General features: G+C 29.5%; 1 protein-coding gene across 1 annotated transcript; it reads left to right on the top strand.

Moving 5' to 3' along the window:
• The first annotated feature begins 2295 nt into the window (after nucleotides 1-2295).
• Synj (synaptojanin) lies at nucleotides 2296-49702 on the top strand. Its single transcript, XM_087161772.1, has 23 exons — nucleotides 2296-2594; nucleotides 4096-4182; nucleotides 6194-6461; nucleotides 9315-9540; nucleotides 9614-9697; nucleotides 16845-16906; nucleotides 17505-17601; nucleotides 19763-19932; nucleotides 21658-21739; nucleotides 22826-22978; nucleotides 25130-25286; nucleotides 27561-27743; nucleotides 29834-29939; nucleotides 30618-30758; nucleotides 34149-34341; nucleotides 34434-34592; nucleotides 37750-37897; nucleotides 37986-38052; nucleotides 38583-38777; nucleotides 38857-38935; nucleotides 41978-42236; nucleotides 45653-45750; nucleotides 48837-49702. The coding sequence occupies exons 1-23, from the start codon at nucleotides 2462-2464 to the stop codon at nucleotides 49191-49193; spliced, it is 3504 nt and encodes a 1167-aa protein (XP_087017898.1). The 5' UTR covers nucleotides 2296-2461; the 3' UTR covers nucleotides 49194-49702.
• The last annotated feature ends 5821 nt before the right edge of the window (nucleotides 49703-55523 follow it).

Genomic DNA, 55523 nt, shown 5'->3' with positions numbered 1-55523 from the left:
AGCACAAAATTATTCTTGCACGCAGGCGTTCGCCACCCCAGGAACGGCACTGGCGGTATCAATCATCTACAGGTGGTAAAAATTACTTTCTTGCAGCAGAGTAAGCTTCACCACCTCACGAACCATAGACAGAATCGCCACCAGAAAATCGTCAAGCATCGCTTCTCACCAACATTTTCTAGCAATGGAATAAAATTAAAATTTAAACGAAAATTGACGTTCGAAATGGGCTACAGGTGACGTAGAGCAGAACACTAAAATATCGTATACATTCCTATACAACTGAAAAGAGGAGGAGAGGGCAGGGAGAAGGGCCAAAGACATGAAACCGATTTCTCCCCAGATGGCGTATTCAAGCGTTGCGATCACCAATACTGTAAAAATTTGTTAGTTACAGTACTTGATTTACGTATTAAAAAAATCCATGTTTGTTGCTTGCTCTCAAGGTCAGATGAAAAGTGGTTCGGTTCATCTGTAGAACTCTTTTGTGGAGTTGTTTCTGAATCCTCCCTATCTGTTGCTAGACAAGCAGTGATTCCGTTTCAAACTATTTCCACATTTCTCATTGATTTCTTTGCAATTTATGCAGAATCTCTTAGTCTTGCACTTATCCTTTAAGTGTCTCATTTTTCTGCAATTGGAACAATTATCTGGTTACTTGCGGTTTAACTATTTTGCTACCAAGTCCAACTTTCATCTTGCCCGAATGAAAAGGCAGACAGACTTCATGAAGAGCTATGGTAATGATCCAGTAGCTGCCTCATCATAAGACCTCATTTTAAATGAGGACTTGAGATTCTCTTATTAGGGGTTGAAATTCTCTCTTGTGCTCGTCCCACGGTGGACTGATCGTTAAGACACGGTTCCCAGAAGATCACCGAAGTCAAGCATCACTGGCTGTGGACAGTGTGCAGGTGGGTGACTACTTGGATCAGTCTGCGTAGGGACTGAGGGTGTGCGATATTGGTCCTCGTCAAACTGTTTTACCGTAAAGTGCTCGACTTCGCGTGCAGGTCGTCAGGCTACCGAAGCGGGGGTGCCATCCCCTCTGCAGAGGATCAAAATTGTGATGACTTGTCTTCGGATCATCCTCAGGGATGTTTCCCAGACCGTCGCCAATAGCCCATTGTGCAGCTCTAGTGCGGCGTAAATTAACTACAACAACAACTCTCTTGTCCTCACTCTCTCAATTAGAATTCCTTAAGTTAATCTTCAACTTCGAACAGAATCACTCGTGATTTTCTGAGTCAGTGAGGAGGTAAGCTAAAGATTTTTCCATGCATTTAAAAAGGTTTCAAGATATAGCGAAATACGCAAAGAATAAAATTAACATTAAAAGATAGGTCCGAACTTCGAAGCGTTCTACTGTTTTAGAGATTGTGGCAACCACCTATATTTTTAGAGTTCACAAATCCGTATCCGTCTTTTTAACGGCCGTGAAAAATTTTTTATGGTTTTTCAGAAAAAGTACATTTTTGCGTCTTTTTTCCTCACTTATAATATCATCTGCACTTATTAATTAATATATTTGAGGTCACCGTCTCGAGCTATTATGACTGAGTCCTAGAATGTCAAGATCCGATTGTCAGATTGAAAGTTACTGTACATCTCCATGAAATTGAGAAGAGGGGGGGGGGAAGGGAAGTGGGGATGAGGAAGACATGGAACCCAGATGGCATATTCGAGTGCTGTGGTCGCGAATCACTCGCCAATGCGATTCACGCGTACGCGAGCAGTTTATCCCATGAAGGATTTACACTGGATGCAATTTTTTCGCAGGTGAAACTATCGTATTCAGTACGCCAATGCGTACTATTGCATATAAGCTATTTTATTTTATTTTATAACCGTCGTTGAACAGCCGACCTAATTTCATGGGTTTACGACTACTTACGTTCAACTCCGTAGCCTTGTAATTTTGAACCAATCCAGAAGACAAGGAAACTCCTGGATCAGTACCCCCAGAGGTATTGATTTGTTGTGGGAACATGGAGGACTTTGAGACGCGACAGATTTAACGTGCATCAGTCACCATTTACTACACGGGGTGTCTTCGGCCGGCGAGGATCGAACCCACGACCTCTTGGATATGGGCCCAGCGCCCTACCGACCAGGCTATCCCGGCCTTGCATATCAGCTATTGCATATAAGTGCTTAGCTATTGCATATAAGTGCTAGTTTCATTCAGAGCCATTTTTAAACAATGCGTCTCACGCACTGCTGATCACAGCGAGCAGAGAAAACTGTGAGTTTTCACAATACAATATTTTTTATTCTGTTTTGCATACGAATATTAAAAACTGGCAACAGCTACTGCAGCAGAAAACTGTTTGTAAATAAGAAAACGAAAAGAGAAATTTGATGTCTGTTATCTCCTAACCTGTGTCAAAAAAACTGTAATAATGTTTTCAGACTGTTAAAATAATTTGCTTTTCGAAAAGCTACTTATTGCAATTTAATCATGACCCTTGGAAAAACTTTTCGTGTATATCATCGTACTAAACATGAGGGAGGAGGCTCATATTTTATTTTGTTAGAGCAAAGAAATAAAAATGATGCTCTCATCTTTGAAGATGGATATATTCGTGTTTTATGTGAGAAACTTTTTCTTTATTTCATAAAATAAATCCCTTATGTGAAAGCATTTTGTATAACTTTTTATTTGAATGAAATAAGCACCCAATTCTATAGAAATATATGTTGAGAGAAAATCTCTTGGGAACAATCTCTTTTTATTAATGTCATTGCGACGCGTTTAACATTTATATGGGTGCTTAGATCTTTTATTCACTGAATATTTTCTGATATTTGCTCGTTTTTTTTCCGTTATTGATTGAGAAGTATAATTATATATATATATATATATATATATATATATATATATATATATATATATATATATATATATATATATATATATATATATATATATATATTATGTTTAGATTATTATTATTTATTAAAGCATATGTTGTATATATATTTTAGCTTTATTGTGTCTATATTTATGTATATATGTGTGTGTTTGTATTCTGAAATTGAGTTGGAACCCTGTTTAAAATCTGAGGTTTTATCCTTAAACATGTCCTTGTATCATTGAACCAAATCTTTCAAAGGATTGTTTTATTATGTTATCTGCGTAATGCCTATGTTTGCTAAATGAGGTTTAAGATGAAGTTACTAGTATTGACACTTATTTTATTTTGTTCTCATAATGCATAGCTTATTATTCCACTTTGTCTTAATAACTTATTCCTTGTAGCAGTTTGAAAAACTCCCATTTTCTAATCGATAAGTACTAGCGAAAGGAAAACAGCTTCTGGGGCAAAACTGGAATTTTTAGTGCACAGGGACAAATCTTGTGTTTCTCTCCTCAAACAATAAAGTGCATATAAATGTGAAAAATCAGCATAACTTATCACAGAGGTAGGAAGAAGCGCACTACAAGGATTGAAACTACTAAAGTCGCTACTTTATTTCATAATTTGTAGTGTAGTACGATACAAAGAAACAGTAGTTTGTAGCAATTTCTTCCAAATACTTTTACCATTAATTTAGTAAAGTAACAAGGTTCTATTTGAACAAGTTTTTAAAATTTAAGGGGTACACACCTTTGTGGGTCCATCAAGGGATGCAATAAAAAATGCCCCGGTGGCTGCGACTGAGCGTTCCACAAATGCCACGACTTACCTAGATGACGTCACTTGCAGACATCCAATTCAATTACTATTTTTTTGTTATTATTTATTAATATTTAAGTTTTTATTATTTTTTTGCTTTTAACTGTGATACAAATTTTAAGTCGTATTTTTGTTCAATCAACAAGTATATAATAATTACAACTGTAATTTTTTCTGCAATGGTATATTGATATTTTAATAACATAAAGTTTTAATTAATAATAATAAAATTTAATTTAAAAAATTCTTATATTACTAATAATTAATAAATTTAATTAATTATTTGTTATAAATTTAATTTATTATTTTATTACTTATTAAATTTATTTAATGAAATTTTTTAATAATTAATAAAAAATTTAATTAATAAAATTTAATAAATAATTATATAATTAATACTACATTTTTATTTCAGCCTCTGATGAATTTGAAAGCTTAAAAAAAAGTTGTTCCAGACTTCCTGATGCTTATGGCTGTTTAGGAGTTCTACAAATGTATCAAGGTAAACTAAGTTGCTGGTTGCCTAAAAAGACTGGCTAAAGTTTTCCTTTTCTTTTTTTAAATAATGGTCTTTAGTTTTAAAAAAAAGTGGCTTTTTGAAGGAAAAAAATTCTTAAAAACTGTTGTAAGATGAAAGGGACATAATATTGTTTATTAATCACAGTTATTTGGATGTTTAAAGCAGTATATGAGCACTAACAACAATTTTTTCTTGACCCCAATTGGGCTCAATAAGGGTCCTACACGAAAATCCGCCAAGAGACCAATATTGGAATGCCTAGATTTTTTAATACAAGGCCAATATCTGCCTATGTACGGCGAATATAGGGCCTATATTGGCCAAATAAAGAATCTAAAATGTCGAGTGAATCTGAAAGCTCTATCTAGGGCCGATATTTGTTGTAAAATGGCAGTAAAATATTGGGTGAGCTGTAAAATTCTACATAGGGCCGAAATCGGAAAATAATGGACCTTTGAACACTTATTGAACTAAGATTTGTGAATATTGGTCCAATGAAGACCCGAGTTATTTTGCTGCTAGGGGAGTAGCATTTTTGCACTTCTTTCAAAGCAGTTAGAATAATCTGCTAAATATCTGTAAAAAAGAGTAATGTCTTTCCCGTCTTTGCATTCATTGACATTAAATTGATAAACAATTTCTTCGTTTGTCGGAAATATTGACAGGGACTTTTAGAAGTTTCTAATAATTGGGAGGGCATATATCCACTTTAGCCCCTTTCCCGCTAACGATGTCCGTGTTCTGGAGCTCTTTAAAGCACAGTTAAGGTTAATTGGAGTATATTTTAAGTATGTTGGAATTAATCTCGAGTAAAAATGTTTAGTTTATTGGAGAAGCCATTGCATCACTATAATTAATATCAATTTAGTTATTTGCATAATAAATACTCTTAAAAAACCATGTTTAATAAATAAAATTCAATGGGGAGAAAAATTAAAAAAAGAAAGGAAATTTAAGAAGGAAAATGTCCATGATAATAAAATTAATCTGTACCGCAAAACTATCTTAGAGCAAAAGATTAAAGTAGTTTTTTTCCCCAGGTTAGCTACAACTACCTTTTTTTTTAAAATTTAGTTTGCTACAGCTATTTATTTAAGGGTAAATGTCACTGACTACTTTTGAAGTGTAGTCACTACTATTAAGAGACAAATTTTACTGGCACATTCAATTTACACTCCTGTTCAAAATTTTGAAAGTTGAAAGAAAAAAATTTGTTGAAAATGGCTTATAATTAAAAATTGGTATATTTAAAATCAAAATTGCACAAAATCCCAGAAGCAGAAAGTGCCTAAAACTGTGACGTAAGTCGCAGAACAAACAAGTGAGTCCTGCAGAACAATTTGTATATTGAATAAGTGACAACGTTTTCCTTCGAAAGATTTTCATAGGCTTATCATAGCCATTTTATTAATAATTCATCATCGTCATTAACAAAACTTTGTACTTCAAAAGCGATTGAAAAAGTAATAAATCAAGAATGTTTGCCTTAGTTTAAAAAATAATGTAGTGTTTCTGTGTATGATCCTGTATTTTAATAAATGAAAATATAGTATTTTAACGTAAAGTTGACTTTTTTTTTTTTTTTTGCTGTGAAATGCTTGCAGAACATTTGTATAAATTAATGAGTCCTGTTGCAGAACATTTGAAAATATTCTGCTTATGGGCACAAAATGTATTCAAAATGTAACCACTATTAGGATTTATGGATCCATAAGTATCATAGTTTGTAACTTTTAAAGATCTTAATGCAATTCAATTTGCATGAGCATTCCCCTTGTCTCTAACTTTAAAAGTTAATGTGGTCTATGATTTTAGCTTCTTGTAGTTTTCTAATTTTCGTAATCTAAAAATCTGGAAAAGTTATTTGATTTTTTATGTAAAATTTTCCCCTCTCAATTTAAAAAACCAAACATGTTAAAAGAATCTTACAATTTTTTTAATTTTACTTAGTGGTATTTATGATGAATTTTAAAAGACTTTTATATGAATATAGGTGATGTGACAATTTCTTATCTTGTGCTGGTGAATAGCTGCCTCTCAGTTGGCAAAGTTCTAGGCAGTGAAATATTCCGAGTAACTGAAACTAATTTCGTGTCTTTACGCAACAATCCCATGGATATTGAAAGAATACAAGAAGTTCGTAAAGTTTTGAATTCTGGCACCTTCTACTTCTCCTGGTGTACCAGTGGCCGGCCTCTCGATTTGACTCTCTGCGAACAACGGGCTCATGCATCTAGTGAATCAGATAACAGATTTTTTTGGTAACATAGTTATCCTATAAACTTTTAATTTATTTGTTAATATAATATAAATTAAATTATAAAGACTCATTATTTGAATATTTTAATGAGACTGTAAAAGTTTTTTTTTTAAAAAAAAAACATTAATTTTGTAAAAATATTTTAGTTATATAGTCAAATCCCGTTTTAGTGAAATCCAAAATAACGAAAATTTCAACATAACAAATATTTTCCGTATCCCCAACTGAATCTCCATAGAAACAATAAATTAAAATTACCGATATTACAAAATTCTTAATCCGATTTAATGACAGTGAAAATAAGCAATGATTCTCATTTTCTCTCATGTTCATAACACTTTTCCATTCTTCAAAAGTACACAATGATCTCAGAATTCAAATATTTAAGCATCTTCAAAACAAAAAGTTTCAGATATGAAAGGAACATATCAAAATAGAGGAATCACTCGGAAGGGACCCCCATGAAGAAACTAAACCCCAACCCATTCATGTTTGAAGAAGTAAAAATACATGTGGCTTTTCAAGAGAGTGGTTTTCAGTTCAGTTGTTTGAAAATGAGCAAAATTTGGAGAAGTTTGTAATTTCTATTGGTTCTTAAATCATTTGTACTGAGAAAAATAGGCCGGGATAGCCTGGGCGGTGGGGCGGTGGGCACATGTCCGAGAGTTCGAACCCCGCCGGCCAATGACTCCCCTTGTAGTAAAGTGACTGATGCACATTACATCTGTCGAGTCGCAAAATTCCTCCATGTTCCCATAACAAATCAAGACCTCTGGGGGTACTGGATTGGATATTGATTGTTCTCTGATTCAGGTAAAAATTACGATCTGCGGATGAATGAATGGATCCGCCCTATAAAACGGGTGTGACGTTAGGTGTGCCAGAAGTCGTGTTCTTGGCCATAGATGGCGCCACTGAAAAACAAGGAACGCACACTCCGCCTTAAATTTGCTCAGTTTCACCAAGCAGGTTTGCCCGTGTGGCAAGTGGCATTAGAACCAATCAACCAATTGAGAAAAATTACCGATTACGTAACTTCTGATAGGTAAGTGATAATAAATAAATAGTTCCTTTTAATTTAATTGTTTTGTGAGCTTTTAAAATATTGAATTTATATTTTTTAAATGTAGAGTACAAACAGATCAAACCTGTGATTAAATGCAATATTTATTTTTTTACGCGAAAAATTTCAGTATAACAAAATAATTTTGTTTAATGTTGAAATTTGTAATATCGGTATAACGCATTTTCGTTATTGCGCAGTGATCGCTTCGGTTCCTAGGAATTCCTTAAAGCAGGATTCGACTGTATATCTTTTTAAATATACTTAAAATTATCTATATAATATATATAAATATATTTAAAATGATCTATATCTGGTTAGTAATAAGGAAAAAAATACCATTCGGTATCCACTCTCAGGGATCTGTCCAGACCAAATTTACTACCGTTTAGCGGTACTTTCGCAAGTTCAAATTTAGGAAAAACGGTAGTTTCACGAAATTCTTTTTCTCAAAATTTTTTTTTGTATCCCATAAGAAATGAAAAATTCATATTTTTGTGTTGATTTTTTAATATAATTTTTAATTTTCACAAATTGCATCTAAATTTTCACAAAATAGGTACCTTTCAGAAAAACCTAGACAGACCCCTGACTCTATCAAACTTATCCAGACATTTTTTACCAGAAAAACCTGAAACTCTACCTGAAAATTTTGGAGAAATAACTTTTCATATGGATCATCCAGTGGCAAAAACTTCTATCTACGTTTTTAAACTGTCACGGCACGTCCCTCTGTTAATATCGCGAAATAGAAGGAGCATGTGACGCAGGGAAGTGGGATGAGAAATGAGGAAATATAACTGTACTTGCTCCACTTTCATTCCAATTCTGTGTGTGTCTCAAATACGTGTTTCTGGAATTAAAAAAAAAAGCTATAAGATAATATGTATACAATATCATACATTTTTCACCTTTAGCAATAGCCTAAGATACTAGTCTTTTTTCTTTTGCATAATTTAATAATAATGAAAAGTATGAATTTTTTAACTGTTTCTTGTTGATTGTAATTTATTTTTTATTAATAATTTTGAGAGACTCACTCAAGTTTTAACCAGCTCTCATATTTAACTAAGAAATTGCCATAGTTGTTATACTCTTTTTATAAGTTCAACTGTATTGTTGGGATGTTTATTTTATGTATCATGATGCTTTCAATTCATGTATCATGGTGCGTAGTGTTTTTAAAAAGTACTTATTTTCATTTTTTAAAAGCCCTTAAGGTGCTTTTTTTAATGGGTGTTTTTAAAAAGTGCTTAATTTTTCCTTTTTGAAAATGAGATTTTTTCTTTACCGTATCGATTTTCGTCACATAATATGCAAAGTTGTGCTTTTCACATTGTTCTATTCGACATTTTCACAATTTATTGAAATGCAATGCATTTCGGCCTATAGCGTATGAAAGCGCCAATCATTTTACATGCTTGATGAAATATTGATTGGCTAGCATGTGCGTATACTGAGCTCTGTTTGGTGAGATTCATGTCACTGTCATGTGCAACTCAGCATTTTGCTAGATATTCTCAATTTCAGGCTTCATTTTCCACCCTCTGAAATTGAACCGAAAAATCTCTCGATATTTTTATGGTGGCTAATATAATCAAAAAAAGACATCTTTATCAGAAACTAGTTATTATATTATGATCATGTAAAGTCTTTGAAAATTATTTTGCATTTTTTATTGTATATAGTGCGTAAAAATATATTTAGTGCTTAAAAAGTACTCAAAAGGTGCTTATTTTTTGTTGAAAGATTTGGCTATGCACCCTGATGTATGCTTCATTTTGTATTTAGGAATAAGACAATGCACATTAATTTCCTTACTAATGGTATTAACTGTGATGAGTGGCTGCTCAAAGTTATTTGCGGTGGCATTGAGATTCGCACAATTTATGTGGGACATTTACAAGCTCGTGGCTGCATTATTTCAAGACTTAGTTCTGAGAGGGCTGGTACCCGATTTAACGTAAGAGGTACAAATGATGATGGTTGTGTGGCAAACTTTGTAGAAACAGAACAGGTTAAAAACTTTTCATATGAATTTTTATTTTTTTCTGTAAGCATGTTAGTTATGTCGAATTTCAACATTTCAGGTCATATATTTGGAAGACAGAGTTTGCTCATATGTACAAATTCGGGGATCAGTTCCTTTATTTTGGGAACAGCCAGGCTTACAGGTAATTTATGTTGCTGTGTATTTGAAATGTAATGTATTTTTATTATTATAATTCATAAGCATTTTTTCTATTTTTTGTTACAGATTGTTTTACTTGTAAATTTTGAAACAGTCTTGGGTTTAGCTATCTGTAGTTTAAAATCTAGTTTGTTTTAGAAAGAGCTAAATTAATTGCAATTGAGCATTTTTAAAAGAAGACACAACTATCATTTAGAAATTTAGGGAAAAGTGTTTTCAATATATTGAAAGTTGGTCACAGTTGAAAATGAATGTGTATTTAAAAGAAACAAGCTGATTGAGAAGAGGACTCATTAATTTTTATCAGTTGCATTGCTACAGATGAAATCTTTATTATACATAATTTAATTACATACTTCATTTAATTCATAAGATGGCTGTCAAAATTAGCATCTTTGATTTATTTTTCCAAAATAAAATGCTCTTATATTCAATTATTAAAAATTATTAAGTATGTGTATCTTTTTTTTAAAAATCAAAACTGGTTTGTAACCCTAAAAGAGAAATATATGAACAGCCTATACATATCTACACAAATCTTAATTGAAAATAATATTGCATGTGAACTGCTGCATTTTCAATAAAAATATTTAAAAATATACCTCAATTTAAACATCATACCTTTTACAAAAACAAAAATATTAATAAAACTTTTCATCAAATGAATTTTACAGTTGTAGAATCTGTAAATGAGTCCGAAAGTGTCATTTTTTATTCCAAATATTGTTCAATAAAATGTTTTAGACTGTTGTTGATAAAATTTTCTCTACTACCAAATTAAAAAAAAAAGAGTGAATTCATATGATTAAGCTTGAAATATTATCTATCTTTTTAGATCAGTATTGTTTCAAATTATTTATATTTTGCTTCATATCAATTTTATTACACCATATTTAAAATATTCAACAAATTTAAAAACTCAGAGTTAAAGAGTCATGTTATTGGTATTTAAATCAAATTGCTGATATCAAGAGTTAAATGAATACAATTAAAGAGTTGAAATGATGAATGAATTAAATTACTGATTTTATCAGTTTTTTAAGAAGAATTTTTTAATAGTAGAGAAGCCAAAATGTAGCAAAAATTATTTTTGCAATATATTTTTGAAACAAAACTCGAGAAATTTTGCAATATATTTTTGAACTCATACTAAAATTCTGCTTGGCTTTAAACACTTGGTTATTTTTTATGCATTCAAATATAGAAAGAAATTAATTTTATACATTAAATCATAAGCTTTGATTACTGTATGCAAATGATTTTGTAAAGCATAAATAAATATTTTACAATATTTCAACCACATTATCACATTTTAAAAAAAAACTTATCTCTATGTAATTCCATTTGTAAGTACAGTCAAACCTGAATATCTCGAACTTGTAGGGAGAGGAGAAAAAATTCGAGATACCGAAAATTCGAATTATCAAAAATCGCATGTTATCGATGGTAGAATAAAGAAAAATGCTCTTTACATACCTTATTTGCTATTCATATTTATTCTAAAAACACCTTTACACTTAAAAAGATTCAATTGTTTGCTTTAGAGATGTGTAAGAAAGTTTGTCTATAACACTTTCTAAGTAGATTATAGCTTTAAATGTCTCCTCTGACATATTCGACTGCCTCTCAATAAATCTCCGTACAGTGTCCACTGCGGAAAGTGCTTGTTGAAAATTGGTTATGATTATGAGAATTGGTTTTCTATTTTTAAAAATTTTTTTTTAAATATTTTTTTTACTTTCAGAAAAAAAAATTACACTATTTATGGAAAAAAATTCAAGTTATCGAGGGATTAGAAAAAAAAAATCGAGATATCAAGTTTTTTTTAACATTGAGTGTATAGGAAACTTGAAGGGAATTTTTTTTTCGAGATATCGAAAAATTCGTGAAATCGAGGTTCGACTGTATACTCTTTTTTTTTACAATTACATTAAAATACTTAAAATCTGCTCGTTGTAGTTAGTTTAAATCTAAAAAGCGTTAATATTCTATGTTTTATATGAAAATGAGGATATAATAGTTAATAATAGTAAATCATACAAAAGTAATGATATTATATATAGGGCAATTCCATATGTGACGGAATGACATTTTGACTTGCATGATGACAATTAATGGACAATTACAGTCAATTTTTTTAAAAATTTTAATGCATTCAGAATCCCTCAAAACTCCCAGAAAACATTTTATTACTTTCCTAAGAAGGCTATTTTTTTAGTTATTTTTAATCAAAAAACGCTTACTTCCGTTTTCACCTGAAACGGGGAGTCACGTGATTATTCACGAACTGACGTCACATGTGTCCATCTGCCGTTCACTTACAATCGCTGTGCTGTGAAAGTCAATACGTTCTTGCTTTCGTTTGAATTTTCGTAATTAAATCCAACTATTTTAGGTGGTCAATAACTATCTGTATAAAAAATTGCACCCTAATATTGCTTAATAAAAATGTGGGTTTAATATAACGTATTTTTATAATGTTAAATTTCAGTGGTACCCACTGAAACATTGTTAATAGTTGACGAAATTTTCTAGCTCTGTATATTTCAGATTTTTCAGTTCAATAAAAAAAGTTTGTGGCATTGCTTATTAAATGATGCGTTATAAATACAAAATAACTTTCGCTTTTTCATTTTTTTAACCATATTAATCTTAATTTTAATGTATACTTCAAATTCATTTCGAAGATTTATTTTCATCTCAAGTGAAAGAAGTATTGGATCAGTTTTTTATGTAGAATAAATAGTTTTAGATTTTAAAATGTAGGAAAGCTCAAGTTATTGATATTTTATAATTATTTATTCTAGCGTGAATTCAAAGCATGCAATTGTCTTCAGCGTAGCAATAGCCTTTTAAAAAACTTGTGATTCCAGCAAAACTTTAAATTCATTCTTTCAACAAAAAAACTTAAAGTTAAAAGGAAAATTTTTTTTATTTTCTATTCCAGTAGATTTTACTAACTTTATTTTAATTGCCTTAATCAAGAAGAGTACTTGAAATCAAGAATATGCATTTATTTAGTTCTTTATTACAGAAACGGGAATTCAATTTTATAAATGCATATAAAAATAATTTTTCGCTATAGCAAAGTTCCTATTTACTCAAAGAATAAAAATATCAACATTATTGTATATCTTTTAATTATTTAATAAATAGTGAAGAATGTGAATTAGAATTTCTTCCCATTTTGTATAAGTTAATTTTTTATTATTGTTTAGGCCCCAGTGTCTCTGTAGCTCACCATAATTGTTCTTTAGCTTTAGTGAAACAAAAACTTCTAGCTTAATGATATTCGCTGAAATTTTGTGGATAAATGAGAAATTAAGTGAAATTATAAATATAACTAGAATACTGTCAAGATGATGGTCAGATATATTTCAATGGACTAAATTCTTGAAAATGTTGATACGTTTTCGGCAATACCGAATGCTCAATCTGAGATTTTAATTAAATTACATTTTTTTAATTAAATTAAATTAAATATTTTAATTAAAAATGTATAATGCATTAATTTTACTGTTTGAGAAATCTTCATTGCAAGCACTGACAAATAGTTTGCAAAAATAAGGAGAGCAGTGAACTATAGTCATACTTTGTTAATACTATATTGCAGAAAAAGAAATTAAAATTTATAAATTTAAAAATAAATTCTAACTGTAACGAAATTCCTATTTACGCAAGGAATAATAAATATAAGCGTTAATGTGTATTTAAATATTTAATACATAGTAAAAAAAAGATGACATAAACTGCATTAGTAAATATTTACTTAAAAAGAAAATCCTTCAACTCTAGTAATAAATAAATAAATAAAAGAAGCAACATTAAATTACATTTTTTGAATTCTTGAACATTAGCACACTGATTGTAACGGTGACGGACTGCTATTTTTTCAATGGACTAGATTTATGAAAATGCTGATTTGTTTTAATGCAACAACGAATTATAAAATCATCCATCCTATATCTAAATGTATGCTATTTCTATCCAATCTGCGACTTATTTTAATTAAGTAATTAGGCTGCAATGGAGCGTTATTTTAATTTAAAAGTAAGTGAAATAAAATAGTATTTTCTAACACCACTGATTTCAACCGAAAAGAAATGTTGATTCGCTGTAAAGAGCTGCATAATCATTTCTTCAGATATTTTAGTGATAAATAACAGCGTTTGAAGTTTTAAAATCTTTCTTTCATTTTGCACACACTCTCAAAATGGTAAATTTAATTCACAAAATTTTTACAAAAATAATTTTCAAAGGATGTTCATACGATATACGTGATATCAAAACTGAAAGAGCATGAAATAGCCTTAGCGGATGGAGACGGCACGTTTACATTCGGCACATGTGACGTCATAACCAATCAGGGATCGTTTTTGATTGCATCACTTACGGAGGCCTTTTGGGGCAATTTAAATGTTTAATAACTAAATAAATTAACATTTGCCGAAAAAAACAATCAGATTTTCGGTTTCAGGAGAGAATTTCCTATAAGTTAGGTATGAAAATAATAAAATTTATGATATGCTGTAATTGTCCATTGAAGTTTCTATGCATCTAATTTCAAATAAACATGATTTTTTCTCATGCATATCATTATTATTGGTATAATGTGATTCATAAACTAAAAAAAAAAAGAATTTTGTATTTTTTTAATTTTTAATTTTATGAACTTTTTACTTGTGTGACGGAATGACATTTTGGCAACCAAGCTTTCGGCATGCCCCTTAGAACTGGTAGTTTCTGTGAATTTTGCAACTATTATTTTCCTGAACTATTTTTTACTTTTAGTATAATGTGTAAGCAATGTAAATTGTGAATTTGGAAAATTAACCTTAGGTTGGTTAGCAGTTATTAACATCTATTTGCTGTGACGGAATGACAAAAAGTTTAGTGGAAGAAAGTCTTCATTTAAAAAATGTTTTATTAATATGTAAATGATAAACAGAATGTAACAGATAAACAGAATTAATATTTACGTAAGAATCAGTTAAAATTTCAACAATTTAAAAATTAGGTTGTCTCAGAAGAGGTTTTATATCTAACTTGCCAATGTCACATCTTATCTTCGTTCTCAGGAAATTTATGCATAAATCAATTTTTGTCCCATGTTCTTTAAATACTTTAACATCTAAATCGTCTTTGTTTATCAAAGTAATTTGCGCTGCATATAAATGTGCCTTCTTTTTTTTCGCAGTATGGGACAATGATTAAAGAGTCGACCGCATACTCCTCAATCATATTTTCCATTTCCTCTTCAAAACAGTGGCTTTTCAAATCATACACTTGGTTTTGGTTAAAATTAGAAAGCATTCCAATTTTGATGATTCGCTTCTCAACTACATGAGCATCTAGTGCAGGTCTCTTGTTCCTGGCAATGCTAATGTAGCAAGTGTCTAGCTGAAGTCATTCTCTTTTGCCCTCTCTTAAATAGAATAGCTGGACAAAAACAAAACTTCAACGATTTGTTGCTTCGACTTTATGAAATCATAAAATTCTTTTACATATTATGTGCCGTTTTACAGTAGCCAACATCTTGTTTGGCCTTTTAGAACAACATCACAATTACATGGTATTTATAGGTGCATGTGGAGGTATTAATGAAATACACTTAATAAAAATGAGATAAGACACACTTTACATCAATATATGCTTCTTTATGAAAAGCCTCTTTTAAGGCCATAAGTATATATTGCATCTGCACTCTTCGTTACTCTGTCAGAGTTTGTATTATGACTGAATCCTTCATACTTGGGGGCTTGTAACTAACATCATCTTGACAGTAAAAATTTTTTTAACCAAATTAAACAGCTCATCAACATTACTTTTCTCACTTAGTTTCTTTTGAGTTCGATGTTAAATACTTCTCAAATAAAGACTGACTTAGAATTTGGAAGTGAGTGTACAATTTTTTTTATGGTGAGTGTACAATTTTTTTTATGGCTTTACCAAGACTCTGCAGGAATTTGTATAGGGAATTTAAATTATTTGTATGTGAAGAGATTGGTAGAATTTGATTTTTTCTTTGTTTACACAATCTCCGCACAACAGCGTTTGCACTTCTGAGTTTTTTAAGTCCAACTTTTGTCGCGGAAACTTTCTTCTCTGCCTTTCTTTCTCTGTTTTTTTTCTTCATCATATCATGGGGATCTTGGTCTTTTTCAACATTTTATCTGTGTTTCAACAGCTGTTTTAGCCATTAGGTTAATTGAAAAAAAATTAATTCCCTAGTTTTTGACTAAGCTTCTCAAGGACTCGTTTTGTCATTCCATCGCCGAAGACGTGTCATTCCGTCACGCTAATTATTGGAAGTTAATAATCAAATGCATAGAATTTTACAATTTCTCATTGATTCTTATGCCACATCTGCTTTATATTCCAAAATATACACATTTTCATTCAAAAACGCAGTTGCTATTTAAAAAAATATACTAAAACATGTGACGGAATGACACAAAAAAAGTTACTTTTATTTAATATATTAAACTTAAAATGACTTAAAGGCTATGTTTTAAATGTTTAAATTTTGTACTATATGCATATTTTTATCAAAATATTGCAAAAGAAAGATGCATTTCTTTTATTTTCTAAGTATTTTTCAAGAAAACAATTTGAGCACAAATGTGAAGAATTCACTTGTCAGCCATGTGATTACTTCAGAATGCTGCCAGATTCAAAAAACTTAAAATTATCAAAAATTAAACAATAATATGTAGACTTTGGCTATTTTTGAACATATTTTTAAAATTAAAATATGCAATTCATAAAAAAAAAAATTTCACTTAAAAGTTGACACTTTCGTGGAATTGCCCTATATATATAATTATTATTGAATTGTGTAGTGTTTAAACATATAAAATTATCCTGTTTATTTCAGAATTTGAGTCATCCCATGAAAAATGAGAACAAAATGTGAAGAATATCTTGTTTCTGTTTAAGAAAAAACCTCTAATACTCTTCCTTTTGCAAAAATCTCAAATACTCAACACTCTACTGTACCCAAAATATAAAAAGCATTAAAACGACCAGTGTTTTGAAACTGATTCGTGTGCTATATTAAAGTTTTAAAATAATAGTGTTTTAGAGGTTGTTTAACCAATTTGATTCTGATATTTATTATTATTTTGTAGGTTGGATCTCACAAAGTGAAACTATCTAGAGGAAGTGAAGCAGCAGCTCCATCATTTGACAGGTTTTTGCTATACTTACACTCATATCCTGAATTTTATGAAACTTCATCAATAAAATTTTTTTATAGGTTTTTAATTTTTGACTTGCCAAAAGAGATTACCTTTCAGTTTTTTACTTTTTAATAAGTTTCAAAGTAATTACTGTCAAAACCCGTGTACCTTGGATATAATGAACACTTGATTGTTGTGAACTTTTTTAGTGATCCTGTCTGAACACCCATTTAGAGAAAGTAATTATAATCTCTTCTATTTGCCCTGTGTTAGGAATTTACCTTATCAAAATTTTAACTTTCAAGATTTGGAATAATCTTAGTTTAGCGTGCAGTTTGAGCTGTGTTGATTTTGTTAAACACGCAGTTTGAGCTGTGTTAATTTTCTTAAACAAGCAAAATTGAGCAGTGTTCATTTTGTTAAACACGCAGTTTGAGTTGTGTTAATTTTGTTAAACATGCTGTTTGAGCTGTGCCCGATTTCTAAAACACGGATATTGAACCACGCCCAAAATAAAAAACTTACCGACAAAATTGTCACTACCAAATAGCAAATCTATATTTAAGCTTATTTAACTGTTCTAACATTGTTATTCACTTTTGTTTCTAGGCATTTAACACAAATCTTAAACCGCTATGGTGATCAAGTTATACTTAATTTACTTGGCTCAAAAGAAGGTGAAGCAATGCTAAGTAAAATGTTTCAAGTATGTCATTTTATTACAAATTTTCTATTTTTACATTATATTTTTTCAAATGCTTTTTCCACTTTAATATGTATTTTTTTCAAAGTTTATATGAAAATTTGAACTACTTCTTTTTTCTAATGTATTCTATTTCTTTAATTAAAATCATGCATTGAAATTTTAAGTAGAATGTATGTTCAAATTCGATGAATGCCTTTTTTACAATTTTAATGAGTGATTAATTATGGAGTTTTAATATTGTCCACTTCATCATTAATACTTGATTAAATATGCTCTTTGAGTGGCTCACTGCCTATAGTTCTTTCACGTTGATTTACATGAATTGTTTGATATCTGATCCATCATATTGATCTGTTTGCTCTTGTTAAAACTCCAAGTTTCTAATTTTTCCTTCTTTCTTAAAACATACCACTTAACTATATTTATCTCTAATACCAAATTTTGTAGTCGAAAGTGGTAGACTGAGTTGAAATTGAAAAGTAAAAAAAAAACTCAAACTCTTATGAGTTATACTCCATTAATGAAATTATAATAGAATAGTTGAAACTTTCCTTTCTAAACAATGTAATTTTGAAATTAAAAATATGTAATTTCATTAATGGAGTATAACTCTTATGAGTTATACTCCATTAATGAAATTATAATAGAATAGTTGAAACTTTCCTTTCTAAACAATGTAATTTTGAAATTAAAAATATGTAATTTACTTTATCAGGGTGCATAGTGTTTTTAAAGGTGCTTTTTCATCAGGAGATTTTAAAATGTGCTTATTTTTCCTAATTCCAAAATAAGAGTTTTTTTTTCTTTACCTTGTAAATTTTCACCGTGAATTACGCAAAAGCTGGGATTTTCACATTATTCCATTCAATGTTTTTAATATTCGTTCTCTCACAATCTATTTCTCTGTACCACCAATCCGTAGCATAGGAAAAAGCCAGGTTTACTTGTTTGATAAAATCATTTTATGTGTTGCAAATCCGCATGTGCATACTCTGATTCGATGGGGAGGAAACTTGCAATGTCATCTGCAGCTCTTCTGCATTTTGCCGGAGATTCACGATTTCAGGTTACATTTTCCACCCACCAAAATCGAGCTGAAAAATCTCCCAAGTTTTGGCTAATCCTGAGGACTATTGTCAAATTTTTTGCCCAAAAGAAAATTTTACTTCTCTTGCGTGCTAGAAGCGTTCTTAAAATATGGCGAAATACACAAGAAGTAAGATTAACATTAAGGGGTTCAAACTTTGGACCGCTCTCCTGACTAAACTATTTGGACCATATTTCTCAAATTGTGGCTAGTCACGCTATTTTGAGAGTCAGAAATCCAAATCCGTCAAAAAATATATGTTAATTCAGATATAATACAGATTGTATCTGATTTTGTAATTAAAAAAAATATTGTCTGCACTACTTAATTAGTATAATTAAAGTCACTCTCTCAAACTATTTAAAATTGTGTTTTAGAGCATGAAGATCTGATCATTAGATCAAAAGTTATTCAGGGTGGTGGTTGATTCATGAGCTGTACCTGCATTGTTCCAAAAATGTCCTGATTTTTGTTGGAGAACGATTTCCTGAATTTTTCTTTGGCCCTCTCCAGGAGCTGGATATCCAGAGGGAAAAATGGCCGGCCAGATCTCCTGACCCGAATTTCATGTAACATTTCTGGGATGCTCTTGAAAGTGAAATTACAGCTTTTTACCCCTTATAGAACTCTCCCAGAACTAAAAATTGTCTTACCTTATGAGTGGTATTTATTATTCTCATTCCTACGATTTATTTTCCGAAAACATTTCTCAACCTCATAAACAGCATGAGAGTTTATTTTCTGATCAGGATTGCGATTAGAAGGGTTTATATCCCGCAATAAATCTTCTACAAGTGCAAAGTTGTTATTGCATTTTTGACCTACCAAATTACGATGCCCATTAACTGGTGACTTTGAATATTTGCTATCATAAATTTTGTTGTACTTAAATGCATTTTTATAAAATATTTCCCTTGATTTGGCTCACTAACTCTTGTGTTATCCACATATGTCTTACCATAACAAAGCATGCAAATTTCTTTATCAATTTCATATGTTTTCTTATTATTCTAATTCATTTACACAATTCTAGTGCTTCCTGAAACTGTAAATAATTTTTTTCTTCACTTTTAGAGTCACCACAAAGTCTCACGCTATTGTAAAAACATTCCCTACATTGCTTTTGATTATCATGCTGAATGTCGTGGAGGACGATATGAAAATATAAATATTCTGGGGAAGAAAATAGCTCATCAGCTTGAAAGTTTTAGCTTTTTCTACAAAGATTCAGAGGGAGCTCAAAAGTAATTAATTATTTTTTTCTAATGATAGGTACTTTATTTATGTTGCACAGTGAGATATTGGCGAGACAGTCTGAGGAAACATCCCTGAGGATGATCCGAAAACATACCATCGCAATTTTGATCCTCTGCTTTGGTAGCCTAACGACCTATGTGCAAAGTCAAGCACTATACAGTAGAACAGTTTTGCAAAGACCAATACTGCGCACCTTTGGTCCTTATGCAGGCTGATCAAAGTGGTCACCCTCCCGCTTACTAACTGCTGCAAGTGATGCTTTATTTCGGTGTTCCACTGGGAACCTTGTCGTTACAATCAATCTGCTGTGGGACTTTATTTGTCCTAAAAGTTAGAAATAGTAGAATTGTTTTATCAGTAACAGCTTACTTATTCTTAGACAGTGGATGCCAATACTTACTACGACAAACAGTATCTGCTGCTGAAAAAGGTTTTTGATAGTATTTTGATTCTCTTTGTCGACGTTATCATCTTGAAGAAGAGACATCATGACGCATACTCTATGAATGTGAGGTCTATTCTGCTCAAAGATTTGAGCATTTAGGGCAACATTGCGTCAATGCCTGGAAACTGCAAGATGTTCCTGTAAGATGTTTGCTGAATTTTATTTCAGCTATAGGGCTTTCATGCTAATCATGATTTAGGGTTGGGTAATTAAGTAGTCATAGACCTCTGGTCGATGTACCCTGCTCGTTAGAGCTACCCAACCTCTAAGTCTAAGATAGTAAAACAATTATTTTATAGTCTCTAAGGTTGTAATGCTTGTTTAGGTAACGTTTTTAAAGACCCTAAGACCCCTTTCAGCCCTTAGTTTTAAATCATTTGGAAAAATTTTGTAAACAAGCAATCATGTGTGGATTAAAGATTTTAAGGAAACTGAAACGCCTTCAAATATGGGCAAGCTTCACTGACTACTTATTCCCCCCCTTTTTTTTTAAAATTCTTACATTTTTCTTATTTGTTTTTAAACGTATTTTCTAGATTTTACCATTTTTCTTTAACCCTCCCTCTTTTACTGTGTTCTTGTTTAATAAATTTCTTATCTAACTTACTAACTTGCAATCAACTTATCGCCAGTTGAAATTGATAAGTTAAAGCAATTGCAATCTCTTCTGTCTCTTGTCTCTACAAAGTTGTCACCTGATGCAGTAGTGGTCACTTATCGATTTTCAATTTGATTTGAAGACATGTTATTGTTTTGTGGAGTGAGATCTTAACATAGTTTAATGCAGTTAAATGAAAACGTTGCAAGCCTAATGGCCTCAAAATACACCAGAAACAGTAACCCGAAAGTATAGGCATTATAAAGCCTGCAGCACTCCCTAGTGACCATCCATCCAATGACCAACCATCCTTGACACCATCCATAAACTATTACTAAGTTCGATAACATTTGGTCCTGTAGTTTTCCTTTTATGACCATTTCAAAGTGGTCCAATTTTCAGTGATTCGATTTTCTTTAATTCAAACCACCCTGTATATCAACATTATTTTAGTATTTTCGTAAGCAATTTGAAAATGGTGGCATTAAGAATAGTCTCCTCTCTCAATAAATTTTATTTGATGATGTTAATGAGACATGCCCATTCATGTTTATGCATATTTAAAGGAACTCTAAAAGTGAAAATAGTTCATATGAAATATATTTTAGTCAAAACTTTTTCTTTGTCTATAATTACTAAATTTATTTTTCTGACATTTTTCTTTTGTAGTCTCCAGAAAGGAACATTCCGTACTAATTGTTTAGATTGTCTAGACCGAACAAATAATGTTCAGACTTATATTGGGTTAGAGGTAAGTTTTATTCAGATAAGAATGATAATGCTAATCACTTGAAAATTATGATAACATTTAATTGCAATTGTGTGATGAATTTTATAACTTGTATAAACTAAAGATTAATAATTTTTATTTTAAAATATCAGAAGTATCCAAACAAGCAGTTTACCATAAATAATTTAAAAAATAATTTTTTTTTAATAATAAATGTAATAAACTTAATATATTTATATTTAAGATCGAGTTAGTTAATTTTTTTCATAATCTAGATATTATTTTCAATTCAACTGGAGGGAAATGAACACAGTTCTTGCACTAAAGAGAGGATTTACAAATAGAACTAAAGCATCAACAGTTGAAGTATAAAGAAATAAAAGAGAATTATTCAATTTAGCTGATTTGGTGGAATCTGATTTTTTTGCAATTAATGAAAAGAATTGGAGATCAAAGATAAATCAGAAGTCCTTCTGGATAAATCTGCAGAGGAAGGCATTGGCCCACATTGCGCTGTCTGCTTGAATAAAAAAGTCACTTAAAAAGCATACTTTACGAGAATGAAAGAGTTTTTATTTAATGTTCTTAATCGTTTTTTGTTTTACATTACTTTGGTGCTTTTCTGCAGCAATATTTTGCCATTTTTTTTAGGGATAACAGGAATGCTGGTGTCGCCTCTTCTTGTTGTTCTATATATTTAATAGCACTTTCTATAGCTTTTACTCCATCTGTATGAGAGATTTTTATATGTTGATTTTCATCAGCACTGTCTTCATAATCTTTGCTAGATTCATTTTCTTTATTGACGTTATTAACATTAATTTCATCAGATCAAGTTGTTAGATTTCATTTTCCTGTGTGTTTGTAAGATGAAATTCAGAATTTTTTTCGGCGGTAGTTATAAAAATAAAAAACAAACTGGAACAAGAAAATTATTAAAATATTTTATATCTGGGTTAAAGCAGAAAATTGAATGATCGGGACTCTACCATACTAATAATACTTTTTTTTTTTTTGTTGCTCTATTTATAATTTTGTTTTAACTATTTTGTTAAGTTATTCAGTTATAAATATGTCATATTTGATTTTTATTCTTTTACTTTTAAGATATTACAGCATCAACTGCACCACCTATCGATTGGTGATCAGCCACAAATTCTTTCTCGATTTAGTGAAGTATTCAAACAAATGTGGATTCAAAATGGTGATCAAGTTTCAAAAATGTATGCTGGGACAGGCGCTTTGGAAGGCAGGTCCAAAGTATGTTTATTTTAATTTTCTGTGTGAAAATGCAATTTTTATTTTTTAACATTATTCTTTTATAGTTTTTTCCATATCTCTCTTCTTGACCATGAAACATAAGTAAGCCGATGGAAAAAATGGAAAATATTATTTCAGATATGTTCATTTAATTTTCGCAAATAAACTAATGGTTATTTCAATATCTTTTAGAACACAGAATACAAGAGATTGTCTACATGTTATTTTGACAAAATTTTTAAGAGGTAATTTTAGTATTGCACGTTTTGCCAGCTTTTAAGTTTGTGAAAAATCGTCAGTCTTGTGTAACTTACATGAAAAGAAATTTTTAGCATTGCTCAAATTATATAAAATAGAAATTAGTTTTGAAAGATCTAAGAAAAGGCAGACTTGCAAAATTAATTTACTAGATTACAAATCAGATAATTTTATTGCATTTAATTTCTGATAGGATGTCTACAACAGTTTAAGAAGTTATATAGTTTTCTCTCAAATTAGGGTTGTCAAGTTTTTCTTTTACACAATTTTTTTTAAGGTATAATGTCGTTGAATTATACTCTAACACTAAAAAATTTTAAAGATAAAAAGTAAAAATGAAAATATACTTGTTATGTAAAGCCGAAGGAAAGAGTAGTGTTGATTAGCCACCTTGCCCACGAGGCCAAAAGAGTTTTATGAGTATATTTTAAAAGATAAATGGAAAAAAGAGCATCAGAAAAGAAAGCACTGGAAAGGAAGCACAGGAAAACAGAGCACCTAAAAATAAAATAAAAACTGAAAAAATCACCTGAAAATCAGTTTCTAGGATTAATTAGATTTACTTAATTAGATTTATTTTTTCTAAGTGTCGAATTTCTTTGTAATCTTTTTACATACTTTCATAAATAATTTCAATTAATACTTGTATGTACTATGGAAAATTTATGAGAAAGAATTTTTTTTATTGTATTTATATTTTTATTGTACTTATTTATATATTATTGTATATATTTTATTGTATTTATATTATTTATTATTATATTTATATTATTATTATATTTATATTATTATTTATATTATAGATTTTTTTATTTTATGCTATTATTGCTTCTCAGCTCACATTTAATATTAATTTGGAAAGCTTAGTTTATAAAGTAAAAATAAAACTTGACATCTAAAAAAAAAATTTTTTTTTTATCAGAAAGAAATATTTAAAATATACTTGTTATTCAAAAATTTGTTTTCAAAGTTCACTTGTTAATTATAAATTAATACTTATTTGACTTAAGCATTAATTAAAGTAAATAATATTAAGGTTATTTATTTTGGACTGTATTTTTAGGTTAAAATCATTTCCATTTTGATTTTAGTACTATGCTCTTTTTAAAAGCAACAATAGTTTAAATAATCAATTTTATTTCTAGTTCACATTTATCACTTATTATTTTTTTTTCTAAAAAAAAATATTTAAAATATACTTGTAATTGAAACAATTGTTTTCAAGGTCATTTGTTAATTATAAATTAATACTTATTAGACTTAAGCATTAATTAAAATAAAAAAAATATTAAGATTATTTATGTCAGACTGCATTTTTAGGCTAAAATCATTTCCGGTTTGATTTTAGTACTATGCTCTTTTTAAAAGCAACAATAGTTTAAATAATCAATTTTATTACTAGTTCACACTTATCACTTTCATTACTTTGAATCAAAAATCTAAAAATACACGTACATCGATTGTAAGGTCATGTCATGACTATTAATCAGTCATTAAATTAATATGTCTTTAAGCAGTTGGCTTACTTTTTTAAACTTCTCCCTGTCAAAACTTAATATTCTGTTTTTTTTTTTTTTTTTTTTGTGGTATTACATGGATTTTCCTTTTGGTGCTACTTTTCCAGCACTTTTTTTCTGTGCTTTTTCTTCTAGGTGTTTTTCATTCCTATGCTTTTTTGGGGGGGCTTTTTTCTGGTGCTTTTTTTCGGTGATTTAACTTCCTAGGAGGAGCATTTGACTTGAGAAACTAGACGTGTTCAACCTTTGGTCATTCTTAGCTAATTACTATTGATTGAATTAATAAATTTCATTATATTTTTTGTATTACATTGCATAGTATATTTCTCTTCTTTTTTTCTTCTGTCTCTCGATGATCTCACTTATCTGTTTTAAGCTTAAAGATGGCTCTCGCTCTGTAGTAAGAACAATACAAAACAATCTTCTTGACAGCAGTAAACAAGAAGCGATTGATCTGCTTTTACTTGGCAACTTACTCTATAATGATATAGCAGAAAGAGCACGAATGGTTCTTCCACCAAGCATGCTTAACTGTAAGTATATATATATATATATATATATATATATTTGTATTGCTAACTTATATTTGAAAATACTTAACACAGCATATCTAACCTGCCTATATCACAGGAAAAGAAAATGAGGTAGAGAGGTTTCAGGCTGTAAATGTTTCAATACGCTCAATTAAAAAAAATTTTCATTGCTCGTGTGGTAGAAAAATGTATGATTACATATTGATCATACATACATGCACACTGTTTTTTTATATATTTATAAGAACCTTTGAAACTAAATATAGTCCTACAGTTAATTTTGACATCTAACTTTCTTTGATTCTATGGTTTTTCTAAAGTTAGAAAGAATGAAGAATCCCTCACAGGGTTGCCACTCCACAGGGAGAATAGGAAAAACCTGGAAAATACAAGGAATTTAAAAGTCACCTTAAGTAAAAGGGAAAAATGTAGAGAAATTTGAGTTTTTCTGTAGAAACTGGGAAAATACAGGGAATTTTGTTTCTTATTTTCGTCTTTTAAAAAATGGTAACCATTCAAAGTGCAATCAATGACTTATTTAAGGATGACATTTCAACTACATTAAACTAGCTCATTTACTATAGCATTATTTTTTCTCTAAAATTTTTCCAGCAATTATAGCTAGTGTAGTTAGCCCAATACAGTTCATACAAGATCATGGTGACTTTGTGTTTTTCCTCTTAATATATTGTGTATAATATGCAAAAGGAAAACACAGGAAATTTTTTTCTTTCAGATTTGAGTGTCAACCCTGTCTCATCGTCAACACTTATGCTAAAATTCCAGAAAAGATAAGATATTGTTCAGAGTTCTACAATATAATTGTTTCAATATGATTGCTTTTCTGCTTGTTTTGTTGTCCTGCTGATACACCAGAATGCTCTTCATCTTTTGAAAGGCCCCTCACATCATCAATGATCTGCAGATCTATCAAGTTTACGTTTCAAATGTTAAAAGAAAATTGAAAATACTTACTATACCACTTATACCAGTGTTTTCATCATAGAAAAAAAATGAGTGAGAATTTCTCACCCTTTCTCAAAAACAGGGTGAGATTTCAAAAAGTTAAGTGAGATTTCTAAAAACTAAAAAAAAAACACAGACTTAAAAAAAAATCATTTCTTTAATTATAATACATTTTTAACGTCTTCTATTTTTTAAATCATTGAACATTTTTGCTGCATCATCATAGAAGATTTTGCCTTTACAAGATATTTGTCCATCTTGCATTAGTGCATAAAAAATTTGAACATCTTGCATGAAGAAACCTTATTTTCGTTAAACACGTGGTTGCAGAGAAATGTGTTCTGAAAGGAGTTCCGTGGTTCGGAGGGGTAGTGTTCTGTTGTTCGAAAAGGTTCTGAGCAATACTGGTAAATAGGGAAGCTAGATAACCGGGCAGATGTTGAAAATAATGAAAGATCCAGGAAGAAAAGTGAAAGGATTTTATTCTAAATGGCGTAATGCGGAGCTTTTTCCAAAATGCGAGAAATTCACGAGTTTTGAAATTGATTTCTAGAATGCACGGATTTCTCGGGGTAATAATTTTTTAATGTGAAAAAAGAAAAAAATATGCGAGGTTCTCGCATTGTAGTAAAAATACTGTATACCCCTATAATACTTATGCCACTTACAAATCTTGGCATAGGTTCAGTGTGAGTAAACCAATCGATACCTTCATTCCTCCATTTCACCCCCATTAGAGACCTGCTCTCGCTTGTTACCATAGTAGCAGAGAGCCCCAGGCTTTTAGTCTGGAGGAGTTCTCCTCAAAGCCACACTGTACAATTAGAGTTTGCATACAAAAACTACTCTTTAACAACTGCCACGATTTTGTACTTATGCTTTATTCAGCTGGAATTGATAGCGAAAGTAAACAAAGCTTCACTTGGCATTACCTTTGGCTGATTGTTGACTAACTTATGACAAGCAGCTGTAATCTGACCAATGGTAAGCAAGAATAGAACTGCTGACTCAGCGAAGAACCAGCTGATATAGTTAAGCAATAAGCTGCTAACTGCTATGTTTACTTCCACTATCAGTTCTCACTCAATGGAGTGCAAAAGTATATTAGGGTACCTTTTTTATTTATATCTCCAAATTTATTTTCTTAGCAAAATTGAATTCGAATTTTAACTTCGGAATATTTTCATTTTCTGTTGTACTTTTATTTTTGGTATTTTATTGTAGTTATATTGTACTTTTATTTTCGTTGTATCTTGTGCTAGGTAGCCAAATGCAAAATTAACTATTTGTTGCTAATTTGTCTTTTAGTTCCACCTGGATTTTTAAGAACATTTTATGAAAAAAGAGTTGAATTTACATCACCGTTTAGAATTAAACTTGGCGTTGCTACTTGGAATGTCAATGGTGGGCAACATTTTACAAGCATAGTATTTAAACATCAATCTATGACGGAATGGCTCTTAGATTGCCCGAAGTTGTCTTCAAAATCAAGTAATACTGTTTTAATATTTTTTTAAACATATGAAATGCAGTAGAAAGTCCTATATTTGCACATCCATTTTCTGGAAGCATTTATTTTCCGGACACTTTTTAATAATCAATAAACAAATATCTTTTCCTTTTTCAAAAAACAAAAGAAAAGCTTTTTTTTAAACGTTTATGGCTTGTTCTAAAGTTTTCATTATTTTTTTTTTTAGTATCCCTTGTTGTATTTAGGATAGTTCAATATTTATAATGCTTTAATAGACAATAGCAGTTCAAGAAGAGCAAACTTAAGTAAGAGAAATAGGATAGAAATATTAATGCAGCTGAATAATGTTTGAAAGTAACTTCTGCTGATAGGCTTTGAATTGATCTAAATTATAAGTATTTTCATTAAAAATATAATACAAATAATAAATACTCTACTCCTGGTTTGGCAATAGTTTTTCTTTCTTTTAGTTAAATCTGTCTGATTTTCATTTCCAATTGAAGCTTGTTTTTAATGTCATTTTATCTGAATATCAGCACTAATACTTCTTCTCATCAGATAATAAAGAAGAGAAAGAAAGCATGTCTTTTTTTATGGAATAGGAAGCTTAACTTCGTTTCTGCTTTTTTCTAAAATTTCTTGTTTACATTTTATTCGTGACATTTATACTATTATATTAAAAACTCTATAGTTAATTAAATTTCATTTAACTAATCGCAAAACGTCTTTGTATTGAAATTGATATATATTAACGATCATTTATTTCCATTTATTATTATTTTCTTATTGAGTTACATATGTTTCGATCTTTAGTTACTTTAAAAAGAGCTATTTTTCAGAAAAATCTTATTTTCCGATCTTGCTAAATTTAAGACAGTTCTGGATACAGTACTTTCTACTGTATTTATAAAGTGTTGTCGTAACTATACTTAAAAAAAAAATTTGGGCTTACAATTTAATATTATTTTTTACTTATTATAATAAGCATGCACATTTATTCATATACAAATTTTTTAACAAATATTAAAATTTGTTGTCCAAAAGTAAAGAAAAATGAAATGGAATAATTTAGACGGGTAATCAAAGATTTTTCTACAACATTTTTTTTTAATAAAATATACTTTATTGATTAAATTATATGAACTCATCAGAACGTGCATAATTTTTTTTTTATCTGAAATAATATATGATTCTGATGAATTTTTCATATAGTTGAACCTCACTAACGCGAAACCGCTTTACGTGAGATTGATTTACATGATATGCATATTTGGGTCCAGTGAGTCAGCATTCAATGATCGTTGTATTTTGCATGTTTAACATGAAATTATCCAGCTGATTATCGTTTAACATGCAAGGAAACAGCACAAATAATAAATAATTAGGTATGGTAGTATAGTATGTTATAGTATAATACCTGACTGAGTTATTGTAATGAATAATGAATAAAATCCCAATCATTCATTTTGAGGAATGCTATTTCTGTTTTCTTCCTTTGTTAGAAGTAGCAGATCGAAAAATAAAAATAGTTTAATAAAGTAGTTATAATTTTAAAGCTTATTTTAATTTGTTTAATTCATAATAGAATTGTTTCATACATTAATGAAGTACATAACATGCATTTATAATACAAAATAAATTGTTTTCATTATGAATAGGATAAAACAAAATTTAGTTAGCATGAAATAATTATGATAGTTGTGCTGACTTTGTGTTAATGAGGTTCTGTATTTTATACTCAAATACCGACAGTATTCAGGAATTTTGCTTAAAATTTTGTCATTTCTGTGCTTTAAATTTTAGAGACTACTTTTCACAGATGAAGATGTACTCCCAAGTCTTGCAAACTCAAAACCAGTTTTCTTATCAAAACATGAAGAAAGAGTTTCTTAAAAAATATTTACATATTAAAAAAGTAACATTTAACAAAGACTAGATATTTTTAATTTTCATAATTTACAACATTGATTCTTATCTTTTTTTTTTAAGGTGGTTCTTTCAATTATCCTAACACAATTAATTGGTGATCAATAATAATTTATTTCAACACTGTTTTTAATAAATATAAATTAAGTTTTGTGTAAACTAATAAAGCTGATTGATGTTTTAGGTTTAATAGATGTAACAGCAAGTGAAGAAAATAGTGCTGTTGATATCTATGCAATTGGGTTTGAAGAAATTGTTGACTTAAATGCTAGCAACATTGTTTCTGCAAGGTGAGTAAAAAAATTTTTAACTTAAGAATATGTATTTGTTAGATATTTCGAATATGTATAATTTTTTGAATTAATCTGTTCAAGCCCCTGTTAGGGGAGACTGGACCCCCTGTCAAGCAAAGTTTGGCGCCATCCTTTTAAATATTCCCACGGAACTGAAGCTGTAAGATTACTTGATTCAAAACTTCATTTCAAATCACTTTTGTTTTTTCTCATTCACGTCTGACAAGTCTTGAAAATAGGCGACTGTTACTTTTAATTTGTGTATTTTCAAAGTGAATGAAATTTTTAATCAAGCAATCAATTAGTTATTTCAGGTTCTAAGAAACAATAATCGAATTGTTTATTTCAGATCTGACGCAATCATACTTAGAATTTTAAACATGTTTAGATTATCCTTAGAATATCGATAAAATTATTTTTGATATATATATATATTTGGTCTTGAAGTTATATTTATTTTATACATTATTTCTACATTACCCTTTTTTCCAATCTTTTGATCATTTTTTTTATTTGTCATGTTTGTCTTTTAATATACTATAAAATCAAAATAAATTTATATTTGCAGAAAATTTTATATGTTTTAATTAAATCCATTCATATGAATTAAGTACATTAATATGTTTCAATTAAGTACTCATTTTTTTCTTTCATTTTGCAAATTCTTGATTTCAGTTCTGAGAAACAAAGAGAATGGATGACAGAATTGCAGAAAACTATATCGAGAAACAATAAATATATTTACATAACATCTACTCAACTTGTTGGAGTCTGTCTTTTCGTGTTTGCATTACCAAAGCATGCACCATTCATAAGGTAACAGTGTTTTTTCTTATAATTTGTAGCGTAAATTATTATTTATTTTGCCCACAAGAGGCAAAAGCAATTTTTCTAAACCAGCTATTGTCATTTCCAATCACAATTTAAAATTGTGCCTTTCACCACTGCCTTGATTTCAAGACACTATTGCAAATAGTTCTGGTGTTATGAGAAAAACACAATAACTAATAAATTTTTCATTTTAATATTATATATTAAAGTACAGTAGAGACCCGACTATCTGAGTTAATGGGAACCGTGACTAACTCGGATAACCGAAAAACTCAATTAAAGCAAAGAGTATAAAAAAGAAAAGAAAAAGAATAGGTATAAATGTAATATATTTAACAAATACAAAACTTATACTAGTACATCACATACAATTCTTATTATAAATAAAATATCCTGCTTAAAAACACTGAAAGAGCATACTTTATGAGAATTAAAGAGTTTTTACTTCGAAAAGTCCTCAATCGTTTTTTGTTTTACACTACTTTGGTACTTTTCTCCAACAATGTTTCGCCATTTTTTTAGAGACAACAGGAAGACTGGTGTCACCTCTTCTTGTTGTTCTATATATTCAATAGCACTTTCGATAGCTTTTAGTCCATCTGTATGAGAGATTAATATATGTTGATTTTCATCATCACTGTCTTCATAACCTTTGCTAGATTAATTTTCATTATTGATGATATTAAGGATCATTTCATTTGTAATCTGGTGTTGTCTGTCAAGTTATTTTCCTAATTTTTTGGAAAATAAAATTTGGAATTTTTTTGGCGGTCATTTTTAAAATTAAAAACTAACTAGAACAACAAAAAAATCCTTGAAGTATTTGATAGCTCGGTTATAGTGGAAACTCGGATAATCGGGACTACTTTAGGTGTAAAAAATAAATAATCAAACTACCAAAGCATTAAAATTGTACAAAACCATTATGAAAAAATAAATTACTCATCAATATACCATACACATAAACGCACATTTATAAAGATCATGGTACAAAAATATTCCCTAGAGAATATTCAAGACCAAAGGAACTATTACATATTTGTTGTATAGAATTCATTTTTATATTTGAACTCTATAAACTAAGAAGACTTTGTCTGTTTTATGTAATGTTTTAATTGAGCTAAATAAATGTGTTTTAGGAATGAATGTACTTTTTCAATAATTCTATCAGACGTTAATCTAACATTTAAATGTGATAAATTAACTTTCTATCTATTGACAACACTATAGTTATTATTCATTTTCTTAGATTCTTTTAAATAATAATTTTTAAGTGATATTAAAAAAGTAGTTATAGGTTAACTATTTATTAAGATTCATTTTATTAGCATTTATATCATTATATATTCATTTACATTCATTTTATATTCATTTATCGTCCTAAGTAATTATTTAATTAGTATGTTATACATAAAGTATTTATTTTGAACAATTTTTTATTTTTATGGAAATAAAACTTAATTACAAATTAATTATTTAGATTTATTTTTGATCCTGTAGAAATTTTAAACATAAATGGTGCTATGGTACCACATCCAGTTATACCACAACCAGTTATATTATTATTGCTTTTATTCAGCAATAGCATATTGATTTTATTCGTTACTCAAGTTATTGTTTGAGAAATGGGTGAGGAAGTAGTACATAATGGAGTATTGGGGTGAGTTTGTCTTATCACAATACAGATATGGAATTTACGAGTAAAGTTTTGATACATCATGCATAATCATAAAAGTCAAAATTGGAAATTGTGTCAGCACTTACAGTTAGCAGAGTAAAAAATATATTTATAAATCTTAATCTAAATAAGATTTTAAAACCATTATTTATTATTACTTAACCTTCAAACACTCAACATTCTGCAGTACTGGCAATAGCACCATCTATTGAGGAATAAGAGAAGTATTTTTGCCATCAGCAGATATTTTATCTCCAATATTGTTTTTTAAAATTTCTTCAACAAATATGGAGAAATTTTAGAATGTACGGGTAAACAGAAGATAGTTGTAGAATACAGGAGTCTTGGCAGAATTAATTTTAATACATCTGCTGCCTATTATGCTGAAGCATCCCGAATCATACTTATGGTGGTTTGTGCGATTTAATGGTCGCCGGACAAATTTTTAATTATTACTAGAATTCAATACATAAACAGGGTGGCCACCCACCTGGAAAACCTTGAAAACCTGGAATTATCAGGGAATTTTTTTATACTGGAAAAAACCTGGAAAAATCAGGGAAATTTGGATAAAAACCTGGAAATTTTTTTAATTTCACTAATTTAAATTATTTACTAATTTTCTTAATTTAAATTATTTCATCCATTATATCCACTTTTTTTTAACACTTTCTCCTAGCAGTTGAAATGTAATCAATTTAGCAATATTTTGCTTGCATCAAAATTTGCTCTATTATAACCCTGTTATACTAGAATGCCTCATAAAATTCTCCCATTGTTGCTAAACGAATGTGGAAACCTTTGACAGCTATGGACTGTGCAATTTAGGAAAGATTGTGGGGGAGGTGGAAGAAGGGATTAGGATGTTAGCTTCTGTTTTTAAATTCTGTCCTTGGGCTGAATCCATTTATGGCTTAAGTTTGTTCTAATGCTTTCGTGGTAATTTTTTTTTAGTTTTGACAAAATGTTTTTGTATTTTTAACTTTATAAAATTCTCCAAATATTAGTTGGTTATAATTTAATAATAATAATAGATTTTATATTGCACTCTTTTTCTAATAACTTTTGTATTCCCATTAAAAGACACCTGAGAATTATTTTTTCCCAGCAAACCAACTAATCACACATTTTCTTTTTACAATCGCTAACAGCAATGTTTATCGACAAATTGTTGCATTAATGCTAATTTTTCTATTTCATTTTAACCTTATTTAACATATTTTAATTTTAAAAAAAGTTTTCTTTTTAAGAACTGACTGTATACTAATATTTAATTTTACTCTTTTGTTGGTCAATATATGATTTTTGATTCAAAATTTTGTACCAAAACATTAAAAAAAGAATAAAAAATCTTGCCAAATTATCGAAATAAATTATTTTTTTCAAGAAATGTTAAAAAAATAAAATTTTTTGAATGAAATATTTTATAATATAGACACTTTTCTTGTACCCACATCCTACACTTCATTAGAATAAAAAAACTAAAACCTGGAAATTTTAAGATTTTTATCTGGAAAAATCAGGGAAATTTGAAATCTGATTTGAGTGGCCACCCTGATAAAGAACTTCGACAATACTATGGATATCTCTTGAAGATAGTTAAAATGGAGATCAAAGTACTTCCTTGCAGGCAACAGCTAGACACTGAAAAAAAATGTAACCTGAACATTTATAAAAAGTATGTTTTCATTTAATAGGGATGTTTGCATTGATGCAGTGAAAACTGGACTTGGTGGGACCACTGGGAACAAAGGGGGAGTAGGCATTCGCATGTCTGTCTATAACACATCCATGTGTTTTGTTTGTGCTCATTTGGCAGCTGGACACTCACAAATATTTGAGCGTAATGCAGATTATCAAGAAATTTCAAAAAAGCTATCATTCCCAATGGTAATTACACTTTTCATTGTTATGTTAATATTTTCATTATTATGCTTCATTGTGTTATGTTAATTATTGATATGTTATTTTTTTTTCCACAGGGCCGTAATTTAGACTCTCATCATTATATATTTTGGTGTGGAGATTTCAATTATAGGATTGATTTACCTAATGATGAAGTAAGAAAACTTGCAAAAGCAGGAAATTATGCTGCTCTACTTGCTGCAGATCAATTAAAAAGTGCTCAGCAAGCTAGGCAGGTAAATGATTTGAAATGGTAAATTATTTTATATACACTGGTTATCATAAATTAAGGAAAAATCACAAAAATAGCGATAACTCTTTCAAAAGTAAGCCAAACCGTGCAAAATTTGCATATGTTGTCCACTAAGAGTAGCTGAGTAAAATTGCAATATGCAAATTAGTGGCGCTGCACTCGGCTTACGTCATCTGCCTGGAGCATAAAAGTCCAAGTTTGAGAGAAAGCACACAAATTTTACTGTGATTGCGACATTGAAAATCTGAGATAGCCAATTCGTAATAATGACCTCTAGGCATCATTTGCCTGAAGAACTACGATGGAGAGCCATCGGGAGACTAGAGGCAGGGCAGAGTCAATCAGAAGTGGCCAGATGGCTAAATGTGAGTCCATCTGTGGTTCATAGACTTTGGAGGCAATTTCAAACCACAGATTCGGCATCTAGGAGGTTCAGTCAAGGACGGCCAACTGTTACGACCAGTGCCGATGACCGATATTTGACATTAAGTGCACACAGGAATAGAACCGCTACTCCGACACATCTTAGATCCTCTCTTGCTGCAGCCACCGGAAGGTTGGTGTCAACGTCAACTGTGCGCAGAAGGCTCCACGAAGGTGGTCTGTATGCGAGACGACCAGCCATTTGCGTGCCGCTCACATCACGCCATAGGAGAGACCGTTTGCAGTGGGCCCGACAACATGTCCACTGGACGTCAGATCAATGGAGGCCTGTTCTCTTTACGGATGAGTCCAGGTTTAGTCTAGAAAGTGACAGTAGACGTTATTTGATATGGAGAGAACCTGGGACCCGTTATCATCCATCAAACATCCGTGAAAGAGATGCATACGGAAGAGGCAGTGTCTGTGTTTGGGGAGGCATATCCTTAGGAGGGCGCACATACCTCCATGTCTTTCCAAGGGGAACCGTGAATGCTCAGGTTTATCGAGACAACATCCTTGATGCTTATGTGCGCCCATATGCCGGGGCAATTGGTGATTGCTTCCTGTTACAGGACGATAATGCAAGACCACACAGAGCTCGCATTGTTGATGATTATCTTCAACAGGAAACAATTACTCGCATGGAGTGGCCAGCTCGATCCCCGGACTTGAATCCTATCGAGCACGTTTGGGATGCTCTAGGGAGGCGTGTATCTGCCATCAATCCGCCCCCTCAGACCCTTGCCACGCTTGCAACTGCTTTACAAGAGCAATGGCTCTCACTTCCTATTGAACTGATAGACCGCATAATTGAAAGCATCACACATCGCTGTTTGTGCTGTATTGCTTCTAGAGGCAATCATATTCCATATTAAAGGTACTTTTACTATTGCAAACCGATACTTCCAATTTGTTTATTTTATACATGTGCTAATTTCTATACTACTATTAATGTCTGATAATTTCTTTTTATGTTGTTTAATACCTTACTATGTGTTGTATATTGTGGGTAAGTTTCATAAAATTCCATGTGTAATTTCTTGAGTTATCGCGATTTTTGTGAATTTTCCTTAATTTATGATAACCAGTGTATTAAGTTTCATTTCCCTAATTCTGAAAATTAGGAAAATAAGGATTTTTTTTCCTTTGTCTTCTGATGCTTTCAGCACTTACTTTTTTTCTGCCTGTGCCTGAGATCTATTGTAAAGAATTGAGAATACATTGATTAATTTATTTATATCTTTTCTATGAATATATATTTGAAGTTAAAAATACAAAGACATCAAAAAGTATATTTTTCCATGTTTATATTTTTAACTTATTTTATGGGTTCTATGTACTTACAGCTTACATGCAATAAATAAAACTTATTAATATTTTTCTTAATTTTCTCCGTTAATCTCTCTTTTCTTTTTTGTCTTTATTGTGATATATATATATATCCAGGGGTCTGTTTAGAAGAAATTTGGTTTCATTAACTGACCCTTCACAAAATATCTTTTCATAAAAACGGACCCTTCACAAAATATTTTATCTTCATTATTGTTCTGTTAATCAAATAAACCCTTTCCAGGAAGGGGGGGAGAAAGACATATGTAAACGAACTAAATTTTATTTTCGGCAGACACTTCCTTCGGCAGAGTCTTCCTTTATTCGTCCGAAATGAATATTCTGCTTTCAGCAGTATAGGCTAAATACCAAATATTTATATGTTGCATCGCTAATTTAGTAGCTGCAATTGCTGTTTATCTTTTAAAATTTAATTTTTTTAATCATAATTTTACAGTTTTAAGCATAATCTTGTACATCTTTACAATTTAAAAATTCCTTGAAAAATTTTTTTTTGCAATAACGGAACCTATTTGCACAAATTTACAGAAGCAGACCCTGGTTGAAAGAATGCGACTTAATGTTAATTTTATCTTCACAAATTACGAGTAATTGTTTCACAATTTTACAAAAACGGACTCTTCACAAAATGTCTGGACAGACCCCTGATCTCACACACACACATATATATGTATATCACATATATATTAGGTCATATATGTAAGGCTACCAATACAAATGATATTACCCTGACTCTTTGCTCATATTATGTTATTCTATTTCAATAAATTTAAAAAAAAAGCATTCCTACATCAGCATTTGAGAGTCAGAGGGTCGTAAGGCTCCACGTTTTTTGAAACCAATGAAAATAAACAAAAATGTAGCAATTAGATGCATGACATTTGTTTTACGATCTTTGGTGTATAAGGAAAGTAAATTATTAATCCACTTTTGGATGTCTACATTTATTATTATGCTGCTATTATATGAGCCATGTAGTTACATCTAGAATTATTACATTCTGTTAACTTAATTTGAATTTTAAAATATCTTAACTATAAAATGTTTTTCACCAAAAAAAAAAATTCTCTTTTGAGATGGTTAGCTCAGTATTTTATCTTTATATGAGATGCTTAGTATTTTATATTGATTAAAGCTCCAATGATAACTTTGTTGCTGAGCATTCGCAATGGGCAGCAGCTCATTATAAGATAGGTTTATTTAAAAACAGAATTTTAATGGCAGTTATCTTTAGCAAAGTTGATGGTCACCAATTTTTCTGTTTAAGGACTAAATTAAAATAATAGTTTTTAAAATGTGTACTTTTCAATTTATGCATCAATGAAATATCTTTATTTGCTGTATTTTTTTATTTATTTATGAAATAGGCATTCGAAGGTTTTACTGAAGGTCCAATAAACTTTCCCTGCACCTACAAGTATGACGTTTTTAGTGATGATTATGATACTAGTGAGAAGAACCGCATTCCAGCATATACAGATCGTGTTCTTTATAAGAAAAGCACCCTGCCTTACGGTAATATAGTGTGAAAGTGATATTTAGTCTTATAAATTTTGATATTTCATTGTTTGATACAGATTATTTTTTTGTTTTTTTTTCCTAGAAAATGATGAGGATCTGGGGCGAATTTCATTTTATGGACGTGCAGAGCTCAAAACATCAGACCATCGGTTGGTTTATTCATTATCAATCTTAATATTCACTAATTAATTAATGTTAAGATTAATAAGAGACGCAAATAGCGAATTAAATTATAATCAAATTATTTCCCTTTTATCAAGACCTCAAATAGTGTCTGCCTTGTTATTTTTTTAATCAATCTGTTTGTCTATTTTAATATTCAAAGTTATTTGTTGAGAAAACATCAGACCATAGATTAGTTTATTAATTTTCGATTTTAATATTCACTAATTAATTAACGTCAAGATTAATAACAGACGCGCATCTAGAGAATCAAATTATAATCAAATTATTTCCCTCTTATCAAGACCTCAAACAGTGTCTGCCTTATTATTTTAGTTATTTTTCTAATCAATCTGTTGGTCAATTTCAATATTCAAAGTTGTTTGTAGAGAAAAAAAAAACTATTTTGACTTAAATGCCATGCAAAAGGTTATAATTGCAAATATTTAAGTCATTTCCATTGATTCTGTTATAGAATTATAAGTTTAAAACTGTACGTTTTAAAATTATCTTGCAGGCCTGTTATTGCTTATGTGGATATTAATGTTGCGGTTATAAATGGCCCCAAACGACTTGAAGTCTTTCAGTCTTTATTAGAGTCTGGACCTCCTGACGGCACTGTTATCATTCATATTGAAAACTGCAACGCTACAGATGAATTTAAATACCAGCTGTTAGAAAGACTATTTAAAGAGAAGAATGCATCTATAAGGTTAGTTTTTAATCATTACTTTTTTTTTAATACCATCTCCCTGATTATATATATCTAACTTCCTTCTGGCATTTTTCAGAATCTTTCAGTTTGATATTTTAGTCTGTTTTGAAACTGGAAAAGATGCCATAGAAGCTTTGGATTATAACAATAAAGAGGTAAACATATACATATAATTTTCCAATTTTTCACAAGGCTTGTATTTTTCACAAAGCTTGTATAATAAAAAACTCACTTCTTAGGTTGAAAATGATACAGAGAAATTTATCCTTTTAAATTATCCTACAAATAAGTCTCCATAAAATTTATTATAAGTATGAATTTCTTTATTAAAATAACAATTAACTCAAGTTGTAAGATACAATAACTTTTGTTCTAATGAAGGGATTTTCAGGTATTTAAAACCAATTTAAATAGTTCAAAGGGTTGACCTTAGATATGCTAACTGCTATTTGCCAAACATGTTAACTAGTGCAGGGTTCTTCGTTGTCCTGGTATTCCAATTTTTTGTTTAGAACTTAAATATTTAAACTAATGTGCAATTTTATAAAAATCATTTGAATTTTTCTTTAATTTTTTTGAGTAGAAAAAAATGAGAAAAATCACACTGATCAATATAAAACCAGCATGATTTTATTTTATCTGTCGTTAAACAGTCGACCCAATTTTGGGTTTATGACTACTAATGTTCAACTCCGTAGCCTTGTAATTTTGAACTAATCCAGAAGACAAGTTAACTCCTAGATCACTATCCCCAGAGGTATTGATTTGTTATGGGAACATGGAGGACTTTGCGACTCGACAGGTTTACTGATGTGCATCAGTCACCATTTACTACATGGGCAGGAATCGAACCCATGAACTCTTGGACATGGGCCCAGTGCATTACCAACCTGGTTATCACGGCCTAGCATGATTTTATTCAAGTGAAATCCGATATGTGTATTAAATAAAAAAATAAGCTAAATGAAAAACGGTACCCTTTTCTAAATTTTTCCCTTTTCCTCAGTCGAACGTTCCCTTTTAAAATGAACGTTCCTACGATTATTGCTGAACAAAAATTTTCTTATTAAATTGCACTCTTCTTAGAGAACCCTTTTCTATTTTTGTCATTTTATACCTCTATTCATCATTAGCCAGTCATAGGCACTTGACCCCAAGGTTATGCACACCAGGTATCTTTCATACATAAGAATCTGAATGAGAGCAAATTTTTTTAAAGAACTTTTCTTTCACTTAAAATTTTTTTTCCCTTTCAAGATAATCTAACTGAGCATTTGCTAAACCCTAAAATATGCCTCATATTAAGTGCCGCGAGAATCCTGTTGTGGCTCCTATGCTACAAAATATAGTAAATTTATTTATTTTCTGTGTCATTTTGGTTTCTTTTACTAGGGTTTCCTTAAACATCACTGATTTTTTGTGAATTTTCTTTACTAAGAAAAAAAAGTGGCATGCTACTCTTACACCTGTGTGACAAATTTCCTTCTTATAAAAAGAAACATTTTTTTTTCCTTTAATGATTTTAGTTTTGCATAAATTTTGTTTAAAATAAAAATTCCTAGTTTTCACTAAAAGCCTTCAATTTTTAAAAACTTAAATAATAATATTGTATTCCACTCTATTTTCAATTTGTTTCCTTGTCACGATTATCATTATTATTATTTTTAAGTCATGAAAATAATTATATTATCTAGGAACATTCACCAAGTTTTGATACACCACAAATCTTAGTCGTTTTAAAATGCTTATATCATATTTTTATTGTAATTAATAATGATTAAACATAAATATTACTAAAAATCTCAAACATTTGTAACTGAGGGACCCCTCATTAACGATTCATCGTTCAGACTTTTTATTATCTAAGAAGAAAGAAGTTCGGCATTTTTGCTGTAAAAATATTTTTCTGAGATAAACTTACTAAAAGTTTTCAGTGGCAAATTATTTTCTCTTGTCCGTTACATTACAGTACATATATTTCCTATATTACTGTTACATATATTTAACTTATTACAGAATAAAAGCAATTTTAAATGTCTATTTACTTTAAGTAATGGTTTAATTTATTTTGATGATACTTGTTTTCTGTTTACGATGTATTATGTTTTCTTATAATTTTTTTTTCCTATTTCAGTAAATATTTCAAAGATATGATAGAATATTGCAAAAAGTAATACTATGAAGATGATTGAACTTTTAATCTAAATGAAAATATTAAGACAGATTGTGGCTAACTACATATTATATATACAGTACAGAACCCGTTATCCGGAAATCAGAAAACCGAAAAACCAAAAAACCGGAACGAAATTCGATAAATTTTCCCGCAATTTTTAAAAAAAAAAATTTTTTTTTCCTCATAGGATTTTAGGATTTTTCTTTCTTTTTTGAAAGATGTTTACCTTACCATCATTTCAGAAATAATCATTAGTGTATTACCTCATCGTTTTTTCTTATTTTTAAGATTATTTTCAAATATTTTTTTTTTTTTAGTTGGGTTTAACACTAAAAAAACGGCTTTTTGTAGCGATTCAGAAAACCGGAAAAATCAGTTATCCTGAATAGCGATAGTCCTGATCGTTCCGGATAATCGGTTCTCTACTGTATATATATAGGTGGTAAATCTCTAAATATGAAAGGGGTGTAATGTTTAATAAGAGAAAGTTTTTTTTTTTTTTTGTGTCTAGTTATTTAAAATATCATTTGCACTAATTGACTAAAATTTCTAGTGCCTATTCATCTAACAACTTGGGTTGCAGCTTTAAATCTGATAAGTAGATCAAAAATTTGCCTATGTATTTTTTGTGTATTAAAATAAAATTCATTACATACAACAACTGATTAATAACAAAAAAAAAAGTAAATTCTTATTAAAATAATATCATTAGGGGGAGAAACTAGGTATGATTGTTATCAAGAACAGAAGTTAAAAATTTATATAAAAATGATTTTTTTTAATACTGATCGACTAGAAAATGCAACTTTTTTTTTTTTTTTTTTTTTTTTTTGTCAATTGAACAATTTGTGGTATGGACCAAGGTTTGACTCTTTTTTGATAAACAGTTTATTATTCAATTTAATATTGTATTATGTATGCATTTTGTACCATTTATTTAAATGCATTACCTTTATTTAAAATGTATTTTAAAATTTTGTGTATTGTATGCATGAGCTAAGTACTTATAATTAAATTTTAGATCGATGGCTGCTTACTTAGAGTTCGATTGAAATCCCCAGAATGGCAAGCCAGCATCTGCAAAATTTTAAAACTTTGCCAAAATAACACAACACCTCTATTGTCAAACATATTGCCACCTAAGCCATCTGATGAAGAATCCACTTTTTATGAATTATTAAATGAGGATAACAACCCCGATTCAGCTGATAGTAGTGAACTGAATGATCACGTTTTGAATACCTTGGATTGTCATAAAGAATGGCATGCTATTGCTGATGGTAAGTTGCCTAAATACATTTTAACTTAATGTACTGGATGTAGGTAAAATAATTTTGTTAGAAGTTACAAGCATCTAAAATGAAGGTCAGATTGAAATTTGATATATCTGAAACAGACTTACTGTATAAAATAAGTAGGTAAGAAGTGGAGTTTTTTAGTACAATTTGTACTTAAGTTTTTTGTTATTTGTCACTATTTTAAACCATTAGGCACAAATGTATTAAACGTCAATAATTTTTTAAACTATTATCAGGGTATCTGCTACATTTTAGATTTTGAAATTCATGACTTTCCATGATTAATTCCAAGAATTTTTCATGACCTAAACGAAGTTACTATTTTCTCCGACAAAAACACAACAATAAATTTAAAAAAGCATTATAATGACATTCATTGAAATGATAAGTATAACCAAAACTGTTATACTCTGCATCTTCATATTTATAGATTTTAAATTTAAAAACCAGAATAAAGAAAGAGTTGAAGCAATAAAGTAGCTGAAAAAAATACAAAAGCAAATAATTTTTTTTTCTGTGGAATTACATTCTAAAGATACTTTTCTTGATCATTAGAAAGGAAAGAAATACTCCTGATTTTTCTGTTCTCATTTCGGAATAAAAAAATTCGCCAATGACTGACTTGCTTCAGCTAAAATTTTAAATTTATAAAATAAAAAAAAAATAATAACAAAATTTCTGAAGTCACAGAAGTTAAATAGATAATTCGCTCTAGAAATGTTTTTTCTTTCATTTTTTGAAAGAATACCATAATTTTTAAAGAGCACGATAAAAACATTTTATATTTTAATCAAATATGACTGTGAGTGGGGATTTTGTTACAAATTCAGATGTTTGGAATACCATGAAATTGGGAGGGGGTACATTCCATTTTAAAAATAAGATTTTTCGGCGACCTAAATCCATGACTTTTCATGATTTTTTTTTTTTTTTTAAATATTTAAAATCATGACATTTCATAACAAATTTTGTTCAATACTCAAATTCATGACTTTCCAGGTGTACCCTGTATTTTATAATTATTGCATTTAAAATTGTAAATACAGTATACTCTCGACATCTCAAAGTTGACTGGAAGCTAAAAAATTTGAGATAACAAGTTCAGAACTAAATATGTTCTAAAAAAATGAAAAATATTACCATAAAAAATAGAGTCATGAAACATAAGAATAACTATACTATTAAATATGTATGTAATAATAGTTGACCATAAGTCTAAATACAACAATGATAATTTTATTTTTGAAAGTACGAAAAAATGATTAGGCATTAAATAGAAAATTGGTTCACAGTGAATTTACATTGGGATTTTTGAGAAAAAAATCATTTTCTATTTTGAAAAAAATTCGGCATAGCAAGGTTTTGATAAAAAACCCTTTGACATAGGAATTTAAATCAACATTAGATCAATATGTTATGCCACTGGGAAAAATATTTTATTGACAAAACAATTATTTTCAAGATATAGAAGTTCGAAATACCTAGTAAATCGAAATACTGTATAAAGATTTTGTACTAAAACATTAATTAGTTTTTTTATGGCTATTTTCTGACACAGAGGTCTTGACACCACTTAGTTAATTTTTCACCCCTGGATTTTCAAACTGCGGATTGGAAAACCCCTACTACTTTATGCAATTTGATTATTAGAGAATTTTCACAACATAAATAAAGCATAAAATTAACAAATTTAAACAAAAAAAATTGAAAACTTATTATTTTGTTTGGGTTGCAAGTTTTTTTCTTCTTTTGTATGACACCACCTTTTTTTTTTCAATAGCATTCTTAATCTGAAACCATGCACACCACATTATCATTACATTTTACAACAGATATTTCTTTTGTGGATATTTTGACCAATGCTTCACTTTTTAAATGTATTTATATCCTTAGAGGTCATTTTTTTAGTCTATTTTCTGTAATTGTTCCCTTGATTTTTAAATTCTTTATCTCCCATAATTTTCTATAAAATTTGAGAATTGAAAAAAAAGTTTTCAACGGAAATAATATGACACTTAGGGTTTGTTGCATGTGGAATGAGGTCTAATACAACTCTTTTTCCTAAAGAATGGAACAAACAAAAAGAAGTGGTCAATAGTTGGGTTCTAAGATTACCTACACTACATAAGCAAGAAGAGTTCACACTTTATATCTTAGCGCTGTCATTGATAAAGATATTTCAGTAATTCCATTACAATCTTACTCCATGTCAAGCTTTTGAACAAAAGAATAAGTGAAAAGTCAATTTGACATAAACTTCCCAACAAAGCTCTCATATCGGGACCATCAAGCAGGAGGGTCGCTATCAACTACTTGCAATACATTTTTTGACTCAGCTTTTGAATATTACTTCTAAAGATTTTCCTTAATTAAACAAAAAGTTGTGTTCAAAAAAGAGAAGAAAAAAAAGTTGCGAATTTTTCTCATTCAGACTATTTTTAGTATAAAATTTTAATACTTAATAAACACTTTTCATTCACATAAAAAATAATATGGGATATTTTATATTCAGTGATCCATTAATAAAACATAAGACTGAATGAAGGAGAAAATGATGAAGAGTAGTTGTTTCCATAAAGAAGCTTTGACACCTAATGGGTTACAGCATAATATACTTTGTACTTACCATAAGATTTATAATTGTTCCTTAATAATTTAGTTTTGAATAAGTATTCATTTCCTGAATTTGAGGGAGGAAAGTATCTGTGATTTAGGAAAACTTTGGAAACTACTAAACTAAAAGTGGGCCTCTATTTAAAAATCTCCATTTTAAAGGTATACAAAAAAATAATACTTTAGGATTAGGACAGTAACGGTAGCTTTGTCACCTAATGACGTAATATACTTTGTACTTACTGGTCCTTACTAAATTTATAATTGTTCCTTAATTATTTAGTTTTGAATTAGTATTCATTTCTTGAATTTGAGGGGGGAAAGGTATCAGTGATTTAGCGAAACTTTGAAAACTACCACTCCGTAGGTTTTCAAATTTCCTTTCCTATTTTGCTAAAGTGGACCTCTATTTAAAATAATAAAAATCCCTACGTTGTAATAATTGAGATTGGCAATTGATTGAGTAATAAATTAAATAAAGAATTAAAACTAGAATTTCTTTATCAACTGTCTTTAAAAGATCAATTTCAGGTGATCTTTTCAAAAGACAAAATATTCTTTTTGATATGCACTAATTCATAATGCTGACTAGATAATTTAAAATAATTCTTTGCTATGTGTAAGATAAAACAATATCTCAAAAAACTAAATAGCATACATGTTACTTGTATGTAAAATTGAGCAAATATCATTTAGATTAATAATTGTGCATTCTATGATTTAATATTAGTGTATTCTATTATTCCAATTAAGTTATGAATTAAATTCAATTGCCTGTTTTTCAGATGGTTCTAAATGTAATTCTCCTGTAAAAGTTCCTCCTCGTCCTCCAGCTCCAGTGCGTCCTCCAGCAAGTGCTCCAATGCGTCCTCCACCTCCTCAGGTATGCAAGGCATTTCTTATAATTGAGCGCTTGGTGCACCTAAGAAATCTTTTCACTTCTTGTTTTTCTTGTTAAAATACCAAATTTCTTTTGTGTTTATTAATTGAGAAAGTTTGAATACTGAGAAGAAAACTCTAATTAGTTCTTTATAGTGAGTTAGCACTTGACTCCACCTCCTCGGACGCACAGTTCATTTTAGCAGAGTAAGAAGAGAAACATCTCCGTGCTTGAAATTGAGACAACCCTTAATGAATGCCAAACGCAAACAGTGAATCCTTTTTCCGTCATTTGTAGTATCATCTGCTATTATACCTTTTGTTACTCTAACTAATTAAATATATTTTAAATTTTAAAACTGCTGTTTACCCAGCAAAATGTCTCAAAAAGGACAAAGTTACTCAAAAGAGAGAAATATCATCCAATTTATGAAATATTTAATGTTAAAATAATGCGTATAAAGCTTCAAAATAAATATTTTTCTCATAAGACCGCCAAATAGCAACTCCGATTGTTCTCATCTTTCTCCCAAAAATAGCGAAATAGTATTGCATACCTACCAACATTTGAGAAATAGTATAACAGAAAATTTACTAGCGACATTTTTTAGACTACAAAGTAAAGTTTTGATACATCATGTAATTCAAAATCGGAAATAATAGAAGCACTTGCATATAGTGAAGTAAAAAATATGTATAGAAATCTTCATCTAAAGATTTTTTTTAAACCATTATTAATTACTTAAACTATAATCACTCAACATATCGCAGTATTGGCAATAGCAGCATCTGTTGAACAAGAGGTGTATTTTTGCCGTGACGAGGATATTTTATCACTAAATTTAATTTTCATTTCTTCAACAAATATGGAGAAATTTGAGAATATACAGGTAAATAGGAGATAATCATAAAATACAGGAGTCTTCTTTAAAAAAGCAAGAGACTTGGCAGTTATGGACTGTCATCTGATACCATGTGATGAAGGCGGAGACAAGTGCCAACTTCTGGTGAATGAACTATACTTATTTGACCTAATGCAAGGTTAATTATGAAAAAACAATATTATATAGGATGTTTTTAATTATATAGGAAAAATTCACACCTAATTTTAATATACTATCTGCTTCTTAAAGTAGCATACTAAAATTAGGTGTGAAAGTAAACATTGTGTAATATTGCCATAAAATTTTCTACACTACATTAGGACTTAGATTAAAATACGTAAATTTTAAATTAAAATTATAATTGAATTCCCGCAAGCGACGTCACCTGTGGTTTGGTATTTGTTTATGTCACGATTCTGCAGCCAATCACGTTTGACATCACTTACAGGTAAATCTGATCAGAAAATTGCTTCAGCATGATAATAATTAATGCTGTAACTTCAACAGGCCAAGTACAACCATGTAATTATGCCCAATCATGTGATTTGCAGTATTCTCTGTGTTTCAAGTACCAAATTGTAATTCAAGCAATCAAAAATTAAAGCATCTGAACACTATTTACTGCTAAAGCACAGAAAATTTTATCAAGTATCAGCACTTTATTTCCAAGAATATGAACAACATAACACTTACAGAAAGAAATTTTGAAGTTCCTTCTACATTCTATGTTAATTTTATCGATAAATTATTTTTCATTAAATAGTTATAGCTGTTTGTAATCGCTTTATTCATTTTGAATTACCCTGTATTATTTACCAATATATTACTTTAACCCCTTAACGATCAATTAATTTTCAAGAAAACAGTCAGAAAAGTTCCTATTTTTTTGGCTTTTGTACAGTACAGAACCCGTTATCCGGAAATCAGAAAACCAAAAAACCGGAACGAAATTCGAGAAATTTTCCCGCCATTTTTTTAAAAAATATTTTTTTTCCTCATAAGATTTTAAGATTTTTCTTTCTTTTTTGAAGGATGTTTACCTTACCATCACTTTGGAAATAATCATTAGTGTATTACTTCATCGTTTTTTCCTCTTTTTAAGATTATTATCATAGTTTTTTTTTTTTTTAGTTGGGTTTAACAATAAAAAAAACGGCTTTTCGTAGTGATTCAGAAAACCGGAAAAATCAGTTATCCGGAATAGCGATGGTCCCGATCGTTCCGGATAATCGGTTCCCTACTGTATTTGTATTTGATTAGTGCTGACATCTAGTTTAAAATAAACTAACTATCTACAATTACCTTAAAAATATCCTGGTACTGCCATCTAGTGTGTAAAATTGAGAAATAAAATGTTTTCTGGGCAAAAGAAATGAATTAGTTTTACTCTTATTGGCACGGGAGCTAGAAATAGAGGGCGAAACCTCACCCAGTCGTTTTCACGGGAATGAGAAGGAAGGGGTTGAACTAATGCTAAATCATAATCATACCAATAAAATTCTTGTATTATACTTTGTCGGTTTTTCAAAATCATAAATAATGCTTTCAACAATGTGAAATGTTTAACTTGATTGAGACCGTATTGTCAGCAACAAATCGTTTCGGCATTGTATACATTCCGTCGAAAAATTTTAATGATATAGATTCTAGATTAAAAGCACCTTTTACTACTGAGCCATCTTTAACATATGATAGAATTTGAAAAGTACCATTGCCTTTCTTGCATTATTGAAGAGGAAATTTTGCATATAATATTGCCTTGATACAGGGGTTGATTGTGAGCCCAACTCAAAAATCCTGAAAATTTCTTGAGTAAAATAATTAATGATGCATTTCAAAAAATCAATGTCTTTATAAGTTTAAATCATTGATATTTTCAAAACATGAAATTCTAAATAAATTATATGTAGCATAATTTAAATGAATAATTATGTATAAGTTTACTTTTATCTCTAATCACATTTATTATTCTACCGGAAAAAATATTTACAAACGGAAGAGAGGCCAAGTATGAATTTTAGTTCTAATATTTTTGAATAAAATATCCAAGAATTTTTATACATAAATGTGATCAATGATTTCTTGAAACTTCTGGATCTTGGATTTCTGGATACCGATCAGCGAAAAATCCAGACATCCGGATTTTTTCCAGAGCACAATCATCTCTGTTAATTTTTATATTAACATAAAATATTTTTTTACGCAGAGGCCTCAACCACCAGAGAAAAATGTAATCCAAACTCCAAAGTATGAAAGTGAGGAATGCCAAGAACATACTACCATATCAAATAATGATCCAGGAGATAATTATAAATCTTGTCCTCCACCATCTGCACCTCCCCCTCCACCCCCAGATTTAAGTGCTATCGAGAAAAGTGTTAGCAAAAAGAAAGGAGAAAGTGCTGTTGAAGGTTCTGATGGTGTAACTGCGATGGCACCCCCCATTCCTTCTCGTCCAAAAGCACCTAACAGATCATCTGTAGGACCACCTTCATTACCAGCTCGACCAACTCAGCCGCCAGCATATCTACCACCAGTTGCTCCAAGGAAGTCGACACAGTAGTCTTAGTCATACTAAATTGAAAGTCATCATACTAAATTATTAGAGCCTCAAATGTTAAATGTGCAATACTAATTTATGAAGAATGTGAAATATTTTGAATTTTTACTGTTGATTATTCTTAATTTTATTATTTTTTATATATTTATAATTTTGTACTTAGATGTAATGAATATTTAAATTTATTTTTACTATTTATGTTTTATACATACTTTTTAGAATTAATTATTTATGCGATTAATTTATTACATTATTTATTTTAGGATTTTTAAATTATTTACAGTTCTGATTAACAAAGAAAGATTCTATATTAAATTAGAGAATTTAATTCAAAAATTGTTGCAATCTATTTGTCTGTGAAGAATGTGTATACAAATAAAATCATGTTTATAGATGTTTAAATGTTGTTTAAAGTTGTAATTCGTGTATGGAAGAGTAAAAATTTAATTTCTTTCTGTAAATCTGTTGATTGTTTAAGGAATTTAGAACTACAATAAATGCTTAACTTTCTGGATTGTGCAATACTTCGAAAATTTTAAATAATTGAAAACCTCAATTTCCTATATTATCTAATTTTCTGAAAAGATATGAATCAACATTAATAAAAAAATTTGGAATAAAGGGTAAAAACAAATAGTTAATTTTTCATAAAAACTATTAACAACTGAAGAAAAAAAAATTTAAGTGAGAAGAAAAACAAAATAAGAGTGGAGAAAAAAATTACATTTTTAACAAATAATAAAAATTAGTTCTAATTAATTAATAAATCATTCCATATTATTGTATTAAATGAAAGATATGCTGCGGCATATTAAAAGTGCCAAAAAGCAGACATCTATCACAATCACTGATTGGAGAAATATTATAAAATAGAAAAAAGCCACAATAGTTATTCGTTTTTAATATTTTTATAAATGACAGATTGAAGAATACAATTAGAAATACAAATTTTTTCTAATTATTTAATGCTGAAGTAAATAATTCCATATTATTGTATTAAATGAAAGATATACTGTGGCATTAAAAAAGTGCCAAAAAAAGCAAATATCTATCACAGTCACCGATTATAGAAATATTATAAAAAGCAAAAATCCACTATAGTTATCTATAAAAATATTAAAAATGAATAACAGATTGAAGAATACAATTAGAAATACAAATTTGTTATAATTATTTAATGCTGAACAAATTAATTAAAACCATTCCATATTATTGAATTAAATAAAAGATATGCTGTGGCATAATAAAAGTTCCAAAAAAAAAAAAGCAGATATCTATCACAATCACTGATTATAGAAATATTATAAGTAGATAAAAGCAGAAATAGTTCTCTATAAAAATATTAAAAATGAATAACAGATTGAAGAATACAATTTTTAAAAAAAGGAACTTTTTGGTTAGCCGAGCGCAAGTGAAAAGTCCCAAAAAATGTAGACCTCCACCAATTTTGATTTTATACTTTATTTTATTTATTCTTTTAAACACATAAAAATTAAATTAAATAGGAAAAAAATATAAGGGTTGAATTTCCTTATGGCTAGTTAGTTAATCAAAACGGAAAAAAACTGATATTGCAAAGTGGAAAAAATGTGAATAAAACAGAAAAAAAAATTGACTTATAATACTTACTTTTATTTACCTTTTTTTTCACTCTTATAAAAAGAATGTAAAGATAAACGTTTTTTATTCTCATCTCTTTTAATTATTAACCATCTGTTTCAATTAATGCCAAACCTTTTTTGTTTTCAACATAGCAGTATTTTCCTGAAAAAGTACCATACCATATTAAATCACAGATTAAAAATCTAACTTCATCAAACTTGTTCCAATAATAAATAATTAGAATAAAAAAGAAAAAAACTATTATAGTAGATTAACATAAAAAGAAAGAATTAAAAGTGAAAAAAAAATACTAAATTACTATAAAAAAAAGACTCAAAAAGTATTATAAGTGAATTTAAAATTTTTGTTTAAAAAAATGAAAACTACAAATAGGCATAAATCAGTACACCATGGAATATGATCCTAACAATGTCTCCATGTTAATTTTATTTAATCGAAATTTAACATTATCGCCAGTAAGTTCATCCTTTTATAAATCATCTGCTTTGCTTTATATTTTTTTATTCACTCTATCACTGTTCTTAAAATAATTAAACATGTTTCTAATTAAAATCATTAAGCAGAATTCGTGAAACTATGAAAAAAAGAAAGAAAAACGCTTATGTTAGTTAGCAGCCCGTCGGCTTACGATAAAAATTACTCATTTTGCGTAATAGTAAAAATAAAAAATCTTAGAAGTGGACAAAAAGTGACAAATTATTCAACAAAAAATAAGCACTTTTCAAGCACTTCAAAAATAGATCATAATTAGGCAGGGTTGGAAAGTTTTGATAATTGACGGTTTTATCATGTTTTAGCCGTCATGTCTAAGAAAAAAAACTTTTTGCAATTGTCAAAAATTATGTAATTTTGAATAGTTTAAAACGAATGGCGTTTTCATACGCTACGGACTGACAATACGCCGAAATAGATTGGGGTTGAATTAATGGTGAAAACGTTGAATAGAACAATGTGAACTGTGTCTTTTTGCATAATTCGAAGCGAAAATCAACATGGTAAAGAAAAATCTCATTTCGAAAAAGGGAAAAATTAAGCACTTTTTAAAAACACCCAATGAAAAAAGCACCTTTAAGGGCTTTTAAAAAACGAAAATCGAAAAGAAGCACTTTTTAAAAACGCCATGCACCCTGTGAAGAGTAGTTACTAGCTTTTATGACAAACGAATTGATTTCAGGCTGAGGTAGAGAAAGTTTCTGATTTTTAAAAAGTATGGTTTTCTTTTTTTGGGGAAAAGGAAAAAGTGAAAAAAAACTCAATGACATATGGAAAAAATTCTCAAGGTTTGTAAGGTCCTTAAAATTTAAAAAGTGGAAACAAAATTAAAATCGTCATTTAGTATCCACCACTTTGCTTAATATTTCCAAATTTTGTCACAAAATCTGATATAGATTTTTTTTTTAATTTTAAAGTGAAAACTTATTAAAGAAATCTGTAGTTTTTCTTATTAAAAGCACTTTTTAATTTTCTAAGGACCGTACAAATCCTGGTTCTGATAAGATAAATCCTGAAATTCTTTTAATGTCCAAATCAGTTTTCTTCTAAAAAAATAAATAAAAAGTATATGTTGCTGAAAGTTTTCCTTTCTTGAGCTTTCTGGTTAGTTGAACTGTTATTCATATTTCAGGGTTCATATAGAGATCAGAAGAAGAAATACAAGGAGCATCCAAAGTTTTAAGGACTTATCAAAATTTAAACTTAATTCACTTTGTGTAAAAGATAACTAGACAGTTTTTTTTTAAACTAAAAAGCAGTTATTATAAGGAACTCGCAAAAATGTATAGTTTGCATAAATATTTCTAGCCCTTTTGAAATAAATTTTGACTTTGTCAAACTTCATTAAGAAAAATAAAGTTTTAATAAATCTTGTTGAAGTATAGATGTTAAAGATTAACATAAAAACCTACCAATCTTATATTTTTAAATTTGAATACATAAGAAAATCTAAGACATTTTATACAAACAAAAAAAAAAAAAATCACAATAAATTATTAATTAAGATTGCTTGTAACATGTAAAATTAAAATTATTTGCTGTTATTTTTTCCTTCTAACTCTTGCAATTCAATTTTTTTTCTTTTAAAGTTTTTCATAAAACTATTAGATTTTGACAGCTAAGTCATATAATTTAGTTTCCCTGCTTGGACAGCAAATTCATCAGCGGACTTAGTAAGTTTATCTATGCAACACAATAATCTAAGGAGTTTGTAAGGACTAATTTAGAAATCTAATTAGTTTCAAGTACTCTTTGGAGACTTTTTTGTTTCTAAGTAGTCTGTACGCACACTGATATTTTGTACCTGAAACCTATTTTTGTGTTTTAGGAGATGTGAAATACCTAATACATTGATGTCAGATTTTATGATATTAATAATTGAGGTGATTAACCCTTCTGTTGTTGAGCTATAGGGTAAAATTGTATTGAAATTTCCCGTTATGCATTTCTTTGCTATTGAATAATAACATGGGGAAACCAGTTTTTTGATACAGGAAAGCCAACTGTTGAAAGTTTGAAAAAGCCGAGACAAACTCTCAGGGAGTTAATACAACTTACCGTATATTGCGGCATATTAACGCGCACTTTTAATACAAAAAATAACATTGGAATTTACGGGTGCGCGGTATACCCCGAATATAAAAAATTATAGATTAAAAAAATTTAAATTTAGAAAAATATTTTTCGTTTAAAAAAATAACATACCTATATACTTCATTGATTTTCGTTATTACATAAATAGTTCATTATATTCGTCTTCCGTTATTTCTTCAGCAACGTCATCACAATCTGTTTCGTCTACATCATCTGTGTTACCCTCATCCATGAATAAACAGTCATCTTCTGATGCGTCCAGATTATTTGAAATGCTGCATTTTTTAATGATTTTCGAACCATCTCAGGCTTAATTTCATCCCATGCTTTTAATATCCATTCGCACACTGTTTCCAAACTTGCATGACGCATATATCCTCCTTTCTTAAAGGTTTTCTCGCCCTCCAACATCCAAGTGTTCCACTGTTTTTTTAAATTGGCTTTAAAAGCAGAATTCCAATGGCTGAACTAATGGTGTCAATCCGCCCATAATAACTGCCACATCGGTGTTAAATTCTTTCAACAATTTTTTTTTGCATTATCTGTAAAGTGGGATCTAAACATGTCCCACACTGAAAGGCTTTCTGGTTTTCTATAGATACTAGACGAGATATTGCACATGTACAATCCAAATTTTCATGTGCGTTATACGAAGAGTGTATCTTAAAATTTAAAAAAAGTTATTAGAAATTACTGGTGCGTGTTATACGCCGGGGGGCGTTATGCGCCGGAATATACGGTATGCAGGATATTTTACTACTACTGTAATAAACATATAAAGAGAATAGGAGATACAAAACTAATTAGTGTCAAATAGCTATTACCTGTTATATATTTGGACTCATCATGTCTAGACTTTGGCTGCTCGGCTTAGTTAAAAACCTCGTTACACGTATCTCAGTGTGACTGCGAGACATACCAGGAAACTTTCAGAACTTTAAAAGGACGCCATACCATTGAAGAAGAAAATTTTCCTCACAAATTCTCTTTTTCCTTCATTACTAATTAAAGTATAGAAAAAGTGAATTCAGACAAACCTAGAGTAAGCCATGACTTTTTAAGTACTGAAAAGAAAATTTTAAAATATACAAATGAAAACAAATTATGAGGGGATAACTTAGGATTACGCAACAGAGAAGTTCTCTTCTAATAATTTGTTTGCATTTTAATATTTTGAATTTTTTTTTTTTCAGCAACTGAAACTTCATGACTTACTCTAGGTTTGCCTGAACTTACTTTTTCTTTTTTTCAAATTAGTTACGGAGGATAAAGGCAATTTTCGAAGAACATTTTTTCCTGCAGTGTGACATCCTCTTACGTGTGTAACTGTTTTTAGTATAATTAAACATATAATATGTATAATTAAACATATATTACATACATATGTATATAAACTTATATACATATTTATAAAACTCAAAATAAATCATTTCAGAATTTTTAATTTTTTAAGTTTCTTAAACTGCATTTGAGAAAACTATTATCTAGCGTTTGATTTTTTTTAATATTTTTGTGATTAAGCATATTTTCAATAACGTATATCTCTGAAACTTAAGCGAAATAAACAAAAATTTACATATAAACACTTTTCCTAGCTAAAAAACATGCAAAAAAGAAATTTGGCGCATTTTCTCTAGGTACTTACTTTGTTAAATGTTTCAAAGAGATTTTCGGTCTCTTTCACTATAAAGTATAGGACCCCAAATTCGGCACTCACTGGACCACGGAAATTCCGTATTTCTGAAATTCCAATATGGCGCCCATATACTACAATAAATTATACTGTCAATTTCAGAAAAACCAATAAATTTAATTAAGTTTTGATCATAGATTATCATGGGATGAATTCACAACTGCCCCATCTTAAGAAATTTTATTAATTAAAATAATAATTCATATAATAGAAATAACAATATATGTCTTTTAAATATACCAAACGCATGTACTTACCTTCAAATATTCACTATTTCAATGCAGTAGCAAGAAATTTAATGATTAATAATATGAATTTAAAAGGACAAAAAAAATAAATACTTGTTTCTTAAATGCTATCACTTTTTACTACTGGATTTAAACATATCACTAACTTTTAATTGTCTTAAATGTTTAGGCTGTTCTTTTAAC

The sequence above is a fragment of the Parasteatoda tepidariorum genome, chromosome 4 (genome assembly GCF_982258835.1).
Source record: "Parasteatoda tepidariorum strain Cologne lab strain chromosome 4, Ptep-v5.0, whole genome shotgun sequence".
Taxonomy (NCBI): Eukaryota; Metazoa; Arthropoda; class Arachnida; order Araneae; family Theridiidae; genus Parasteatoda; species Parasteatoda tepidariorum.
This window is presented reverse-complemented; position numbering and strand designations above follow the sequence as displayed.

What these genes read in the sequence shown, in the direction of transcription:
- Synj (XM_087161772.1), top strand. Translation starts at nt 2,462, where the DNA reads ATGACCCTTGGAAAAACTTTTCGTGTATATCATCGTACTAAACATGAG. An exon ending in TGGATATATTCGTGTTTTAT is followed by an intron (nt 2,595 to 4,095) that starts GTGAGAAACTTT and finishes TTTTTATTTCAG; the next exon opens with CCTCTGATGAATTTGAAAGC. An exon ending in AGCAACATTGTTTCTGCAAG is followed by an intron (nt 29,940 to 30,617) that starts GTGAGTAAAAAA and finishes TCTTGATTTCAG; the next exon opens with TTCTGAGAAACAAAGAGAAT.